At 38.4% G+C, this 72,089-nt stretch overlaps 5 protein-coding genes and 1 long non-coding RNA gene across 7 annotated transcripts in view; 3 read left to right on the top strand and 3 right to left on the bottom strand.

Moving 5' to 3' along the window:
- LOC309502724 (galactose-specific lectin nattectin-like) overlaps positions 1–1,393 on the bottom strand; it is an 18,947-nt gene extending 17,554 nt beyond the window's left edge. The window contains exons 1-3 of the mRNA XM_082175220.1: positions 1,348–1,393; positions 1,183–1,263; positions 744–779 (exon numbers count right to left, since the gene is read on the bottom strand). Coding sequence (XP_082031346.1) covers positions 744–779; positions 1,183–1,240 — 94 coding nt within the window. The 5' untranslated portion in view covers positions 1,241–1,263; positions 1,348–1,393. The remainder of the gene's footprint in view (positions 1–743; positions 780–1,182; positions 1,264–1,347) is intronic.
- Positions 1–20,448, top strand: part of LOC309499294 (serine/threonine-protein kinase Nek1-like) — a 128,794-nt gene extending 108,346 nt beyond the window's left edge. The window contains exons 2-11 of one of the 2 annotated variants that reach the window (XM_082170491.1): positions 4,731–4,811; positions 9,770–9,854; positions 13,343–13,467; positions 13,566–13,656; positions 13,871–13,977; positions 15,954–16,037; positions 16,117–16,184; positions 16,285–16,368; positions 17,131–17,185; positions 18,799–20,448. In XM_082170491.1, the coding sequence (XP_082026617.1) occupies positions 9,770–9,854; positions 13,343–13,467; positions 13,566–13,656; positions 13,871–13,977; positions 15,954–16,037; positions 16,117–16,184; positions 16,285–16,368; positions 17,131–17,185; positions 18,799–19,878 (1,779 nt within the window). In that variant the 5' untranslated portion in view covers positions 4,731–4,811 and the 3' untranslated portion in view covers positions 19,879–20,448. Of the gene's footprint in view, positions 1–4,535; positions 4,812–9,769; positions 9,855–13,342; positions 13,468–13,565; positions 13,657–13,870; positions 13,978–15,953; positions 16,038–16,116; positions 16,185–16,284; positions 16,369–17,130; positions 17,186–18,798 lie in introns of those variants that run through there. The other variant, XM_082170492.1, reaches the window with a different exon arrangement.
- LOC309503726 lies at positions 9,861–11,911 on the top strand. Its single transcript, XR_014207838.1, has 2 exons — positions 9,861–10,635; positions 11,652–11,911. It is a non-coding gene; the product is annotated as an uncharacterized lncRNA (long non-coding RNA).
- A 5,702-nt stretch (positions 20,449–26,150) lies between the features above and the next one.
- LOC309508390 (T-cell ecto-ADP-ribosyltransferase 1-like) lies at positions 26,151–29,123 on the bottom strand (the record flags this gene model as incomplete). The annotated part of the gene is made up of 2 exons (XM_082183001.1): positions 26,151–27,113; positions 28,956–29,123. 2 exons carry the CDS (start codon positions 29,121–29,123, stop codon positions 26,397–26,399), a joined length of 885 nt encoding a protein of 294 aa, XP_082039127.1. The 3' UTR covers positions 26,151–26,396.
- A 984-nt stretch (positions 29,124–30,107) lies between these two features.
- Positions 30,108–60,077, bottom strand: LOC309508382 (complement C3-like; the record flags this gene model as incomplete). The annotated part of the gene is made up of 22 exons (XM_082182985.1): positions 30,108–30,189; positions 30,346–30,404; positions 30,597–30,945; positions 31,129–31,206; positions 32,062–32,191; positions 32,292–32,450; positions 33,564–33,761; positions 33,872–34,087; positions 38,082–38,225; positions 38,327–38,442; positions 39,036–39,150; positions 40,365–40,467; positions 40,568–40,604; positions 41,253–41,434; positions 46,689–46,776; positions 46,862–46,944; positions 47,408–47,499; positions 47,603–47,673; positions 58,301–58,460; positions 58,582–58,771; positions 58,915–58,944; positions 59,941–60,077. 22 exons carry the CDS (start codon positions 60,075–60,077, stop codon positions 30,113–30,115), a joined length of 2,814 nt encoding a protein of 937 aa, XP_082039111.1. The 3' UTR covers positions 30,108–30,112.
- An 8,103-nt stretch (positions 60,078–68,180) lies between these two features.
- LOC309508373 (uncharacterized protein) lies at positions 68,181–70,045 on the top strand (the record flags this gene model as incomplete). Its single annotated transcript, XM_082182974.1, has 3 exons — positions 68,181–68,270; positions 68,629–68,739; positions 69,851–70,045. 3 exons carry the CDS (start codon positions 68,181–68,183, stop codon positions 70,043–70,045), a joined length of 396 nt encoding a protein of 131 aa, XP_082039100.1.
- Positions 70,046–72,089: the final 2,044 nt, after the last annotated feature.

Genomic DNA, 72,089 nt, shown 5'->3' with positions numbered 1-72,089 from the left:
CCATGATATCTCTCGTGGACAAACTAAAATCGCGCACGTTCTACTTCCTAGCTCATTTTCTCATGGGCGGAAAATATTCTCTGGGCGGGCAAAGCAGAGACAGGGGAGGTAACATTTCTCCTTATAACGTTAAAGGAGGAGATTCAAGATCAGCCTAATCGAGCTTCCATGTTCTCAAAGGCAGAGAAAAATAGCAAAAGCTCGATTTACACCGATTGAAATTTCTAGAAACTTTGGGACCATATACAGGCTAGGGGAACTCATATTAATGTCATGGGACCTTTAATATACAGTTTTTTTTTATTTAAATACTGTTGAACGTCATTCTGTTGAAATATTCGTATTAATTATATTCAATAATCAATTATATGAAAATTATAACACATATGAAGGTCTAGAAGAGATCACCTGATCAGAGCACTACATGATGATTTTATAGTTATCGTCATCATCAAGTAGTGGACATCATCTGATTACATGTTCTCTTATTGTTCCTGCCATAACACACAGTTCCAGCAGCCATTAATACACCAAGACTCAAACTATCCAACTAAAGCAAACACCGATCACCATAATGGTGACATCAAACTTTGGAAAAAAACACGCATTGATAATCATATGGAGATATCACTGTGAGATCAACGTGTTGACTGGGTAAGGTGGATTAATGCACAGGTTTTGGACTGTTGGACTGTACTTTAGACACACACTGACAAGAGAAGTAGAAACTAGAGAAACCTTACCGCGACAACGTTCATTTCCAATAGGCTTCGTTTCCACTTAAAAAGAAAGAAATATTACATTATTAAAACAGAACTGCTAGTAGCAGCAGCAGTAGTAGTGGTACTGCTATATTATTACTACTACTACTACTACTACTACCAATAATAATAATAATAATAATAATATACTACGGATTAACACATACATTTGTTGATGTTTTTGTTATCAAAATAATAATAATACAAATACATTTATAACAATCCATAAATTTAGCTGATATAATTGTATAAATATTGTTGTTTTATTGTCTTACTGTTATGATAATAATTAAGAAACAAACTTTATTTTAGTGCACATACTATATTAGACCATTCTGATAAGTCATGACAGAGTCCCAGGTGTGCTATAGTTCATGTTAAAATATCAGTTATGATGTGAAACGTGGAATAATGCTCTTACCTGAAACATTCAAAGCTACGAGAAGACCGAGAGATAGGTAGACAGTCCAGACCGCCATTGTTTCTCAAAGACTACTGAACTCTGCACGGAATTTAAAACAGAATTATACATAAATAATTATTAAAAATGTTTAATGGTTAAATTGTGTATTCTCATGACACAAACCAGTTCAGTAGATCAATGTGAATGTCTGGATATTGCGTTGTGCAGCTCTGGGTTATCTTTATATACTGGAGGAGAGTTAGTTTATCATCACCTGCTCATGTTCTCACATCCTGTTCAAACACTGTGTTTCTATAGTTTGTACTTGACCCATTTCTACACAGTAAGGGTACGTTTACACGACAGGTTTTTCCTTTGAGTTTTCTGCGTGTAGACAAAACCATTGTCAAAATGATCTCCATTCATACGAATCCACGAAAACTACAAAAAACCCTGTATTCTGCTGCCAGGCCAGTAGATGGCGATGAAACACTATAGACTGAACACGTAATACGCATGTGCATGACCTCATTGTCTGCAGAGATTCGCGTTTTTGTTTTCAAAAGCTTGCACTTTGAAACCCGTTTAAAAAAAAAAAAAAAACGTTTTCTGGCACCCAAAATGCCGTTGTCGTGTAAATGAACGGCCAAAATGCATTAAAAGTTTAACGTTTTTAGTTGAAAATGGTGTCGTGTAAACAGCCCCTATAATCCCCAGTGTTAAATCAACACAACTCAGATCACTTATAGTAAAATAAAATTGGTTTTATTTTAAGCAAAAATAAAAACAATTTTTGCTTCAATATAAATTTAAATTTGAAATTAAATTTGAATCAAGTTTTCAATATAAATTTGACAAGCTCTGATATATGATCTGGGGGTATTTTGAGATGAAATTTTACAGACACATTCTGGGGACACCATAGATTTATATTACATCTTGTGAAAAGGGGCATACTATGTCACCTTTAAAGTTAATGAGATAATAACGTGATTAATTAAGTGATGATTGGGCATTGATGAACACCTGCTGTTAACAAGCAGAATCACTGAAGGAAAGAGAAACACAAGAACTACAACTGACTTCAGACACAGCTTTAGATGAAATCAACTGAAGATAAAGACATTAAATCTGTGAAGGCTGACTTTATTTCTGTCACATGTACACCATATATACTTAGAAACTGAATTAAACTCTGGGGATTTTGCTGTGTACAATAATTTAAATTTACAGACACAAATAGATAAAGTGCTATAAAATTTCACTTGAAAGTGTATTTTGGATGTTTTTTTTTGTTTGTTTTTTTCACCAGTCCAAGCTGAAAAGCCAAAAAGCGCAAATCATGAGAACATGAGCAGTTGCTGAAATCAACATTACCTTGAATATGTCAGAGTCACCTTGGATGAACGGAGGATTGTTGCTGCCGTCAGCAAATGTTGTACAAACTACAATCTGTTATAGTACACGCATGAATAAATCATTCACATTCACCTCATCTAAAGTGTAAACTATTCATCACACCTAAATGTGTTTATATCAATTTCAGCTCTTCTTTATGTACAATGTACAAACTGCATTTTTTTAACAATATATAAATATAAAGATATATATATATATATATATATATATATATATATATATATATATATATATATATATATATATATATAGATAAATACACAGTACTGTGCAAAAGTCTTAGGCCACCACAGATTTTTTTGTTTTTAGGAATGTTTTAATGACCATCCACGTTTATTTTTTGTCTTTTTATAAAAATACAAACAGAAAATACAGGAAATATGTACACAAAATTAAAAAAATACAAAAAAAATACAAAAAAAAAAATTCGGAACAAAATGGCTTTCTTTAAACAAAAATATGTAGTTAAAGTAATGCAAAATGTTTTTTTAAACAAAACAACCTTGTTGAATTGCACTAATTGAGTAAATCTGCATTGCATTAACCGTGGCTGTATTTTAATGCATTGCATTTTTAGGGCTTGTATTTTTATGGGCTAAAATTCAACATGGTTCCTTCATTTATGGCCAGTTCATACAAACTAATATTCAACAGGTAATTTCCGGTCCATTTTATTTCGCTTTATAAATTCGCTTCCATAAAATCAGTGGTTTAAATTCGACAGCAAATTCAACATTTGACATCCAGGAAGTGCAGGAATATATATATATATATATATATATATATATATATATATATATATATATATATATATATATATATTTTTTTTTTATTTTTTTTATTTTTTTTGAATTTTGTTGAATTTTTAAAATGACAGAATTTGATATTAAGTACTTGACACATTTCTATTACACATTTTCACATTTGGTAAGTATAACTTGAAACAACAATAATTTGGGAAGTGCAGGAATATCAGTAGATTGCTGATTGCTGATCTCCATCTGCTGTTAGTCTTTCTCACCAGCAGGGGGTGTCATGTGTGAAGTTAAATCAGCTTTAGCAAAACCTTTATGAAGGTAAAAGAGTAGCAAAACTCAAGAGCACATAGATGTGAATTTGAGAACTTGTACAATACATATTCATACTTATACATGACAATTTACACTCACAGCTACAATGTGAAAACCTGTAAAATACAAATCTGAAGTTGAAAGTTGAGATTTGCACTCGCAGACAACAGTCACAAACGATGAAACTCAATAGAGTCCAAACAGCTCAACCTTTCTGTGGGTTTTGATCATATCTGTAGCTATTGCACTGATTAACCTTAATTATTATTGATGAAACACAATTTATCAGTTTAGTGGTATGACAGTCATAAATCAAGTTGAGACAGGTCATTTAAGAAAAAAAAAAAAATCAATCAAGATATATATTTTTTTGTTAAAATTAAACAGTTAAAGCGAATTAAATAATTTAATAAATAACTTTTATTTGCCTTTTTTTTTTAAATGCATTATTTAAATTGTTATGTGTTTATCTCTTTTCTTGAACCTAGACTGGTTTGTCCCTTATGTTTTATGTGAACATTAAACATGGAATATCAGAATGAAACATGGAAAATAAACATTTGCTTACAATAATTGATCAGATGGAGTGTTTAATGTTACATTCATGATTTATATTGGTTGTAACTCTTTTCTTTAACAATTCTTTCTATTGCTGTTTTTCTTAGTCTTGGTCTTTATTCTTTTTTATTTATTTTATTTTTTAATAACCAACCTGAACGAGGTTGCCAAGATTTGCTGATTCATGAAGTTCAGGAAGTCACGTGATTCTGGCGAACAGGTGGACAAGCGATATAATGCTGTATAATGCGATATAATGACGGTGGAAGCTTTAAGAGTGAGACAAAAGAAAAAGGCTGAGTGTTGACTGTTTTTGCTGCACAAATCTATAAGCGACTTTCTTATTCACGAAAAAAGTCCGCAGTCGAGTAGCTTTTAATAAGAGGACTTGGCAACTCTGGGGACATCGAGAGAAGGAAGTTAGGCTATAAGAGAAAGAGAAAGAGAAGTATTTATACACATGCTCTAACACTACAGTGGAGAGTTTTTTTTATCGTCGCGCTGTATAGCAAACATTCCCCTGTTTTTCTCAAGCTTCACCTGTTTCATCTCATCCTTCATTAGTTCACGAGAGGTTCGATCAGGACTGCAACAACAGGGGTATGTAATGCTATTACTGTAACTGTACGAGTGTGTTTGTGTGCAGTTTACAATCCGATGCAGCCAGTTTCATAAATGTCCAAAACGAAATAAAAAAAAAATGTCTTTAAGGCTTTGTTTGGTAAACTAACACAATTCTAAATACTGTAACATTTGTTTAAGTGACTGTATTTGCTTTATTTATTTATTTATTTATTTATTTAGAGAAGAGGACGCGTGATTGAGACAGATTATGCGCTCCTATAGGGGAGACCGGGGACAGTTGCAACACTTTTTGCATTTCTCTCAGTTACTCAGAGACTATTTGGACTAGATCAACCAAATTTGTATATATTAAACTTGCATCTGTCTGCTAATTACCCATACCATTTAAAGATGATTATATATGACATATCGTTCACAGTATTTATTTGAATGGAAGAAGTCAGATGTTGCAACTGACCCCGACCCAGGGGACGGTTGCAACATGTTAAAAATACCTTAAATTTCATTAATTAACTTATGCTTTTTGTCTCAATGAGCATAGAATTCTGAAAATATTAACTGTTTTAGGCCTACTGTAATATTATAGTATTATTTATTTCAATAATATTATTGTAGCCTATTATTTATTTATTTAGTCATATTTATCAAATAACAGTTATTGAGTTTTGTTTGTTTATGTGTAGAACAGGCCCACACAGATTCAGTGTGCAGGTGTTACAGATGCTATTCAATCTCTCCATATTTCAGTGTCAGACAGGAAGAATTGAACAATTTGAAATGCAACAAACTTTTATTAAACATGCAATTTATAACTTGTTGCAACCGTCCCCAACCCTATCAGCCATGACAGAACATCATATGCCTGCTAGACACACTGACTCTGACACATGCTCACCATGGCACTTAACAAAACAATAATTCAAACTAAGTAAGTTTTGATTAATTCATACAAATTTTCAGGACAGTATGACAAAAATACATCTCATGAAAAAATTTACTTTCATACCTCCAAAACAAGTTTTGTTCAATAAATGCAGCAGCGGTTGTTGAATATGTCTACTGTCTTCTTGGTGGGGGGAGGGTCTAACTGTGCATGTGCAGTATGAGTGTCATCACTCTAGCTTGTTTCTGATTGGAGAAAAATGACATGTTGCAACCGTCCCCATGTTGCAACTGTCCCCGGTCTCCCCTATTTTATTTACCTTTGTGTTTTGGATTTTGATATTTAATATTAATATACTAATTTATGAAAGTTAGGCAAAATTTATGTTAGTTGGTTTGTAGCTAAAATTCTTGATAAAGTCTTTACAACATCTGACACTTTTTTTTTTTTTTTTTTTTACTGTTTTATGTCGGCCTTCTTAATAAAGAAAAACAAAAGCATTTAAACTATGCCATTTTTTCTGGAAATTCGAACAATAAATGTTGCTTAAGTGTGAAAGATCGCTGTTTATTGCTACATATTCTCTGTGATCAGACTTTATTTAGGTGTAGTAAGGAGAAAAGTGAATAAACATTAATGGTTAAAGCATTAGTGGTTTGGTCATATAACATTTCCTGTTTTAGTCCCAGTCTCCCAGATATTATTGACTCGTTTCCACAAGGATATTTGATTGGCTGCTGCGCCAATATATAAATACTCAATACTTCTTTGTTGAAACAGCAAGTATAGATTTCAAAAGACAATGATATTCACATATTTGTATTCTGCACAACTTATTTACATATTATGTGATTTTGTTTTTTATTCTAAGTTGTGTACTGATATGTGTACTGATACTAAGTTTAGCCTAGGACTGATATGAAAGAGTAGCCTGGATGCCAGCCGAACTTAGCCCCGCCCACAACATTTTTAGGTCGGGAAGTTCGGTCTGGACTCGATCCGCTGAGGAGCTATTATGCCCGAACAAAAATTGTTCGGACCAATCAAATTGTAAGGGCGGGCTTTATACGATGATGGACAGATGAGCAACGGTAACGTAATCATCCACGTCATCAACGAGCGCTTGGGTTGAATTCAAATGACTGCCGCTGGAGAATTGAGATTTCACGAGTTCACGCTTACAAATAAGTCAGATAGAATAAATGCATATTTGACGTGCTGTCCGAGGAGAGGGCTCCAGGCTCGGTATTCGGACCGAACCCTAGGCTACTCCCCCCGTATTCCTGGCTGTGGAAGGACAAGCTGAGAGTGAGTGGAGGGATGCTGAAAACTGTCAAGGAATGTTAACTTAGGTGAGTTAACAGACTGAATAAATATATGCTTCCTCTCATGCTGATAGTGTAGACCGTAGACGGTAATTGTTTGATGACAAGTTGATTGGATTGATTATTTGAACGTGCTCCTCCCGAACTTTGTTAAAACATCATGTGTAGATTCCGCCATCGCGACTGTTATGGTAAATGGACTGCATTTATATAGCGCTTTCACAGACCCAATGGCCACCAAAGCGCTTTACAATATTGCCTCACATTCACCCATTCACTCACTCATTCATACACCGACGGCGGTGTCAGCCATGCAAGGCGATCCAGCTCGTCGGGAGCAGCTGGGGTTAGGTGTCTTGCTCAAGCAAGGACACCTCGACACTTGGTCAGGTGGAACCGGGGATTGAACCACCAACCTTCCGGTTTGTAGACAATCTACATGTACCACTGAGCCACTGCCGTTATAGAAGATATCGACCGCGAACAAGGCATTTGTCGATCGGAAACATGAATGAAAAACATACGTCACTTACTCCGTTGCTCTGATTGGTTGTAGGCCTATCTAGTTGAGTGCAGAGGCATTTTCCTTCCTGGTTCGGTTGAAACACGCTCCATAATCAAAGCTCAATGGACCAGTATCAGACTCACATTCTGACTAGAATCTGAGTATGACAACGTCAGGCTAATGAAAGAGACTTGTTCCCCATATAATTGTTGCTATATGAAGTGCAAAAATGTTGAAGCTCAATATTTCAAACCTTGGTGACAATATAAAAAAAAAAAAATACATTAATCTGTTCAAGTCCATTCACTTACAATCTTTTTTATGTAACTTCTACAGTATGTACATTTTATTTCATTGTACTTATTGTATATATAAGTAACATAAAAAGTATATTAAAGGGTCATGAAACCCTAAACCAAATTTTCTGAGATTTTAACAGAGGTATGTGTGTTGAACACCATTGAAGACAATGTTAGCATCTGTTAGATTTAATAGTATGGGGAAAATGGTTAAATTTTAGTTTTTTTCTGCTATTTTCGTCTTCCGGGTTTAAAATCTTCATCGTGTCCACGTCACAGGCAGTGACGTGGCAGAGCACTATAGTACTTTGATGACTCATCGGTGTCTCATAATTATTCATGTACTGAGTTTTCTTATCCAATGAGAAGACACTTTCTCTTAATTATTCATGACACCATGTGGAACTTTCCAATGACAGACATGTCAAACTGTGATATCGCGTAGTAGATGAGAGAGGCAATGATGGGACGCGCGTTTGTTTTCGTGGTGCAAAAGTTCCAGTGCATCTCTCCCCGCGATTCTGCCAGGGCTAGACTCCGGCCATCAACCACGGACACATCTAAACTATGTGTGTGTAGCAACCATTCAACTGGAGAATGGTGGACTTCGGCCTTGTACACCAATGCAGGTTTCGTCTTGCGAGTGATGCGGTCCCGAGGACTTCTCTATCGCTTTAGAGGTGTGTGTGTGTGTGTGTGTGTGTGTGTGTGTGTGTGTGTGTGTGTCTAAAACGTAACCCTGACCGTTATGCATTTTGTTAAATAATCACTCGTTATTAAAATGTTGATATTTCGATAATACCTCAATTGTATGGAACGTATGCTTAGTTTGTGCAAATTTCTATGTCACTGTCCATCTTTATTATGTGGGTTTAGGGGGCGCGTAGATCTAGGCTATGTACGGAACGTTTTTTTTTTTTTTTTTAAGCGGAAAATTTATTACTTTCAAATATATGCATTTATAGTGTGTATATAAACAAATATTTATTTTATAATGACATAATTATACATGTACATTTAAATGTTTTAAATACAATTATGATTACTGTAGTAGGCTAATATGTAGCAGGGCATTCAGTTACTTTTGAAAAGGACAAAAATAAGGTGTCCGTGTATTTCATTAGATTGTAACTTTGCCAGCTATTAAAAAAATCTTGCATTTCCTCACGTTTTACCACTGATTTTTAGTGACAGTCGATATGCATGCATGGGCCACTGGCGATGACAGTTTGCCCCCCTCCCCTCCCCTGCCGTGTCATACCACACCCACTCCCCTCCCTTCTTCTCACAGCCACCACGCCCAATTAAGTTGCATTTTTCAAAAAGATTGTGAGCTAGACTTGAGCTGAAAGAGGGGGGTTTCATGACCCTTTAAAGTTACATAAGTCTTTCACTCACAATCTTTTTTTTCCAACATAAATACATTATGCGTCCTCTGGTGGTGTGAAAGAGGAATTACATGAATAAAAAATATGAATACTTCTCCATGTTCCCTCATTTAGAGAACACTTCCCACCACTCTTTTTTTTTTATCAGTTGTTTTGAATCTCAATTTTGACAAAAATGCCACGGTGACATAATTCATTGGTGATGATATATGCAGTAAACTCATTTCTAAAGCGCTGTGAAGTCTAAAGCACCGTAAACTCATTTCTAAAGAAACGAAGACCTAATGTGTGTGTGTGTGTGTGTGTGTTTGTAATAGTTTTTCACCCCTGTAGCTCATTTCTAAAGGGTTAACCTGAATGCTTCAACATTCCTTGACCTCTTCTGCACTTTCGAGATTTCCAGGAGAACAAAAACACACTTCAAGTTTTGTCCATTTAATAACAGATATGACAGAATTAAGATTCATAAGGAGATCTCACAGTTGCATTATATGATGAACACTAAAAGTCTTCTGTCAGTAATCTTTGAATTGCTTCATACGTCATTAATATTCAGTATGTTTTCCCCTAAAGATGGATGAGTATCACAGACTCTCAGATGCCAGTGCTGTCAGCAGTTCCTCAGATCACAGCATGAACGTTTCTCCTGGCGTGATCAGTGAGTACAAATATCACACACACAATATGAGCATATTGCAAAATAATCATCAAATCGTTCTTAGAAACCATAATCTGATGGCAATGGTAGACCAGAGTCAGGCGAGGACTGAAAACTGAGTCTAATTTTTTTCATGTTTGAAAATTGGAATATATTTCCATAAATTTCTGATAAATTACAGATATGACAAACTATACTTGTGTGTGTCTGCCTCAGACATTCAGTCCAGTGTGGTGCTACACATTTAAACACAATCTTTGTGTTGTTGTTCGGTGTAACTCAATGTCACTGCCATAGAAACCAATTCCAGAAATGCAAAAGTGTCACGGGACACACTAAACGTTACGAATACACACAGTGTGGAAGGTCAGTCGTTTAGATCACATGCAAATTGAAAACACAAATAATCAGATTTCGACAGTGACAGTGTGAACGAATAGTTAATTGTCTGTTATTAGTAAACTAGGCTCCCCATAAACACAAAAAAACAAACCACACAAATACATGAACTAGATAATTATACAGGAAAATAATATATTAATAGTATTTTTATGTAGATTACATTTAAAGGGTTAGTTCACCTAAAAATGAAAGCTCTATCATTAATTACTCTTCCTCGTGTCGTTCCAGACCTCCGTTCATCTTCTGAACACAAATAAAGATATTTTTAATGAAATCAGAGAGAGTTCTGTCCCTCCATTGACAGTTTACGCAACTACCACTTTCAATATCCAGAACGATAGGAAAGACATCATTAATGTAATCCATGGGACTTTATTATGTTTTATGAAGCAACATGAGTGCTTTGTTTGCATAAAAAAAAGATCATTTACCACTTTTTATACAAAATCATATTATCCAAAGTGTGTTCACTCAACAATGTCATCTCTCTCATGAACACTTGCGCATGTGCATGAGCAGATCAATATTTTCTTAAAGGGGTGGTATAATGCCCCTTTCACAAGGTGTAAAATAAGTCTCTGATGTCCCCAGAGTGTGTGTGTGAAGTTTTAGCTCAAATACCCCACAGATATTTTTATATAGCATGTTAAAGTTGTCACTTTTTGAGGGTGAGCAAAAACGCACCGTTTTGTGTCTGGCCCTTTAAATGCAAATGAGCTGCTGCTCCCGGCACAGGGGGCGGAGCTTCAACAGCTTGCACTCACACTTTTAGCCTTTTATGTTCAAACCGGAGTCAGTCAATGATGGAGAGACTCAAGAAGAAGTGACAACATGTAGAAGCAACAGGATGTTTCTTAATGGTTAGTTGATGAATTTATGGAGCTTATGTGTAGTTATCTTCTAGTCATTGATTAGCATATTCTGTCTTGATAATCTATAAATCGTGTTCAGGGGGCGGGGTTTATGTAAATTCTAGGGTTGGTGATGTCACTAACCCGGGAGGAATGTGGTGTAGTCTCTACCAGCCGTTTGTTGTAGTCCTTAAAAAGCGATTTCTTTAAAAGCAAATATCTCGCTTTGCTTTGAACTTTGAGCGTCGTAACTTTGCAGATGTTGTTTATGCTCAAACAGCAACATTACACACTAACTAAAGTTAGAAAAGTGAAATCATAATCAACCACCCCTTTAAATAAAGTGGTAAATTGTTTTTTTTGCGCATACAAGGCACTAGCGTCGCTTCATAAAGTAGAGGTTAAAGCACTGGAGTCTCATGGATTACTTTAATGATGTCTAACCTATCGTTCTGGATATTGAAAGTGGTAGTTGCGTAAACTGTCAATGGAGGGACAGAAACTCTCAGATTTCATTAAAAATATCTTCATTTGTGTTCCGAAGATCTGAAGGTCTTACGGATGTGGAACGACATGAGGGAGAGGAATTAATGACAGAAACTTCATTCTTGGGTGATCTTACCCTTTAATAGATTACACATTCAAGAAAATATCTGAAATTATTTTGTAAAAGGTGTTTTTTGCATGTTTGGACTGAGTTTTCATTGCATTCACACTAGGCTTGGGCGGTATTCGAATTTTGATACCGTCAAACCTCCTCCCTATTTTACCGGGGTATACGGTATTACCGTGACTAATTAAAAATTATGACATAATGGGCTCAGACGGCGTCACCAAACTGTTGGCTTGTGCCTACACCGTTCAGAAACTGAATGCCAGATCGGGCAAAAAAAAAATTAAAAAAAAATCAAGCCCAACCCGTGCACGTTGTGTCTGAGTCCGGCCGACGGCATTAACTGTTATTATGAGCCCGAGCCCGCATTATTCAACATAATATCTGTGTGCGTGCAACAAGCAAGAAGTGCCTTTGTAATCCGGTGGCGTGTCCATTGATTTTTATTAATAAAACTTTTCTGCAAAGATGGAAGTTGACGATCGCCATCTCTGTAGTGAACGCGCCTATAGAGAGAAATACACATCATTACACAATCAGAGAGTGGCCTTTTTCTTTTCGTTTTGAATTGTTTCGTTTAAAGAAATTGACGATCGGCATCTCCGTAGTGACCGTTATAGAGAGAAATGCACATCAAGGATTACAGAGAGTACGTTAGGCTAGTCTATTTATTTTCGTTTTGAATGGTTTCGTTTAATGAAATTGATGATCGCATCTCCGTATGAACGCGCCTAGAGAGAAATGCACATCATGGATTACTTAGCCTAATCAGTGAGTAGCCTATTTCTTTCGTTTTTAATTGTTTCGTTTAAATAAATTTCAAGCTTTATTTATATATATTTGTCATGTCTGTGAGGCATAGCCTACACTGAGTTTCGGTTAATTTATGAGATTTCAATGCAAGTGACCGCGGCATGCCCATCATGTCATGATTATCCAGGCAATTGGTTGATGAAAAATTTATTAAAATTAAGAAACAATATATACAAAACGAAATTCGTTTTAAAGAGGCCTTTTACAAAACGAAATTTATTGAAGTGGATCGTCTGACTCCCTATGCATCCCATCTTATTTGTGCCGTTCACTTTTCATAATCAACAAAAATGGAAAAAATAACATTATAATATTTTAACAAATACGAAACTTAATGCGCTTATTTAATGAACTCGAGAACAAAATGCATCCTGGCAGCAGTGAGTGGGCGGTTGTTTCGGAGATGCGACATTAGGTTAGAGGTGTTTACATCTCTTGTATTTACCGCCTCTCCCTTCTCATTCGGTTGGAACCAGAAATATTGCCAAACTGAAACCACACATAAGCATTTTTTAGGCAATAAATAAATTATATATATTATAGGCTATAAAAGTGCCGGTAATGACGGTATTGAAACTGATACCGGTGCTATTTTAAGATCCCGCGGTATCCAATATTACCGTAATACCGGCCAACCCTAATTCACACAGTTCTGAGAGTCAGTTTGTGGTGTTTTGAGCACTTCACAGAAAAAAGGGTCATGTTGCGGAGCAAATGGTTCAGCTGATTCAACGTTTGTAAAAGCTTTGTTTCTCGTATCTCTAGTGCTTACAGTATTTTGTAGAAATGATTGTAAATCTGGATTATAGAAGTGCTAAAAGAACATGGATACACCATAGAGGAAGAGCTTGGACGAGGGGTTTCAGGAATGGTGTTTCTGGTGAAAGACGCAGACGGAGATCTGTATGTGGTCAAACAGATGAACTCCAGAGATGTAAGATCTTACTTGAGTATTGACCACACAACTCACAACTTTTCCCCTCCAATAACAGTGTCGCTTCAATGGAAGGTTTTTCTTCTTCTTTCTTTCAGAACGAGGAACTGGATTCTGTCAAAAATGAAGTCGAGATCCTGAAAACGCTGCAGTTTGGATATATTGTTACTTATGTGGATTCATTTGAAGGTTTTTTTTTTCTTTGTACACTAATGCTCCTTTGTTCCAAATTAAAAATGTGGTCGTTTTTTGTTGTGTTTCTGAAAAATTAAATAGAAGTATTTACCATGATAGAAGGATAACAGTTCAATGAACAAAAACATCAGTGTAGCTTTTGGAAAATGAATCTATTTTAATACAGTTAGAGTTAAATCATTCTCTGACTGGATGTTCATTTATGTAGATAGAGAAGCGGGACGCATTTATATTGTGATGGAGTATTGTGAAGGAGGAGACCTTTCAAAAATCATGGGAAAACAGAAAGATGAAAGGTTTTTTGAAGAGAAAAATGTGAGTTTCTGTTCTATTCTCTATCCTTAAAACCACTCTCACACATGATTTAGTATGTTATGACCCAAAAAATACAATCCTTGTGAGGACATTATACACACATACAGTACACACACACACACAAATATTGAGTTTTCATGTTTTATGAGGACATAGACGTAATGGTTTTTATACTGTACAAACTGTATATTCTGTATACCCAACACACACACACACACACACACACACACACACTAATCGGACCCCTAAACCTACCCATCTCACACACACACACACTAGCCCGACCCCTAAACCTACCCATCACACACACTCACACACACACTAACCCGACCCCTAAACCTACCCATCACACACTCTCACACACACACTAACCCGACCCCTAAACCTACCCATCACACACACACACACACACACACACACACACACTAACCCGACCCCTAAACCTACCATCACACACACACACACACACACTAACCTGACCCCTAAACCTACCCATCACACACACACACACACTCACACTAGGGCTGTGCAATTAATTGAATTTCGATTTCAATTTCGATTTTTGCTCCCAACAATCACCAAAATAGTATAATCGAGTAAAAACGATTATTTTGCCATTTTCTGTTTTGAAAGAACGCTCTTATTTTGTCTTGTGTTCTGAATGACACGCGCACATCCGCCCTTCCCTATGCCGTAAACTCTCTCAGCTTGAATGTTTAAACTGATAAGACTTAAAAAGAAGTGAAAATGATAAACTTTAGTTACGATGTAATGCTGGCCCGATTGTACAAGTGACAATTCCATCATGTCCCGACTCATAAACGCGAGAGTGTAGTTTCGACGCTTGCCTTGTCCAGCGCATTTTGAGAGACAGAGAGAGAGAGAGAGAGAGACGCAGCACCGCTGAACACTCACGCGCTGAACACAATTGCGTCTTGGAGAAAGTTTTTAAATTATTGATTTGATTTTATAATCTTTGTGGATTCATTTAAGATACTCATACAATCTACATGCTAAAGTGAATCAATGTTTGTGAGGGAATTTCCCGCATTATAAGTGCTAGATCTGCGGGAATTATTAAAATACTCATTGAAGGAGCCTATTATCTGTTACATTATTTATTTTAATAGTTCAAAAAGTACAATCAATGTTCAAATTTCGATTTTTTAAGAATTGTTGAAAGGTGTGTTTGGTGACACTTTACAATAAGGTTCATTAATTAGCATTATAACTAACTTACCTTTGTTAAGATTAACTAATAATGAACAATAATTCTACAGCATCTTAGTTAATATTAATTTCACCATTTACTAATACGTTATTAAAATGAAAGGTTGTATTTGTTAACATTAGTTAATGCACTGTAAACTAACATGAACAAACAATGAACAGCTGTATTTTTATTAACTAGCATTAAAAAAGATTAATAAATACTGTAACAAATGTTTTTCTCATTGTTAGTTCATGTTAGTTAATACATTAACTAATGTTAACTAATTAACATTATTGTAAAGTGTTACCGTGTCTTTTTAATAAATGCAACACGTTCCCAGTCATGTGAAATAATCGTGTTACATAATCGTGATTTCAATATTGACCAAAATAATCGTGATTATGATTTTTTCCATAATCGAGCAGCCCTAACTCACACTCACACTCACACTAACACAACCCCTAAACCTACCCATCACACACACACACACACACACACACACTAACACAACCCCTAAACCTACCCATCACACAAACACACACACTAACCCGACCCCTAAACCTACCGTCACACAAAACTCATTCTGTATGATTTATAGGCTTTCCTCATGAAGTTCCTCAAAAAATGTCAAAATTGACTGGTATTACTATACTTGTGGGGACATTTGGTCCCCCCCCCATAACGTAGGGATTACCAGGACCAAACACACACACACACACACACACTCACTGACTCACACATTGGGATTTCTCAATGTGTGTAGATCCTCGACTGGCTGGTTCAGATGTGTCTGGCTCTGCAGTATCTACACGAGAAGAACATTCTTCATAGAGATATTAAACCTCAGGTATGCACTGATAAAGCTCAATAAATCACATCACAAAGTCAGATCTGGAAGACTTATGAGATTTCTGTTGTCATTGTAGAATGTCTTCCTGACTGAAGATGGTTACATCAGTCTAGGAGATTTTGGAAGCTCAAAAGCATTGGAAAGGTAAAAAAAAAAAAAAAACATTAATGGGAACTTGTGATGGATCAAAACCTAAAGTCCTGGACTGTTACAGGTTTGAGTTTACATTGTTTTTCCTTTGCAGAGCTGATGAATATGCTAATTCAGTTGTGGGGACAAACCTCTACATCAGCCCAGAAGTTCATCGGAAGAAATATAATTCCAAGAGGTAAGCTTTTGGATAACTGAATGTATAAACAATATTGATATGTTCAGCATTATAAAAAGGTAATCAAAATTAAATTTCCTTGATGCTTGATTGGTGCTTGCAAAAGTATCAACCTTTGGATGGTAATTGTTTACCATGGGGTCGTAAGTTATTTTCAACATTTACAGGGTTATTCAGTGATTTTATTGCCGTCTGAATTCAGACGTCAGTGTTTTTCTCCCATCATCCGCGTAAAAATCCCCAGCTGAATTACCTACTATTTATTGATGAACACCAACACCAACACCGTGTGGGGATTTAATTGCTGTCCGAATCCACATCTCTGAGTTTAGAAGAAGTGATCACTTCAAAATTCACAGTTTAAATCCTTTCTGATCATATAGCTTCCTACATTATTATACTATTATTAAATTAAATATGAATCTATTCATATTCATTTATTTACAGCAGACAATCATGCGACTGACCACAGTGGGTTCATAGGATCATAAAACTCGCTCCTCCACCGTCAATAAATCGCCAAATGTTATATATATATAACATATGAATGCATATGTTTTATCACTGAGGTGTTTTTACAGACATCCACATGAGAAACCATTACTGTCCGAATAGGGCTCAAGCCTTATAATACAATATGATATAACTCAAAAAATTATGGTAACAATACTACACATTATATTTTTAAGTAGATAGCATATAACATGTTTTACAGTGTACACATACTTCTTGATTTTCATTGTCATGCATCGGCTGTTTTAGTGACATATGGTCTTTGGGATGGTTGCTCCATGATCTCTGCATGCTTGATTTGTGGGTGAGTATTTATTTATTTATTTCCAAAAAACACCATATTACTGTCACACTTTCAGTCCAATGATGATGAAATGCCAAAAGGATCAAATAATAAAACATTTATTAAATAACTCAAAATGTGAAATCCAAACAATGAGCAAACACCACAAAACAGTGTGTTGTGCACAAATACAGGATCCTCAACAGATCAAACTGAGGAACAAAACTCTAAGAGATAACGAACTACAGGACTAGCAGGTGTGATGATTGAATCAGTGTCCATGACAACAGATTGTGGCGAGATCTTAAAACAAATGAGACGTGACTAAAAAGACACAACGTCAGCGAAAATGAAACTAAAGAGCATAACCGTGACAGAACACCCCCCTCTTGGCTGAGGCTGAGGAGGTGGTTCTGGAGGTGGATGAAGGACTGGTGAAGAGGAAGCCCTGGTGGAAGGGACCAGGATGGCGATGATGGGAGGAGTGGACCACCACTCTGGTGGTACACCATAGCAAGCCCATGGCGGAGTCGACGGAGAGATGAGCCATGATGGAGTACTGGCTGATGACATCCAGGGGACGACAGACGGAGAAGAAGTCATTGACAGAAGAGCCCTAGGCCTAGGGACAAGGGAGCCTGGAGGAGCCGTAGGGACAAGGGAACCAGGTGGATCCTGAGGGAGGGAGGAGCCATGGTGGAACCGTAGGGACGGAGCCTGGTGGAGCCCGAGGGAGGGAGGAAGGAGCCTGGTGGAGCCCGAGGGAGGGAGGAGCCAAGGCGGAGCCGTAGGGATGACAGGCTGATGGGCAAGGTGGATTGCTGGGACCAGCAGCCGGAGGATCCACTTTCTTGGGTGAAGCTGGCAACTGCAACACCAGAGGCTCTTCCACAAAGGACTTAGTGTATATTTCCCCTGAGTTTGAAGTTGTGTTTTGTACTCTTGCCAGTTAAGATTACTTTGGCTTTCTCAATTTGCTTCCATGGTTTTTGATTTGCCCTCATGTGTCTCACCTGTGTCTAGATCAGGAGTGTCCGCATTCAGTCCTGGAGGGCCACTGTCCTGCAGAGTTTAGCTCCAACCTCAACACACCTGCCTGGAAGTTTCTAGTATGTCTAGTAAGACACTGATTGGCTGGTTGAGGTGTGTTAAATTGGGGTTGGATCTGAACTCTGCAGGACGTGAGCAGGATTGGACACCCCTGTTCTAGGTCAGGGGTAGGCAGCGTCAGTCCTAGAGAGCAGCTGTCCTGCAGAGTTCAGCCCTAATCAAACACACCTGAACCAGCTAATCAGTGTATTCAGAACTACTACAGCTATAGGCAGGTCAGTGGGTTTTTAGGGTTTGAGCTCAAATCTGCGGGATAGCAGCTCTCCAGGACTAACGTTGTCTATCCCCTGGTCGAGTTAATTACCTTGTTTAGTCTCTGATGTTTTTCTATGTATATATAACCCTGTGTTTGTTTGTTTTCTTTGTCAGATCTCATCTTTTTTACAGTGGATGTTCTGTTTGGTGTTTTTTTTATCATTATAAACTGCTTGCAATTATATCCAGCTCTTTTTTTTTCCTTTTTTTTTCTTCAACCCCTACTGACACTAACCAGATTCTTATTTTTATTTTATTTTCCTCCACAGGCAGATGGCATGCAGCGTCACATACTTCACGCTGTCAGCATGGCAGGAAACCTCCCTCACATCTCAGAGAGATACTCAGAGGAACTACGGGAATTAATCGGACAAATGCTCAGCCGTGACCCTAAAGACAGACCTTCAGCTGAAGAGATTCTAGCGAAACCATTCCTGACAGATGCAGTAGACCGAAACAGCAGAACGCCAGAGGCACTGCTACAGAGTTTCATGAAGTCCGTCAGCGCCTTCGATAAGGCCTACAGCAAGCACTATAAAGACATTGAGGACTTAGTTAGTGAGTGGGGAAGAATAACGGATTCGATGGAGTCTGCGCATTACAGCGCCACAGCGGGGAGTCTGTCAGGTTCAGTGATCGGAGCAGCTGGAGGAATCACTGCATTAGTTGGTTTAATTTTGGCTCCATTCACTCTTGGGGCGTCTCTGATTGTTACCGGTGTTGGTGTTGGAGTAGGAGTTGCAGGTGGAGTAACAGGTGCTGCATCCACCATTACTAATACTGTACAACAAAAATCATTCAGAGAGAGCCTTGAACAAATTCAGCAGAAGTATAAATCTGTAAGCGAACCAATTCTCACACCACTGAACACACTGAGAAAGGTACTGAGAAAAATCACAAAGTTCAGTGTTTTTTTCACCAACTCGACATTTGACAATGTACAAATATCATGCAATTTAGACAGGAGAAATGTTTTGTGTGCCACACAACTCATGAATTTAGGTCTGTTGGCAAACATTAGCAGAATTGCTACTCAGACTGCAAGAGTAGGACGGGTTGTAGCCGAAGCCTTTTCAGGAGTGTTAAGTGGACTACTAGTCATCCTTGATGTCGCCTTCATAGTGATGGATTCTGTAGACATTCACCAGATGAGACAGGGAAAAGTAGATGATCCAGAAAAGGTCAAATCCAGTGTCCTCAAATCCATTGCAGAGATGAGGAGAACACATAATGAGCTTTGCAATGTCCAGAAGGAAATACAAAAAACAAGAGAGGAACTAAAAGACTATATAGAATTGGCCAGGTTTGACAGAGAATTAGACAATGATTTAAATTGTTTAAACATATAGATATGATACCAGTCAGAGAATCGGGTAACATCTTACCGATTATATCAAGTCAAATCACCTTTATTTATATAGCTCTTTTTGTTTCTAGAAGAAAACAGCGTCACAGTCCAGCTTAAGTAAGTTCTGTGATGGTACATTCTTGTTGTATATAGCTATTTAGCTGCTCTGGATAAAACAGTGATGTCATTGTCCAGTTCAGTTCTCATATAATGGTGTCAATGCAGGAGATCAATAATATTGTTGAATATTAAGTGTCCCCAACTAAGCAAGCCAAAAGTCAAAGGCGACAGTGGCAAGGAACCAAAACTCCATCAGGTGACAGAATGGAGAAAAAAACTAGTTATCAGATACAATATATATCCACATGCGTTTTCTATTAAATAGAGGTGTAGGTTTGATTATGAATTAGCATTTATGAATTACTATTTGTTTTATATGTACTTATTGGGGTGTGTTTATAATTTAATAAACTAATGTCAAACCTGTATCTAAAGGATTCTATACACAATATGAGAATATTCTTATAAGCAAGTGTTCTTAAGTTTAAAGAAAAATAAATAATGGACAGAGTGTGTTGTTATTGTTGTTGTTGTTCAGTCTCCCAATCGTGCCCGACTCGTGCGACCCCATGAAGTACAGCATGCCAGGCCTCCCTGTCTTCAACTATCTCCTCGAGTTTGCCCAATTTCATGTTCATTGCATCAATGACACTATCTAACAATCTCATCCTCTGCCTTACCCTTCTCCTCCTGCCTTCAATCAATCCCAGCATCAGGGTCCTCATTATGTGGTCGAAGTATTTGAGTTTGGGCTTTAGCATTAGTATCTGTCCTTCCAGTGAACAGATTTCCTTTAGGACTGACTGATTTAATCTATTTGCTGTCCAAGGGACTCTCAAGAGTCTTCTCCAAAACCACAGTTTGAAAGCATCAAATCTTTGCGCTCAGCCTTATGATCCAGCTCTCACAGCCATACGTTGCTACTGGGAAAACCGTAGCTTTGACTATCCGAACCTTTGTCGGCAAGTTGATGTCTCTGGTTTTTAATGTTATCTAGATTTGTCAGTGTCACTTTATTTATAAAGCACTATTTAAAACAACAACTGTTGAGCAATGTGCTGTACATCACATAAACATAAACACAATTAAAACAAATTACAGACAATAAACAGATGACATGCCACTGTATCATCGATTAAAAGCTATTTCTAACAAATAAGCCTTCAGTTTTGATTTCAAATTTCCCACAGTACTCGCAGTCCTAAAACTAACCGGCAGACTATTCCACAATGTCAAAGCGCCCGGTCACCTCTTAGGTTTAATTTAGTCCTTGGAACCACTAATAGTCCCTGATTTGGATCTCAGAGATTTATAGACCATTAAAAGGACTTACAAAATCTACTCTATAGCGGACCGGCAACCAGTGTAATAGTCGTGCTTTCCAAAATCAGAATTAAGCAAGATTGTTCCTTACTACTTCATAGGAGACTCCATAGGAGTCTGAAATACCAAAATCGCCAGTTCCAGATCTTCAATGAATACACCATGCGTTAACACAAGATCGAGTGTGTGGCCCTGGAAATGAGTGGGGCCTTTCACTCACTGAATTAAATCAAAGGAGGATAAATTAATTGACAAATGTGTTTGACGGTCTGCACACATGAATGTTGAAATCTCCAAGAATTATTACTTTATCAAAGTTTGATATGATGTCCCCAAGAAAATTCACAAATTAATTTAGAAAAATCTTTGTGTGCTTTAGGAGGGCGATAAAGCACAACAGTGTCCATTTCAAGTTTTAGCAGTTGTAATTTCGAAACTGTTAAAATCATCATGAGTAACAAATGAGTAACACACTATGAGCATTCTAGTAACTACTATTAACTAACAATAAACTCTGATTAACGAATTAGTAAGTAATAACGCTCAGTTGAATGTGGTATTTCACTATTAGCTAATCAATAACTATTTTTTTTTCATACATTCCAGAGAACTACTATATACAGGTTCATAAATAACACGAATACTGCATAATTAATAATAAAGGTTAATGGTAATGACTCAGGTGTTACTAAATCTTTCTAAAGGAACTACTAATTATTTAGATCAGTATCTAAAGTGAAAAACATGATAACTACCTAATATTGACTGAAGTCGTAAGTTTTTGAGATTTTTGTAAGATTTTGAATAGTAATTCAGCGACTAAAACTTCTATTTATGAATTTTTAAGTAATGTTGGCAATGCCAATTTGTAAAGAAAGGCTGCATGCCTGCGCACATATCAACATCACATATATATATTCAAATGTACATACCTATAGACTGAACACGTAGCTTCTGTCAAGTGCATTAAAGCTACTGACGCCAAGATCTCTGTAAAGCTGCTTTGAAACGATATGTACTGTCTGTGAAAACATTAAAAACATGACTTGTAAATAAGTCTACCTTCTTATCTCTTCGCATTCACACTGTTTTAAAGAATTCATAAAACTGATTCAGGTTTGACTTCATCTAGACGAGACAGTATTTCACTAGTTTGTTCCCAGAAAGCAATAGCCGTCATTTCACCGTCTCTGTGAACTATAGACCCGATATAGTCCGGCTATGTGCAACCCACTTTCAGCCAAAATAACACTGAATCTGGTTACATGCCATTTTTTGCAAAATAACTTGCGAGATGTATGATATTCCATCATGTAGGCACAGTCAACTGTGATTACAAGGTGTTTGGTTTCATTTCTTTGACATGTTCTGTGTGTAGGCTGTGCATAGCCACGATTTAGCTCGTAGTCAGACCGGCTATTTGTAGCCCATTATAGTCGAAACTGATTAATTGTAGTGTTTTTGGCCAGGCAGCGCATAAGATGGTTGATATCCCATTATGTCGCATTGGTAATAATATCTACAAGGTGCAAGTGTCATTTCATGACATGGTCGATCTGTAGATTTAGCTCTGAATTAGACGGGCTATGTGCATTCTGCTTTTTGCCCACCCGGCAAAATCGAGGCAATCAGTGGTCAACTTTTAACGGCTTGGCAATAGCCCTGATTTAGACCAGCGATTAGTATAGCCAAAATAGTCTTAAAATTGTTTACATGTTTTTCGCCCACGCAGCTTCATGTGTGCTGTCACACATAACATTCATACAATATTATTTGAACGATATTATTTGAACGTCTTTCATTTTAAATTAAATAAAAATGCAATTACAGATGGCAACAGCCCTACTGAGACAGGACTACTGACAACACGAGACTTGATAATTATGTAGGCTAGAGATCACTGTTCTCGCGATCACGCGATACACATTTCCACCATTTTGAAACATTTTAAAGGAGACGGAGCATTGCATTCACTTATCTGTCGGTCGAAGAGAACAGGTAAAAGACATTTCTACTTTTGTCAAGTATCCGTGTTTTTGTTTTGACGTGCTCATTTTTTTATCTAAATTGATTCAAGATTCAAATGTTTTTATTTGTCACACACTCATACAAGATGCGCAGTGAAATGTTTTTGTGACATGTACTGTACTTCTGTGCTCAATTGAAGTAAAAAAAAAAATAAAAAATAATGCAGTGTAAGTAAAATAAAATACAATAGAATACAATAAATACGATAAAATACAATAAAGGTTTTAGCGGAAGTTATAATTAAGTTATTAAGTTATAATTAAGTTATGATTATGCCTAATTTACATGTGCAATAGTAATGAAATAAATGTGCAATAGTAATGAATGAAGAATATTATTATAGATATAAGTTAAAACTAGATCGACAGGCAGATGTACAAATGTTAAAGTTCAATATGGCTGGGTTTAAAAGTGTTATAAGTGTGTTAAAAGTTAAAGTGTTCAGAGTGCAGAGTTCAGGGCTCTGATTGCCGCAGGGAAAAAACTGTTCCTCATCCTCTCTGTGCGTGTTTTATGACAGCGCAGGCGTCTGCCTGACCTGAGGGTTACAAACAGTTTGTTGCAGGGGTGATGGGGATCCTTGATAATCCTTCTGGCCCTGTTGGTACAGATCTTTTTCGAGATCCGCCCACAAAGTTACTTGTGTATCGCGCTTGATACTTGCATTTCAGATCGTTAAAATAGGGCCCGTGGTGTTATCTCGACAAAGCTGTATGCATCATGGTAGCAGTCATTGTCATTTTCGGGTGTGACATGTTCCTACCAAATGCAACTCTCATGAATTGAATTAATGAATTACATAAAATCATTATCCAGAAGTTAAAAATATATAGCTTACATCAGCAGTTGATGCTGTGCTTTTGCGACATATTTTTCTCATGATACAACCATATGAATTTTAATGTTTGTGCTTTGAGTCTTATAAATTGCACAAATCAAATTTTTAGTGCAAAAAAAAAAAATATATATATATATATACGTCAATAATGCTCATTTATGTGTATTTGACTCGGAAGATGGCTTAACACACACTGCTGGATGGCAGGTTTAAACAAATCTGATTACACCGTAACCTAGATCACGCAGACGTTGGTATCGCGCATCTTATTTTGTTCACAATGACAGTTAAATGCAGTAGCATTCAAAGATCTGCCTCTGCTTAAACACTGATTGAACCAACTCCGCTGAGAACTAATATAGGCTTGTCTGTTGTAGTCCATATACCCCCGGTTCCACAGATAAGGCTTAAGTTAGTCCCAGACTAACATGCATGTTTTAACTGAAAGCAACTTGCACTGAGATATCTTAAATTAAGACAGATAGAGAGATTTTGTCTCAAGATGCACACCAGTACTGGTTTTTTTTTTTGTTTTGTTTTTTTTATAAAAACATTTATAAAAGCTACTTACATGTCCTAATTGAACTAAGGCCTAATCTTGGTTTAGTCTAAGCCCTGTCTGTGAAACCAGGCCATTAATTTGTTCCACCACTCTACAGGCAGGACCATCCTACTGTTGTAAGTTGATGACCGGTTATTTGTCAGCAAAGGGAATTCGAGCCGCAGAAAAAGTCGGGTTGGACGAGCCCTCCGGACAATACATCGACCATGATATACGCAAATGAAATGCAGAAATCAAATTTAGCATTTTTGTAAAACGGAAAAGAAGTTGAATGTCAATTATTTGATTTTCAATTAAATAAGCATTGTATATAAGGAAAATAAGTATGTGATTATTTTTTCAACAGTATAAAAATTAATTAAAGGGTTAGTTTACCCAAAAATGAAAATTCTGTCAGTAATTACTCACCCTCATGTTGTTCCAACCCTGTAAGACTTTCGTTCATCTTCGGAACACAAATTAAGATATTTTTTATTCAATCTGAGCCCTGTCTCACTCCTCCTGCAGGCTTATGGACACTATAACTTGCTGGCCCAGAAAATGTATTAAATACATTGTTAATATAGTCCAAGTGACTCCAGTGGCTCAATCTTAAGTTTATAAAGCGACGAGAATACTTTTTGTGCGCAAAAACAAACAAAAATAACGACTTTATTCCACTTTTCATTTCCTTCTCTCTGGACCTCGAGTTTTTTTTAACGTAGTGTAATAGCGTAGCGCGTCTGTGTTGCACGTCACGTCACGGAAATGAAAAGTGGAATAAACTCGTTATTTTTGTTTGTTTTTGTGCACAAAAAGTATTCTCGTCGCTTTATAAACTATGAGATTGGCATGGTTTTATTTCAGTTAGCCTAATAGCTAGTTTGATTTGCATTGAGAGATGATCTTATGGAAAGTACCCCATGCCAAACTCTAGGTATGGTGAAGGCTATGTGATGATGTGGGGCTATTTTAATTCCAAAGGCCAAGGGAACTTTATCAGGATGCATAGTATCCTAAAAAAATAAAAATAAAAAAATACTTAAAAATAAAAATCTGCCTGCCTCTATGGGAATTTAACATAGGGGTGTCCAAACTTATGCACCCTGTATTTTAAGGAAGAACATTTATTTATTTACGATACATTATTCATTCACAAAGAAAATTGGTGTCCTTAAAGGTTGGATTTTTCCTAATTTTTTAAATTAAGGCATTAAGTTCAATTTCCAAAATATGATTTTTTATTCCTCTTTTTAGTCAACTTTAGCATGGGTGTATTCACTTATGCATAGCACTGTATATAACATTGTTCTATTGGGTTTTGGATATTTTAATGAAAAAAAAAAAAAAAAATCGTACATATTGAGCCTTTAACATTTTGTTTTTTAGTCAGCAATGGTGAACGTTAGCATGCAAAAAAATGAAACAGAATGGTCTTGTATGGGATGAAAGTAAGTTGTTTTAATTTTAATTAAACAACACATTTTTATAATATTTGATATTGGTAATATGTATTATGCTGCATTGATATAGAAGAGTTTGCTACAAAGAAAACCCTTATGAAATTGTTCAATAATGTGAAACAAGTATACAAAAACGTATATAAAATCAATAACTATTTCATTATGTTGAAAGTGCTGTATGTTTTCTGACAAATACATTTATTTTGTGTGGAACTGATGTACATACAAAGCACTTTGTTCAGCTGAGTGCAAAACGTTGGACTTCTTTATGGCCTTGGGAATAAAGCACAGTTCAGGTAACTTGTATATCCAATGCTTTTCAAAGTGTAGACGGTTTCACACGGGAGATCTTTCTGATCTCTTTTTGACTTGACATCAGTGACATTAAACATCTCATACGGAGGAATCAGCACCTCTTTCTCATGAGGAAGCTTAGAATATTTTGACACATTTGCACCGTAACAAGTGTAGATGTCAAAACAAGATACATTTCCAAAAAACATACTGTTAGGATCAAGAGAAGAGGATGCAAATGAGCCAAAACGAACTGCTGTGTTCAGTACATTAAATTTAACATTTGTACGGCGATAAGTCTGAAAACATTCATTTTGTGTTTCCTTTAGAATCTGTATCGCCTCAGTTAACAGAAAGTGAAGTGAATACCATTCGTATGTTTCGATTGGGTAGTTTTGTTTACCATGACGAGTATCATTATTGAAAACTAAATAGACTTTTCTGTCTGTGTACACATACATGGCAATTGAATGAATCCTTGTCAAGTTTTGTTCTGGCGGCTTACAGTTCTGTTCACCATCTTGCCAAGCTCCTTTAAAATCAGATTTAGAGATAGCGAGTTCCTTCTTCAGATATTTTGTTTCCACCTGGTGTCCCATGTCGTCTGCACAGCCATCATATTTATCATCAACAGAATCCAGAGCCATATCCAGTGGAAATATCTGTTCTCCAATAGCAGCTCTGTGATCCTGCAGCAACAGAAATCAATCATCAGTTTTCATGTCTGTAATATTCATACCAGAACACAAGCTCAGTGAAATCCCTCAGATGATCTAGTACAGAGGTCTCCATCCTTTTTGTGAGCGTGGGCTACCTCAAGGGATAGAATAATCTAAAGGGCTACTTGTTACTCAACAATAACAGCAGAATCAGGGATCAGCAGAAAAATGACGCAGACTGGCGCTAGACAGTGCATTCGTGTTCATAGCTCTTAAAAGAGAATGGAATATAAAAGGGAAGAAATGGGAAAATGGAGTCGACTGGAGCATAAAGGGGATCTACTTGATTGTAAAAAGAACAATCATCTTGCTGAACTGGTAGGACAAAATACACTCACCCTGAACTGTGCTATTTTGTTTCTTTTGTTTTGTCTTCTCGGGATTCTCCTGAATCCCTTTCTATTGAGAGAACTGAAAATGAACTGAAACTGAACAAAAACATTCAGCGACATCTGGACATTGAATCTGATTCCTGAACATGTTTTATTTATTCTGGAAACTGATTTTGAACTGTGAATCTGGTTTTGAGACTTGATTTTGAAATCTAAATTTCCAAATTAAACTGTGGTTTCAATTGTGAACTGAACTACTGTTTATTATTGCTTTTTATTTGTGTTTATTCATATTCTTTTATTTGTCAAAAGATTCAATTAATTTATTTTTCTCAATAACAATACATTTAATTTCCTAGTAATTAACATTTATCTTTTGCGTCTGAGTTGCTTTCTTTCTTTAGTTTCTGTTATAAATTCCCTATACTCCAGTGAGTCGAACCCACCTTCTGTAATCTGGTCCTAGACATAAATAGATCACATGTACCCAAGTTATTACGCCATAAACGGGGAGCTGCGGGTTACAGAAGGTAAGATGGAGAAGGGGAGGGGGATTGTAAAGCGACTTCCAATTGTGCTCCTTTAAGGTATGGTTATTCATTTTGTGGTTTGTGTTTGTTTATTTGTTATTTGGATGTGACTGATATTCATGAAAAATATAACTTTTTGTTTTAGTATGTTGGATTTTAATTGCCAGTCGTTGTTCTCTTTTGTTTTGTTTTGTTTCTTATGTTTGTTTTTGTTTTAAGTGACAATTGTGAAACTATGACTGCTCCCTTATTTTTTATTTTTTTATAAATTAATTTCCTAGCCAGCTCTGTGTGTGTTTTTTGTTTGTTTCTTGGTTTTGTTTAATGCATTGGTCGGTTTGTAGCTGGCTAGTGGAATTGTTTTCTTTTTTTTAATGCATTTAATTTAAGGGGCTTTATTAAGCAGCTGGGGTAGCTACCCACTGTTGTCGGTGGAGAAAATTTTATAGAGCCCTTACAGGTTTTGTGGTTTGATTTGTGTGGTTACACTAATTGTGAATGTGTATCACACATCAAAGCTGTAACGGTCACCAGCTGGAGTGCACTTGAGAGCCACCAGAGGGCACTCCACACCAGACTCTCATGTTTCACTCACAAACTACATTTCCCATCATTCTCTGCCTGGACTCATCAGCACTCGTTATCACATTCACCTGTGTCTCATTATCTATGTTCTCTCATTTACTCTCTGCAAAGTTTTGTATGTTGTTGCACTGCATTTCCGAGCGTTCTCCCTGGTTTCATGTCTCTTGGTTTATTGGATTTCTTGCTTATTCTGTGGATTACGTTTTTGCCTCTGACCCCTGCCTGTTTTGATTGTTTGTTTGTTTGTTTGGACGGACGGCCTACCTGTGTTTTGACCTATTGCCTGTAATTAAGATTTTGCCTATGAAAAAAAAAAAAAAATCTGATTTATAAAACCTTTAATTAAAGCTGCATTTGGATCTCACCTTCGAGTCTCGGAGTAGTTTGTGACAGAAAACTTCACGCCCAAACATAGATCCAACAGCCGAATAAGACCCAGAACTACCATGGACCCAGTAATCCGTCTCTTCCGCCTCAGCCAAGGTAACCGCCCGATAGAGGAATATGTTGAAGAGTTTTGTGAGCTCTGCCATGGGGTGGATTTAAACGATGAGGTCTTGGTGGGCTTGAGGACATGTTAGAGTACCTCATGCCTGACAACACCCCTCAATATATTGACCTCCCCCTTCGGATAAGCGGTTTGTCCTTTACTGTGGGCTTTGTGAATTAGGGGTCTCACAATCTCACAGCATCCCCTCAGCCTGAGCTTCTCCACATCAGCCCTGCCGAGTTTTTTGGATTTCTTGCCTGTTCTGTGGATTACTCTTTTGCCTCTGACCCCTGCCTGTTTTGTTTGTTTGTTTGGACGGCCTACCTGTGTTTGACCTATTGCCTGTATATTGGATTACCTGTCTGGATTGACCCTTAATTAAAGCTGCATTTGGCTCTCAACCTTCGTGTCTCGGAGCAGTTCGTGACAGAAGCGAAGTGATGCATTTGTGTAATATAATAACTAGCTTCCAGCCAAACAATCATACGGATTCCACATACGGACTACAGTGAAAAAAAAATAATCAACACATTATGCTGGGTTAAATAAACAACCCAATTTGCTGGGTAAAATTAAAATTAAACCAAAACCCAACATAGGTTGTTTTTAATCCAGTGTTTTTTACAGTGCAGGGTAAAAAAAAAAACAGTTTGTTTTACTAAAGTAAATCCATGAGTTGTGGAGTGAATGTCTTCTAACTGGTTTGTTCTTAGAACAATGTTTCTCCTGTTTTTCGCATCAATAAATTGAGAATGTCAGTACTGTTTAATCTGGTGTAAAACCAATTTATATCAGAGTCATATAAGGGTTTGTAGTAGAGATAGAGAATTCTGCGCTGAATTCAGATGCTTCTCACTAGACTGCGCAGCTCTGTTTAATAATGGTCATGTGATCTGCAGTGACCCGTACTTTAACGCAGCTGATCTGGGTGTGATCGCTGTTGTGTACGTGCAGGTGAGATACCTTCCCATCTAAGTGCGTGATCTGATGCTAGAACAAGTTGAGCAGTCAAGGAAACTTGCCTTCAGGTTTTCATCCTTGTAGTTGTGGACCCCAGCTTTGATTTGCAAGCGTTCCATTTCTGGACACTGAGTGAGGCAAGCGCATGTCTATGAAGAACGCACACACATTATACGGTTCAGCTACACAGAAACCTGCCAGACATCATGCTGTTTAGTTGTGCAAAAACCAGAGATATTATAATTATGCAGTCGCTGCCAAGACCAACAACAGATGGACAGACAAGCAAGAACAGGGCTGTTTACCTGTCCCCCACTGAGTGATACTGTCTGGAAGAACGGAGTCCACTGGAAGTACAGCCCGCCTGCAATAAATGTATGAAGAGTCACTCCTGACACAGACTATTGCAAAATTACCTCTACACTAGGTGTGTTTACATGCATTCATTTTCATCAATCTGAATAAATACATATTCTGAAATTTATATTTATATGAACCTTAAATTTTGCAATCCATTTGTGTGCATGTAAAGATGGCTACTTAGTCAAACTCTTACCTGTCTGCTATGCTGGGCAGTCTGATGTCAGTCATCGGCCACTGCTTAGAGAACTTGTGCATGCCAGCTAAATCATCTTCTTCTTCCTCCATTGAGCCCAGTAACAAACCCATAAACATAGGGCAAGTTTCTATTCTTCCTTCTAGAAGCCTGGTCACAACACCAGTATCCACCCCTCTGTACTCCACACAGCAGTGGAGGAAGGCTAACCTGCAGCACACGTCCTCGGTGATGTAACGACGAGAGTGACGATAGCGATGCAAGCGATGCAAGCAGGAATAGTGAATGGAAATCCCCCTCATGCCGTGCACACAACACCTCTCCACGGACGTGCCAGAATAGATCTTCCCTGGGAGAGAGGAACACACCGGTAAATGTTTGTCAGTTGTGTGAGACTACTAACTTTATTCTTCATAGGGATTTTGTACATGTTTGTACTATAAAACTAAATCCTGCTCTCATGAACAGATACATTTAGTTGTGTTTTATGCATTCCTGATTTTGTGATGTTGTGAAGATTATTCTGACTCACCCAACGTCTCTCTTTTTTCCAAATGTATTGCTCTTCGCTTTAAAGATCTTTTCCTCCTAGATTTTTTTGAGCAATGATCTGTTCCATAAAACCAAAAGAAAGCTTAAACATCAGAAAAGAAGACTCGCTCATCCTTCTCTTGGTTAGACTGAGTGAAGAAAATATATTTTTAGTCAAGTCAAGTCAAGTGAGTTTTATTGTCATTCCGCTTCATGACCACTGTTCTACATACTTATACATAGATATGGTAAAAACCTACACATATCTAACTATTGTATTTGTGATGCATTTTTTAATTAATCATAAACTAACATTTAATTTTCTTGCAGGATTACCAATTACATGCTTTTAAAACCTTGAATGTCCCCAAACACTCAGTCAGTCAGTGTGTGTTAGTGAATCATGTCCGCATATAACAAAAGGGGAAATTAAACTAGACAGATATCTAAATTTATACAGTAACTCATGACCTTGAGTAAGTGAAGTAAATTAAGAAATCCAGAGTTTGCTTTTACCTAGTAACAGAAGCATTTGCTGAATTTTGCATTTGAGGAACCAATCATATAGTATTTTTGCTGGCGGGATTCTCTCTGAAATTGGTCTGAGATCCTCCAGCCGTGATTAAAGCATATTCAAAGGCATTGTCTAGAGTCTGTTTAGTTATTGCTGCACAGCAAGTTAGTGGAGCATTAGAGATCAAGTGTTAGTGTTCATAGGGGTTAAGACATTGACCGACTCAGCCAACGTCGATTAGGAGACACGCTAGAGGATAAATATTATTGAACGTCAATCAGGAGGCGTTTAGGGGCGTCAATTACGAGATGAACCAGGTAGACTTAAGTCAAGTGTGTAGGGGAAAAATCTACTACAATACATATACCTAATCTATTTATTTTTAAAGTTAACAGAGAAAGAATGCTGTGTGTGAAGCACCTGATCCAGAGTCAGTGGATCCTCCTGTGCTGGAATCAAACATCAGTCCTGCGTCGCTGAAAACACCCATATTATTCCGGCCTCCTCCTGCGGTGCAGCCCATGTCACCCTGACCCAACGCCTCCCACACCTGAATGAAGGAGTCATGAGTATCCATAAATCTCCTAGAGACAACCAGCAGTTGTCTATATTGTCTTGCATTTATGAAGAGTAATGTATATTGTAATGACCTTTCTCTGCGTCAGGTGGTTTTTACTCAGCAGAAAGATGGCATTATCCACAGCCACCAGGCTAACCTTTGCTCCCGTGTCATCCTTTACTTGAAATTTAAAGCTGCTTCCTGGTGAGTATGAATTCAGTTTTTCTCCCTCCACTGGTCCTAAACTGAGCTAAAACGATCACAATTATATATAGATGAATAATATTTGTGCAAGTACAAATAATTATACCACTATATGGTTATCAAGCAACACTGTTTTACTAGATACTGTACTTCACAAAATACTGTGCAATGGTCTCAAACTCAGTTCCTGGAGGGCCACAGCCCTGCAGTGTTTACTTCCAACTCACACATGCTTAGAAGCTTCTAGTAATCCTGAAGACCTTGATTAGCTGGATCATGTGTATTTGATTAGGGTTGGTGCTGTGGCTCTCCAGGGGCCTCATTTATAAAAGACTGCGTAGAATTCCTACTAAAAGTGAACCTACACACAAAAGCTAGTTTTTGCCTAGGCAAAAATAATAATTCTGATTTATAAAAGTACGCCAGAACTTGCACAAAATTCCCTTTATAAATCCCAGTCAGTGGAAGATTGTGCGCACATGCATCTCCACCATATTATGGAGCTTACAAAGCCTCATTTTACTATGCATGTCCTCATCTGCATATCATTTGCATATGCATATTCATCCACGTGACGATACCATGTTTAACGGTACAAGACATTAGGAAAATATGAGATACGGATGTGTGTCACATTACATTGCTAAACATCATTTAGTAGCCTATCCATGCCTTGTTTTTGAATAAATAAATCAAATAGTATAAAATATATTTCAGAGAAAGTTTTTCTAAATCTTTTCCACTGGCCAAATAAAACATTTTCTAATTGCTTTATATTTTATTATATTTATTATATATTTGTATGGCTCAGAATTTGCTTACAGGGGTGAACATTCTCTTGTCAAGTTTGTTTTTATAAATCACAACTTCACAACCGTCGGAAGTGGAGTACGCCTCTTTCAGGGCCTGTTTTGTGCGATGCAACGGTTATAAATTAGGCCCGTGGAACTGAGTTTGTGACAAGTAGTGCTAGCGTGCAGCAGTCGGCTTCCAAAAGTAAAAAGTTTCATGATTTTTTTTTTTCCATAAAAGATTTACGAAAAACAAATACTTCCAGAACCAGCGCTGTTAAAAAAAAAAATTGTGGCCACTATTGCACTCTATAATGAGTAGACTATATGTATTCTTCATAGTAGTTTTTAGTTTAAAATGTACTTACTGAGCCTACATACTGGTTCTCCACATCCACAAACACTGAGTCTGCCACCACTTCTGCATGTGGTCGCCATGGCAACATATAGTATGCCACCAGCCTGAATGAGGGCAACATCTCTGTGGTAACTAGTAATGGAATATTTGTGTCTGTCTGGCATACATCTACCCTGGCAGCTGTTATTATTTTCCCTTTGTTCAAAACCTAGACAGGAAGAAGTAAGGAAAAGAGAGCACTGTTTATGTAAAGATTACTGTATTGCAGTCATAGCAATAGTATATAGTATAACGCTTCCCAATATTACCAACACTCACGGCGTATGTTAGCTGCTTCACAAGCTTTTTGTGTTCTGGTGAGGCTGTTTTGATGTACAATTTGATGTTAAGACTGCTGCCCACCGCCACTTGTTTGGCGCCCACTGAGATGTGCAGGTAGTTCTTACTGTAGCCATCAAAACCTAAATATGGCTTCAGAGACATCTCCTGGACAGCCTGCTTTTCTGCATTCACACCAGGAAGTGTTGTTTCTACCTACAGATGTACAGATATGTTAAGCAAAATAAGACACACATTTGCACTTTTACAGTTCTTAATTTTCAGCTGTGGTTCCACAAAACCTGTCTGCGACATCCATGGAATCTTTCCACAAGGTTCTTTACTCTCTCCCCCAACCCCTATATATAATGTTCCCTTTTGAGGGAACTCACAATGCATCGAAACTACACTTTGGGGAACCCCCAGTGTGGATGAAACTAATCCAATTGTGATTAGTGTTGCGTCATGACGGCATACACGGAAGCCGGCACACAATGTTAGCTTTCTGTTCTTCAGCAAGCGCTCTCTGTTATTGTTTGTCATATTTGGTGTTGTCTGTCACAAGCAATCTCAATATATCTCCTATACTGTATATGTAAATTTTTAGACAAAAAATTACGAGTCAGCAATACAAGAGATGTTTGCATCCCTGCCCTCGATTCATTAAGGGTGGGGACACACATAAATTGTGTGTGCATTGTTTGGGAGTGCAGCATGCTCAAGCAGCTCTCGAGGGTGCTGCTTATGCGGATTGTGATGCACTGCCAATCTGAGTGCTGCGCTCCCACCTGGCCATCTTCAGTTATGATGGTCAGGCTGCCACACCCTGTGGTGTGCGGCAGTTCACATCATGGGGTTTGCAAATGGATCTGACAGGGGACCCGGAGACTGCTGAGGCACTTTCTCAGGATTCCTCAGACAGTTCTGATGCTCTCCCTCCTCGTGCGAAAGCCCGCCCACTGGCTTCATCCGCACGAGTGGAGAACCCCATGTTTGAGCTGTCTGCTTCTGAAGAAGTGGATGTGTTCAGCATCGAAGGCGGGGATTTTGGAGATGACTCGCCACTCCATATCCTCGCATATGAGGAGCTGGTCGGGGTTGTCTCTCATGCCGTGGACCGTTCTAATATTAGTTGGCCACGTGAAAGGCAGGAAGCGCAAACAAAAAGCAAGTTGGACGAGAGCTTCCTGCAGCACAGAAAGCAACCTCATTGCCGGGGTCTACCGTTTTTTTCACAGTTTACACAACAAGTTGTGTAAATCGAGGAACAAGCCACACACCTTTGTCCAGCCCCCAAGTTTTAGACTACAGTAACATTGTGGGGGCGAGAGAAAATGGTTAGGGGATGATGCCTCGGGTGGAAGAGCCATTGGCGAAGTTGCGTAAGGCTGCAGACTTGTCTCTCCGAGTCACCAAAGTGACGGCCCGTGCTATCGGCCATTCTAGGGTAGTCACGGAGAGACATCTCTGGTTAAATATGTGGGGCATCAAGGAGAAAGACAGGGCTTTCACGTGAGGGCCCCGCAGTGGTGGTTGAAAACCAAGGTTTTTTTCCCAGAGGGAGAACCCGTTCCGCATGATCAGGGTTACGCGCAGATGCTGTCGTTCCCTATCTATGTGGAAGAAATCTTGGTTCCAGTCCCAAGGTCCCATGCTGGAAGCGTCATGTCACCGGGAAGCAGTTTTTGACAGACGCCTCCCTCACGGGCTGGGGCGCGGACATGGACGGCTGCTTTACGAGAGGTCTATGGCTGGACCATCTTTCTTCCTGGCATATAAATTGCTTGGAAATGCTGCCGGTTTTCCGAGCTCTGAGGAGTTTCCTGTCAGACCTCAAGGGTCACCACGTTGTGAGAACAGACAATATGTCAGTGGTGTCCTATCTAAATCATCAGGGCGCCCTCTATGAGGTCTCTGTGAGTCGATATGCAAGAGGTTCGGCCCAGTGGAAGTGGATCTGTTTGCATCTCAAGAGACAACACACTGTCCACTGTGGTTTTCTCTCAAGCATCTAGCCCCGCCGATATGCATTTCCCCCATCGTTCTGCTCCCGGGAGTTCTGGAGAGGGTCCGTCATGACAGGGTCAGTCTACTGCTAGTAGCCCCGTTGTGGCCGGCCTGAGTATGGTTCTCAGACATGAAATCGGTCCTGGACGGCCCTCCATGGGTAATACCCATCAGGCGGGACCTGCTGTCGCAGGCAGAGGGCTCAGTATTTCACCCTCGGCCAGAGCTATGAAAACTCTGGGCTCCTGAGGGATCACAGTACCTAGAAGCTGGCCTGTCAGCAGAAGTAATCGAGACCATACTCAGCTCTAGAGCTCCTTCCACAAGGAAATTGTCTAATATTGGCCTAAAATGGAATGTGTTCACCATTTGGTGTAGAGAGCGCAGTGTGGACCCAGTTAACTGCTCAGAGGCTTCAGTGCTGGAGCTCCTCCAGGATCGCTTCTCTGCTGGTCTTACCCCGTCCACACTCAAGGTGTATGTGGCTGCCATTGCAGCTTTCGACACTCCTCTGGGTGATGGCCCTTTGGGAAGACAGGCCATCAGCTGGCCATACGTTTCCTCCATGGGGCGGATGGATGGATGAGACCTGCGACTCGAACCAGACTTCTTACATGGGACCTGGCAGTGGTTCTCGAAGGGCGGGTCGAAGCCACTTTCAAACCTTTCCCTTAGCTATCACTTCTCTAAAAGAGTAGGAGATCTTCAGTCCCTCTCTATATCTCATGAGTGCCTGGAGTTTACTCCTGGAAGGGTTAAGGCTATCCTGCATGCCAGGCCTTCTAATACAGCATGGCCTATGGTTCTGCAGGCTTTTCATCCTCCACCTCACATGACTGCGGAAGATGAGAGACTTCATCTGCTCTGCCCTGTCAGAGCTCTCAATATTTATGTTCAGAAGTCTTCTCATTGACGGAAGTCAGACCAGTTGCTTATGTGTTTCGGGTCACCCAAGAAGGGGCTCCCCGCTTCTAAACAGTACATCAGCAACTGGAAAGTTCAGGCTATTTCCCTGGCCTGTCAGGTGCGCAATTTGCCTTCATTGTTGGCCGTGAGGGCTCACTCAACCAGTAGCATGGCGTCCTCTAGAGCCCTCCTTTCAGGGGCCCCTATCCAGGAGGTATGTGATGTGGCTGGCTGAGCCACGCTGCACACGTTCACAAGGTTTTACAGTCTGGACCTCCCTTCTACGTCGGGTGCATGAGTGCTCTCGTCCTAAGTTGTTCCCTCGAAAAGGGAACGTCTCGGGTTACAACTGTAACCCTTGTTCCCTGAGAAGGGAACAAGACACTGCGTCCCTTTGCCACGCCTCCCCCTGCATGGGACCGACTTGCTTCATCACAGAAGCTAACTCTGTTGTGTGCCGGCATCCTTTTTTAGCTTCCGTGTATGCCGTCACACATTACGTCAAGACGCAACACCAATCACGATTGGCTTAGTTTCATTTATGATTCTGAGACACTACGCTGGGGACGTTCCCCAAAGTGTCGTTCTGACGCAGTGTCTCGTTCCCTTCTCAGGGAACAAGGGTTACAGTCGTAACCCAAGACGTTTTGTTCTGTGATCGATCATATACAATGTAAAACAGTATATTAATCCATGTGCATTATCATCAACCATATACAGCAAGTGTATTAATCCTGGGGCATTTCACTTTATTTCTGTCGAACAACATGTGCAATATAGGCATAGTCTACAATGTGCAATAGTACTTATTTTCCTATTACTTTTATAATGTGTATTTATTTTATTTAGGAAGTGTATTTGTGTATCTATTTTAATCAAGAAGTTTACTTGTACTTAGCGTTTCTCGTACTTTTTAATTATTTTACTTTCCTTTACCTTTTAACAAAAGCTGACTCTAAAAATTCAAATGCACCTGTACTGTAACGCACCTGTGCAAATGGCAAAAAAATTTAAACAATTTTTTTTTTACTTTTAAAACTTTTTATATTGGAAAAAGGTTCTTTAGATTATTAAAATATTATTTCATCTAAGAAGAAGTGCTTTTTTAAGAACTGTTCACCTAAAGGTTCTTTGGAGAACCAAAACTGGTTCTTCTGTGGCATCACTGTGAATAACCCCTTTTGGAACTTGTTTTTTTTTAAGGGTGTATACTAGTCCTGTCCCAAATGCCAGTGTGGAGTCATGGACCTTAACTTAATACCTAACTTTCAATGAGTTTCTATGGTGTTCAATGTACCTTCAACAGTTGATTCTTGTTTTCGTCAGGCATGTTGATGGAGACCCTGATAGTGCCTCTGTGTGTATTGATTGATTTTTGAAGGAAGTTGAGTTTAACAGGGATATTGGGGGCTGGAGATCCATCTTGGTTACTCACTGTAACCTAAGCAAAAAAAAAAAAAAAAAAAATTCCTCCTCTAATAATTCACTGATCGAATAACGCTAACATAGATCAATCAGTAAATGTCAGAGTATCAAAATTACCACTATGCCTAACGGCAGGCCAGGTTTGAAATACTTGGGTGTGTCACTTAAGGAGAGCACGTAGGGTGACATTACTATTTTAATGCCGGATTTCTCTGCTTCTACAAGGTCACCACCTGAGAAGAAAGTCTTAAGATGTTACAAAAACATAACCCAAACCAATAAACAACTATGGATAAAGTGTCAGTGCCATGAGTGGGCCTTGGAGGGCCTGGCCAGTGCTGTGCTGAAAAAAGCACCCCCGCATTTGAAGAGAGTCGCCTTAAAACGAAAATCAAATAAATATCAATTGACACTAATCATTAGCATTCTTATTCTGAATCTCATTTTGTTCTCATTAAAGTCCAGATATAGTGTCTTGGAATATTGTTTAGCAGGTTAATTGAGGTTAAGCGTTTTTTTTTACATTCTTCTAAATACAGACTGCAGTGCTGTTTAAATCCACAAGATGTTCTCAGCACATTAAATATTACTGTTTGTCTGGATTAGTTCAGCCTACAAAAGAAGCTCACGACAAGCCAGTCTGGCAGGAAATGCCCCCCTGATATCTCCCACTAGGAAAGTGTCGGCCGCGACGGGGGCCTTTTCGGCACAACACTGGACTACTTCAGTCCCTGTGATTTAAAATGATAACAATGATCCTCATGCTAGTTTTCTAAATATGCAATACATCATTTTAGCCTCATATCAAGGGTAATGATTTGCCCACCTGAGCTGGTCATTACTGATGCTTTGACATACACAGAATGCCCCAGTAGACTGTTTGTATCTGGATATATCTTCTTTATCTCCTCCATAGTCAAACTGACGCTTCCTCCATTCAGCTGAAAATAAACAGGTGAATCTGAAGTACCAAATAATCAGTGGTGGGCCGTCAGGGCCAGCAAGGCCTTCTCTGCTGGCCTAAACACTATAAGAATCACTGACTTGAACTTTAATGTATTTTTTCCATGAATGAGTATTATTCCTAATAGTCCATTCTCTTAATTTCATAGCTTTTCTCTTGGTTGCGTTGCTTCCAGTAGTGTATATTTATTTTAGGGCTTTTATCCAATCATATTTCAGTCATCATGTCTTGCCAGGGTCAAAGAAATCTGCCTTGAGGCCGTCAGAATCGATAGTGCGGGCGCCTGTTGCTTAAAATGAATGGCAATGGAACCGTTGCTTTAACCAATCAGATAATCAGTCAGATTATCTGACTGAGCGCTAGCAATCTAGCATCTGTAGCGAACTTCATAAACTAAAATATATTCCTGTAGATTTAATAATTTTAAGAGAGCATGGGTCAGCTGAACACATCGTCATGTTTTGCGGTGACTGTCCCTGTGTCCACTGTTTCTTTCAAGCAGACACTGAGTCTCAGCCCTAAAGCAAAATAAAACTTATGCCAGAAATATGACGGGACAGACTTGACTTTCAGCATTAGCCTCGATAGAAAATACTTATTGTTAGAACTGAAATGCACAGATAACCTGTACAACAGAGTAATTGAAGTATTTATGAGGAAAGAAATTAGGATGGTTTTTTTTGTAAAAAATAATCATTAGTTTCGGTGAGTATAATGTTTTTTTTGTTTAGTTTTTTTTTTAACTTTTTTTCTGTGGTGAATATGATTTTCTTCAAAATTTTTCTTGTAAATTTATGATAATTATTATAATTTTTTTTTTTTTAACCATTCAAACTATTGTAACGTATGACAAGAGACTATTATGACCCTTGAACGATAAGACAAGGGAGGCTCCGTTTCTGAACTTATAATCGGAACACAAGAACCACTGTACATTAACGCACAAGCCGAACTCACTCGCTCGTTTCTCTCTACCCGGCCTGTTCTGAACTCACCACATTAACCTAACTGACGGTGCAAAATAAAAACTGCAATTTCACTTATAGAGAGTCTGTGCGCTGCTACACTATTAAAAGTTATTAATTCTGGTAGGACACCACTGAAGGCCTAGGTGTGAAATGCACGGCCCACTACTGCAAATAATTCATTACTTTTCTTTGTTATACTCACACCTCTCACTCTTTCACTTACATCTTTCAGTTGCTTCATAGAAGTGATTCTCCTTTTCTGACCATTCTTTTCAATACCAAACAGCACATTTGCAACACCTCGCACTTGTTCACCATAAAGATACCTGGGAAGAAGACATAGTTATTCTGATCATTTTTAAGTTTTGAATGTTTTTCATTTACATGTTAAACTATCTCACCATGCTGTCTGTAGTGAAGGGCTACCTGAAGCAGTTAGAGCTCGGATCGCAGTGAACCAGGTCTTTCGGTCAGAACAGCACAAAGGGAAGTATCAATTTGAACTGGTTTATTGTCAGAAGTATGAGAATGTTTATTTTGGCATTAAAGTTTTGTTTATTGTTCGCTGGTTCCCGCCTCATTCTTGCATCTCATTCATCTTTGAACTGTAATAGCAAAATAGCTAATTACAGCTAATGTAAACATGCCTACAGACAGTCCTAAAGAAATTAGGATGTTTTTTTTTGTAAAAAATAATCATTAGTTTCGGTGAGTATAATGCTTTTTCTTTTTTTTTTTTGCCCCACTTTTTTTCTGAATATGTGAATATGATTTTCTTATTAATTTTTCTTGTAAATTTATTATAATTTTTTTTTTTTTTTTAAACATTCAAACTATTGTAACGTATGACAAGAGACTATTATAACCCTTGAACGATAAGACAAGGGAGGCTCCGTTTCTGAACTTATAATCGGAACGCAAGAACCACTGTACATTAACGCACAAGACGAACTCACTCGCTCGTTTCTCTCTACCCGGCCTGTTCTGAACTCACCACATTAACCTAACTGACGGTGCAAAATAAAAACAGCAATTTCACTTATAGAGAGTCTGTGCGCTGCTACACTATTAAAAGTTATTAATTCTGGTAGGACACCACTGAAGGCCTAGGTGTGAAATGCACGGCCCACCACTGCAAATAATACATTACTTTTCTTTGTTATACTCACACCTCTCACTCTTTCACTTACATCTTTCAGTTGCTTCATAGAAGTGATTCTCCTTTTCTGACCATTCTTTTCAATACCAAACAGCACATTTGCAACACCTCGCACTTGTTCACCATAAAGATACCTGGGAAGAAGACATAGTTATTCTGATCATTTTAAAGTTTTGAATGTTTTTCATTTACATGTTAAACTATCTCACCATGCTGTGTGTAGTGAAGGGCTACCTGAAGCAGTTAGAGCTCGGATCGCAGTGAACCAGGTCTTTCGGTCAGAACAGCACAAAGGGAAGTATCAATTTGAACTGGTTTATTGTCAGAAGTATGAGTATGTTTATTTTGGCATTAAAGTTTTGTTTATTGTTCGCTGGTTCCCGCCTCATTCTTGCATCTCATTCATCTTTGAACTGTAATAGCAAAATAGCTCATTACAGCTAATGTAAACATGCCTACAGACAGTCCTAAAGAAATTAGGATGGTTTTTTTTGTAAAAAATAATCATTAGTTTCGGTGAGTATAATGCTTTTTCTTTTTTTTTTTTGCCCCACTTTTTTTCTGAATATGTGAATATGATTTTCTTATTAATTTTTCTTGTAAATTTATTATAATTTTTTTTTTTTTTTTAAACATTCAAACTATTGTAACGTATGACAAGAGACTATTATAACCCTTGAACGATAAGACAAGGGAGGCTCCGTTTCTGAACTTATAATCGGAACGCAAGAACCACTGTACATTAACGCACAAGCCGAACTCACTCGCTCGTTTCTCTCTACCCGGCCTGTTCTGAACTCACCACATTAACCTAACTGACGGTGCAAAATAAAAACAGCAATTTCACTTATAGAGAGCCTGTGCGCTGCTACACTATTAAAAGTTATTAATTCTGGTAGGACACCACTGAAGGCCTAGTCAAACTTTAAATACAGCCCGCTTTTAAATTGCTTTTAATACAAACTCCCACCAGGAGAGGTCTCTAGTTTTCAACCAATCCCAGTATTTATTACAGCATAGTAGGATGTGCACACTTATGTAAACGTTCACTAAATTTAGCAAAAATAAATGAAAAATTGGCAATCAAACTCATGTTTCCAGTCAAGATGGTAAACAGATTATCTTTTTACAAAGTTCAAGGGGACACCCATATGTTTGTTTCTGTCACAAGCTGTGTAGTTTAATTGTATTGTATATTTAAATATACTTCTTTTGAAGTGTTGGTGCTTAACTCCCTATTAAACTCCCTCTTAAACATTGTTTACATTTTTAAATATTGTTGATTACTTACAAAGCAATAAATGGTTTAGCTCCCCAGTACTTGAGCGAGCTCTTAACACATTATAGTCCCTCACGTCTATTGCGATCTCAAAATTCCAGCCAGTTGATAATACTTTTCCTATTTAGCAACCAAAACTTTGGAACAGTCTTAACATATTAACATGCCTAAGACTTTTGCACGGTACTGATATACAGTGGGGAGAACAAGTATTTGGTACACTGCCAATTTTGCAGGTCTTCCTACTTACAAAGCATGAAGAGGTCTGTCATTTTTATCATAGGTACTCTTCAACTGTGTGCGACGGAATCTAAAAAATCCAGAAAATCACATTGTATGATTTTTAAATAATTAATTAGCATTTTATTGCATGACATAATTATTTGATCACCTACCAACCAATAAGAATTCTGGCTCTCACAGACCTGTTAGTTTTTCTTTAATGGTGCGTTCACACCGGACGCGAATAGCGCGTCAGGCGCGAGTGATTTCAATGTTAAGTCAATGCAAAGAGGCGTTACGCGCGTAAAAAATTCCTGCGGCGCGAATGAGGCGTGAGTGGCCAAGCCAGTCTCCAGACCTGAACCCAATAGAAAATCTTTGGAGGGAGCTGAAAGTCTGTATTGCCCAGCGACAGCCCCGAAACCTGAAGGATCTGGAGAAGGTCTGTATGGAAGAGTGGGCCAAAATCCCTGCTGCAGTGTGTGCAAACCAGGTCAAGATCTACAGGAAATGCATGATCTCTGTAATTGCAAACAAAGGTTTCTGTACCAAATATTAAGTTCTGCTTTTCTGATGTTTCAAATACTTATGTCATGCAATAAAATGCAAATGAATTACTTAAAAATCATACAATGTGATTTTCTGGATTTTTTTTTTTAGATTCCGTCTCTCACAGTTGAAGAGTACCTATGATACAAATTACAGACTTCTACATGCTTTGTAAGTGGGAAAACCTGCAAAAAACCGACAAAACCAGACCGTCCCATTGAATAACTCTTGGGACACAGCTAGCAACAATTTGTTAATATGACAATACATTTTTGTTAGTTTCATTTTCTAAATGACCAGTGGTGGAATGTAACAACATTCATTTACTCTGGATTAAAGTATTATTTTGAAGTACTTCAGATTGTTATTCAACTCCACTTCATCTCAGAGGCAAATATGTACTTTTAATGAAAAACTGACTTTTTACACATGGATATTAGATTATGATATTAGATATTGTTTAAAAAACTATGAACAGTATATAATAGAAACACTAAAAATATGTCCTGGAGGGCCACTGTCTTTTGAGTATGTGAGTTAATTTCTTTTATTCTTCCCTCTTTCTGAGAAGATCTCAGTGACTGTCAGCCGTCGACTGAGTCAGCCCTGCAAACCTGTTAGTGGACAGTGGAAATATGCACTGATCCCAGATGATGTCCCTCCAGCAGAGGCGTTATCAGCGACTCTATTGTGCAGCTCAATAACAGTCTACAGAAAAAAATATTTTCTTACAATCTGTTTTATGTATACTGTTAATTTAAAGTTTTATTTAGTTTTTCGTATTTTAAATGTAACTTATCTTGTAAATATATAAAAAAAAATGTATAGAACTATGTAAGTAAAAATGTATAGAACAATTTATTTTCTATCAAATGTACAAATTCATTGACAAGAAAATTACAGAATAATTTATTACATTTACAAGTCATAACTTGCATTACAAAAATAAATAATGCACATCATTTTTTTTTTATTTACAAACTATAACTCTCATAAAAATAATGCATACAATTTTTTCATAAATTTTTTTTAATTCACATAATCAAAAGTTTATTTAATCTGTCAAGGAGAGAAAACAATCTGTGCATTCTCTCCCTGCTCTCCTGTGATCTCCTCTCCTCTGTCTCTCTCTGAAACTTCATTTCCTCTCTAGCTCGAGGGAGGACATAGCTCGATCAGCTCATCCTCTCTGTCTCGTTTGTTGTAAGAGTTAAGAAGGGCGGTAGGATGTCTGTGCAACAAAAGTAGCCCAAAAAACCCATTGGCGCTTCTCCATCAAGCGGCCGAATTCTCCACTGGATTTGTGCGTCTGAGAGATGTTTTGGTGGTGTTGGAGTGCCGAAATCGTACTTACAGAGGTGGAAATCAACCCGCGGAATTTTTTTTTACAGCGACAACAACTTAAAAGTAGCCCAATTCCGTGGGAAAACCTCAGACTTGACAACACTGACGGTTTCCCGCATTAGTAGGATCCTTCAAATTGGGACAGCCTTCGTCGCTCCACTGTGACCCGCAATCAGCCTTCAAATGCGGCCTTCGGAGGATGCAGCCCCTGAATTGGGACACAGCTCTTGTTCCCAGGTTCACCGTCTTCATTAGTTCGTTTAGTTCAGCTGTGTCTTGTTAATTAGTCTCGTTAGCTCCCCTCGTTTGTCTTTATTGGTCGACATTGATGTTGGGTAGTGTTTCTCCATGTAATGTTGTGTTTGATGATTAAAGTCTTCCTTCAACAGTAATTCCTCGTTGCAGTGGGGATTGCTTTAAGACTGCAAGGGAAGCTCGGCTTCCCCTATAATGTAAAAAAAAATGAATGGTCAATAACATTTTATTGACTAAAAATGCGTTAGAACACTTTCATCTCAAAGACGAGTTCGTTCAGAATCAGTTACATATAGCAGGTCGGCTGACTCGATTTCCTTCTCATACATTCCCGTAGCATCACAGTGCATTTCCCAGTTGAAGCCCAGCATCCATTGACTTCAATGGAGCTGCTCTGAACAGTTTTTTTCAGTGCTTCGAAACTAGACGGTCATTGGATAAATGCTGCGATTATGTCCCACCCACGGACGCTCAGCGTCTCTGGGGGTGAATGGAGGAGTGGGTTGGCCCGGACTCCGGGCTTCTGCGTGATGATTGGAGGGTCTGTCGAAAGGCTGCATCTCCTTTTGATTGACAGCGATTTCATACAATAAAAAGTCGCTGCCGCTGAAGCTATTCGAGCTCAGTCCCATCGCGGATTTCTCAAGTGTAGTCGAAAGACAAACTGCTGCAACCTATTTCTTGGTATTTGCTTGTCGAAATTGCTAGCCAATTTTCATAATACATTTCACATAATTATACATTTATACCTTTATTATATTATTACTTATTATATTTTTTATATTATTATTAGTAATAAAAAAAATATATATATATATATATATATATATATATATATATTATTAGTAGTAGTATTATTATACTTTATTTTATTATTATTTATACCTTGATTATATTATTACATTTATACAATTATACCTAACTCTGCTGGCCATTGAGAGGACACTGGTCAAGTCACTGGAAAAGACGCCTAGTTGGTCCAACGGGGTCACAGAGCATTTTCTTGAAAAGGAACGTAGAATTTACGTATAAATAAATGGACAATTTTTATGATGTAGGCCGAAAATGAGCTTCCCCTCTTTGAAAGACCAGCAGCCGCCACTGCCTCGTTGTGAGTACTTGCACCACCTGACGTAACAACCTGGGGTATCTTGCCTTAATAAAATAATTATTGACTAATGTAAAATTTAGACAATGATATGAAATGTATCTATTATCTATGATAATCATTTAATTCACTGCATCAGTCCATTACCAGATATTTACAACGTTTAGAAGACTTATGATTATAAACTTGCTACAAAAAAAGTTACACTGTTTATGAAAATTATTTACTTTCAATAATTATGCTTATATAAGACATTTCTCCAAGAGGCTGGTGCCACAGGTCTACAGTATGCTGTTTTTTAATAGTGTGGTTTCATGTAACTTTGTAGTGTTTGGCCAGAGCTCTTCTCTGAGAGGCTTCCCATAAACAAAAATTTTTCTAGAATATTCCAATAATATTTTAGCCAGAGCCAAAGCCCCTGCTACTATGTGTCAAACAGAAGGTTAATTGTGAGAGGACTACACCTGGCAGTTTACTGACTGTATAGCAGTTTTATAACAACTGTGCTGTTTCATTTCAGAAAGTAGCTTATCGAGGTAAAGGCCCAATAATTACATTCAGAATTATTGAAAATGCTTGTATTTCAGGTGAGTGTCGAGTAACAGTAAAAGCAGTTGTAATTGACACGCACCTGGCTCTGACTTCTACTTCCAACTTTTCCTCATTTAGGCTGAAGTAGGGTTTATTTGGTGTTAAAGTGATGTTGAATGCCGGGAGAACTTGGGATCAAGGATAAATAGGGTTATTCAAGCCATGCATGCCAGAAGCTAAATGTCTGCACCATAAATAATGTAAATAACTTACCATATTTCTTTACTTCAAACACCACGCTGAATGGCTTTTCTTCAACATCATCAAACTTCGCAACAACTTTCCATTTTCCCTCTCTAGGAATTAAAAAATATATATTTAATTCCTGAATTGGTGTACAGTAGATAGAATGTCAAATGAAAGAATATATATTTTTAGTACTGCCCTGAATTAGCTTCACACATTAAATGTTTACAAGACAAAATAATAACTGAACTTATACAAATAATCTTGTTCAAAAGTGTTCATACGCTTGATTCTTAATACGAGTATTAGTAGACTGTTAGAGTTCGGGTTAATAGAAGTTGACATAAAGTTGGAAACTAACTTACATCTGTTATGGAGCATCAAAATAAAATAAATGCATCAAAAGGAGTTAGCAGATATTAAGCAGACATATTAATACTTTACTCATATGATGAGAGTTAGTTGGCATGTAATTTCAAAGTTACTTACAGTCAACATAATTTCTAAAGGGGACCATCAAAATAAAGTGTTACCAAAAATTAAAACACAAATCTAATGTTTTTCTTTGCATACTTGTTCACAGTAGTGAGATTGTAGCTTTCAGAGAGAACCCCGTTGTCTGCACTGGCGTTGGCGCTGATGTGCACTACAACACCATCTGGGTTCTGATTGTTCCATGGAGGAATATATTAAAAAGTATAAATAATGAAATAAAATTATGCAATGAAATGAAGCTAATTTTAAGATTTTAAGATTTAAGATATTTACCTGAATCTCAAGAGTTATGTTGCTGTTGAAAGCTTGGAATTCATGATTGGATACAAAAGCCCTGTAATTAACTGAGAGATTCAGAGACAGAAAGTGAGAAGTTATAGTGATACAGACTTGTAATTTAACAAGCACTGTGCTTACTGACACAAATTTCACGATTCAAGTAGATTTCAATTCAGGAGTTTTTGATTAGAATCAATTTGATTTGATAAAGATTAATTGGGGCCTTGTCACATTGGTTTGGGTTTTGTTTGTGTTCATGTCTTTTATTACTTCTTCTTCATCATCATCTGGTGTTTTTATGGCGGTTTGGCAAACCAACGAAAAAGGTGCATTACCGCCACCTATTGATATGTCTTTTATTTTGTAATGTGCCTTAGTCATGTTCCCTGCTTCCTGTTTGCCCTTCTGAATGTGTCATGTTCTGATTGGTTGTTTTAATCATGTGTCACGTTCTCATTGGTTCGTTGCTTTCAGGTGTTTCTTGTTAAGTCTGTGTAAAACAATTGTGGAAGAAATTTGATCTTTAAGATGTGTGTGACCATCATATGACAGTAAAAGAGCACACACAAACCTTATTCTAATATGGAATTGTATTGGAATGGTAAAGAGTGTTGGTCGTGACAGGAGGGCCTCCACTCAAGGGTAAACATGATGAACAAGTCTAAGAATGTTCCATGTATGGTTGAAATACATTCATTGGCCTTGAAAGATAACATTCTGGGAGTCAAGACTATAAAGGAGGAAGGATGCTTCACTGTCACACTACATAATAACTCTGTGCTACTGTACGACTGCTGGCCTTTTCTTGCAAGAAAATAAACCTCATCAAAGACTATTGGAAATGTTTGTCTCTTATTCAGTGATAGAAAAGTGTTTGCTACCACACTCTCATTTTTCATTGATCCTTCTTCTAGCTTTGTTTCCTGTAACTAGTGATGGTGAAATTAAGCGTAAAATGGTTTATTACTCAAATCTTTTCAACAAGGTGCACACTAATGACATCTTTTGGTCAAAAGGTGGAAAATCTGCCTTTACGTCCCAGATGACCTAGCCATTATTTGATTGATTTATAATAAATCAGTTTGTGCTACAAAAATCATAAGGCAATACAAGTATTTTGTCTATATAAATTAAGGTTTCCCACGTCATTGAACTTATGCAATATGAATAAATTAGTCAATAAATGAGAAAGTATACTGTATAGTATTTACAACACTTTAATGAATGCTACAGCATACTGTAGTGTTAACTATAGTGAACCCATAAACTGTAATAAATACTGTAGTATACTTTAGTTTTCACTACAGTGAACTGTAGTGCATTGCAGTATAATATACCCTATAGAAAACTTAGTAAAGTATTGGGTCAAGTCAAGTTTATTTATATAGCGCTTTTCACAATACAGATTGTATCAAAGCAGCTTCACAGTATTAAATTAAAATAATACATCAATGTTTGTTTCTAGTGGAAAACGTCCACGTTTGGTAATGCTGATCAATAGTATTGTTGATTGATTAATTAAATTAAATATCCCCAACTGAGCAAGCCAAAGGCAACAGTGGCAAGGAACCGAAAAACTCCATCAGGTGACCTAATGGAGAAAAAAAAAAAAAAACCTTGGGAGAACCCAGGCTCAGTCGGGGGCCAGTTCTCCTCTGGCGTTTATGAACTAGAGGTCAGATTTAACTGTAAGATTAAAAGTATTATATGAATGCCTGGCTGAAGAGATGCGTCTTTAATCAAGTTTTAAACTGGGAGAGCGAGTCTGAGTAACGAACAGTATCAGGAAGACTATTCCAGAGTTTTGGAGCTAAATGTGAAAATGCTCTCCCTCCTTTGGTGGACCTAGAAATCCTAGGTATGACCAAAAGCCTTGAATTTAGTGATCTTAAAGAGCGCGATGGATTATAGGGCGATAGAAGATCCGTTAAATAGACCGGAGCTAAGCCGTTTAGGGCTTTCGGTAACCAATGTAGTGATGATAAAATTGGTGTTATATGATCATATTTTCTTGATCTAGTAAGAACTCTAGCGGCGGCATTTTGGACTAACTGTAGCTTGTTTATTGAGGATGCAGGACAACCGGCTAATAAAGCATTACAGTAATCTAGTCTCGAGATCATGAATGCATGAATTAATTTTTCTGCATCAGAAACTGATAGCATGTTACGTAGCTTAGCAATGTTTCTAAGGTGGCAAAAGGCTGTTCTTGTAACAATCGAGTATAACACCCAGGTCTTTTACTGTAGAGGATAAAGTAACAGGACATCCGACTATGTTAAAGTTGTAGAGTGAGAGGTTTTGTGGGCGGTTTGTTGAACCGATGATTAGTACCTCTGTCTTGTCTGGATTTAATAAAAGAAAATTGCGTGTCATCCAATCTTTTATGTCTTTAACACACTCTGTCAATTTGGATAATTTAGCGTTTTCATCTGGCCGTGATGAAATATAGATTTGAGTGTCATCAGCATAACAATGGAAACTAATTCCATGTTTCCTTATAATATTTGGGAGGGAGAGGAGAGGACGCTGGCGTTGTTTGTTCGCCGCTTCTCCGACCGCGATTTTTAATTGCGCTTATAGTTTGATTATATATTTTTAAGCTTGTGCTATTTTTACGAGCCTTGTGCCTTTTACGAGCTATTTTTACTGACATAAGGTGCACACCTTTTATACCAGTGGGGAAGCTAGGTAACTTGGCACCTACCTGCTACAGATGACTTCCAGCTCCTGTATGGCGTTAAGCTATTCCAGCTTGCAAATCCGACGATTTAATTTCACAACCACACCGGGATTTAACATTCCCATCATTAAAGAACTTGGACTTCTTCGCCGCCCTCGGTACATTCATAGAGGCTCCGGTAGAAAATTCATCTTTCATAACCAGCCAAGCTGCTCTGCTACAAACATCCCATCTCTCTGGACCTCATGTCGCATGTCTGACGCGTCATCAGAGTACCGTCACTCCAGCTACCATCAACACTGGAAATATCGCGAGACCTCTGCACTCCAGTATGGGATTCCTGCACTTTCGGTTGGATACATTTCGTGGAGTGGATTCCAGTCTGCGTGGAGTGGATTTTAATGTTTTGCGACCTGTACAGAGATTTACCCCACAGACATTGGTCAAATTCGAACTTTTTAACACTCAATCCATCAATAATAAATCCAAACTGATTGAAGAACACATCAGAGAAAAAGGACTTGACTTCATGTGTCTGACAGAAACCTGGCATCAGCCAGAGGTTTACTCTGCCCTAAATGAAGCCTGTCCCCCCGGCTACAGTTACTTGGAGGCAGCTCGCAGTACTGGTCGAGGTGGTGGCTTAGCTGTCATTCACCGACAGGACCTGGAGCTGTCCCTTATTGCGCTGCATGCAACATCTTCCTGCGAGTGTCTTGCATTTAAATGTAAGCCCCCCTTTCCAATGACTGTTCTCCTTATCTACCGGCCCCCTAAATTAAATCCCGCATTCATCACGGAAATGTCTGATCTCCTAACAACACTCTGTACTACCTCTGCTAATACGATAATTCTGGGAGATATAAATATTCATGTCGACACCCCCTCATGTTATCCCGCTGCTGATTTTCTTCAGTTGCTAGACTCCCTTAACTTACAACAACATGTTGATGTCCCCACACATTCCAGGGGACACACACTCGATTTGGTTATATCTAACTACGCTCCTATCAGCAACCTACATGTTTATGATCTTGGTGTTTCAGATCACAGGGTCGTGTCAATGGAGTTGCCCTTTCCTTCCTCCCATACCAAACCAAACCAAAGCGACAGATCCACTACAGAAAGCTGAAAAACATCAATGCGGGTGCCCTGGCCCAGGATTTTCAACATCTCTCCTCCGGCTTTACTGACTCCCTTTCTGTTGATGACTCAGTGGATTTCTACAATCAGTCCCTGAGCCGTCTTCTGGACCTTCACGCACCCTTAATATCCAGGTCAGTCTCATTTACGCGCTCAGCACCCTGGTACACCTGCGAGCTGCGAAAGATGAAGACGGCTGGGCGTGTCCTTGAGCGACGGATGAAGGTCTCTGGACTGACTGTTCACAAATAGGCATACAGGGAACAAAAGAAGGCATATGCAAAAGCTCTGAGGGATGCACGTTCCAGGTTTTATTCCACTATCATCAATAACAGTCCCGGTAACTCCAAACAACTTTTTTCAACAATAAACCACCTTCTTAAACCCCCCTTATTGTCCCACTCTGAGACCACTGAGGAGAGGTGCAACATGCACATAAATTTTTTCAAACAAAAAATTATTAACATCCGCTCTCACCTCTCCGCCACCGCTGTCCTTACTCTCCCAACGGTCGACCCACCGCTTGAGATTGTTCAGCCCCTCTGCTCTTTCTCTGATGCCACACAGGAAGTAGTGGAGGACATCATCAAAAAAATTAAGTCGTCCACCTGTGCCTTGGACCCTTTCCCTTCAGCACTGCTGAAGGCAAACACTCCTGTTATCTCTCCATTCATCACTAAGATCATAAACCACTCCCTCATGGTTGGCCATATCCCATCAACGTTAAAAACTGCTGTCATCAGACCCCTATTGAAAAAAACCCACTCTGGATCCAGAAGTTCTCACTAACTACAGGCCCATTTCCAATCTTCCATTCCTATCAAAGGTTCTGGAAAAAATAGTAGCAGCACAACTTCATGTTCACCTCAAACACAATAACTTGTTTGAAAAATTTCAGTCTGGTTTCCGCCCTGGCCATAGCACAGAAACAGCCTTGGTCAGGATCACCAACAGGTTGTTGGTGATCCTGACCAAGGCTGTTTCTGTGCTTGATGGCAGCAGATACTGGTTCCCCATCTCTACTTATCCTCCTAGACCTAACAGCTGCTTTTGATACAGTAGACCATAACATCCTCCTCCACCGTCTGCACTACACCACTGGACTCTCAGAAAATGCTCTCAACTGGTTTATTTCATACTTGACTGGCAGAACAGAGCACGTCGCCCTGGGCAAAGCAAAATCACACACTCACAACGTCACCTGTGGTGTCCCTCAGGGCTCTGTGCTGGGCCCTACACTCTTCTCCATTTATATGCTCCCACTTGGAAAAGTCATTAGCAGACATGGTATATCTTTCCATGCTGATGACACACAGCTTTATCTCAGGACAACCCCCACTTCTTCTGCTCCCTTGCCAGCATCCACATTGACCACATGCCTGGAGGAGATAGAGGCGTGGATGAAGCTCAATTTCCTTCAGCTAAACAATTCCAAAACGGAAGCCATCTTAATTGGCACACCACATCAACTCTGTTTGTCCACCATCAACAGTATTACTTTCTCTGGCCAAAACATCGCCCTTTCTTCATCTGTCACTAATTTGGGTGTTAAAATGGACTCTCAACTCACTTTTGACACCCACATCAAACACCTCTGTAAGACATCATTCTACCACCTAAAGAACATAGCCAAGCTCCGTCCAATACTCAACCTGACTGATGCAGAGAAGCTCGTCCACGCATTTGTCTCCTCCAGGCTGGACTACTGTAATGCTTTATTGGGATTTCTAGTAAAAGCATTCAGCGACTCCAATATATCCAGAATAGCGCTGCCAGGATCCTGATGAGGGTGCGCAAGCATGATCACATCACCCCCATTCTGAAATCTCCATCGGCTGAATGGCTGCCCCGAGGTTGTGGAATGCCCTCCCTGATCAGCTGAGGGCCCCACAGACTACAGATGTTTTTAAACGAAACCTAAAAACGCTAATCTCTTTAAAAAAGCTTTTCACTAAATGTATTTTCTGTAGGTTTAACTATTTTTAAATCTTGATTTTTTTAAATTAGATTACTATATGCTCTGTAGCACTTTGAGATTGCCATAATGTAAAGTGCATTACAAATAAAATGTATGATTATTATTTCCAAGTGGCAGCATATATATTGAGAATAACAGAGGGCCTAACACAGATCCCTGCGGCACTCCATAGTTTACTGGAGTTATGATCGATTTTTCTTCATTTAAATAGACAAAATGGTAGCGGTCAGATAAGTATGATCTGAACCAGCTTAATGCTTGTCCTTGAACACCAGTATAATTTTGTAGTCGATCTAAGAGTATTGTGTGATCTATAGTATTGAACGCAGCACAAAGATCAAGTAAAACTAGTATTGAGATACAGCCTTGGTCAGAAGCTAAAAGTAAATCATTTGTGATTTTAATGAGCGCAGTTTCAGTGCTATGATGCGGTCTGAATCCAGACTGAAACTTTTCATAGATGTCATTTTCTTGCAAGAAAGAGCCCAGTTGAGCGGACACAGCTTTTTCTAGTATTTTAGACATAAAAGGAAGATTTGAAATGGGTCTATAATTTGCTAGATTATGTGGGTCTAATTATGGTTTCTTAATGAGAGGTTTTATAACTTTTTATGAGTTAATAATATTGAGGAGAGGCTCTTTCACTATAGGTAACACTTCTTTCAGTAGTTTAGTTGGTATATGATCTAATAAACATGTTGTTGTTTTAGATGAAGTGATAAGTTTATTTAACTCTTTTTGTTCTATAGTTGTAAAGCACTGTAATTGTTCTTGCGGGGTGATAATTGAGGCTGAATTATAAGGCGCGATTGAGGATTGAACGTTTACATTCAATTTACATAATTGTGGTTCTGATGTTTTCTATTTTCTCAGTGAAGAACTTCATGAAATCATTACTACTAAACTGTAACGGGATATTTTGTTCAGGTGACATCTGTTTATTTGTTAGTCTAGCCACGGTGTTAAATAAAAACCTAGGATTGTTTTGGTTGTTTTCTATTAGTTTGCGGAGGTGCTCAGCCCTGGCTGCTTTTAGGGCCTTTTTATAACGTGACATACTGTCTTTCCACGCGATTCTAAAGACCTCTAAATTAGTTTGTTTCCATTTACGCTCTAAATTACGAGTTTCTCTCTTAAGAACATGCGTAGTATTGTTGTACCATGGTGCTTTACTTTTTTCTTTGACCTTTTTTAATCTAATAGGTGCAACAATATCCAATGTTCCAGAGAGAATGGTGCTCATAGTGCTAGTTAATTCCTCTAGTTCATCTGTTTGTTTGGGTTTACTGAGCAGCTGAGACAGATCAGATAAGCAATTTGAAAAATTATCTATGGTGGATGGAAGGATTGTTCTGCCTGATCGATAACGCGGCGCAGCATGATATATTACAGGAGTACGTAATATGCAAGTTACCATGTAATGGTCAGTGACATCATCACTTTGTGGAATGATATCTATATCGGTTGGATCGGTTCCATGTGATATAATTAAATCGAGTGTATGATTAAAATGATGAGTTGGTCCTGTAACGTTTTGCTTGACCCAAAAGGAGATTAATAAATCCGTAAACGCAGCCCCTAACGCATCATTTGGATTATCTACGTGTATGTTAAAATCTCCAACAATTAATGCTTTATCGACATTGACTAATAGGTCTGAGAGAAAATCTGCAAACTCTTTTAGGAAATCAGCCGGTCCAGGCGGTCTATATAAGGTAGCCAAGGCTAGAGATAATAGGGATGTTTTTCTAACATCTAAGAGCGTAACATTTAGTACAAGTACTTCAAACGAAATAAACTTATAACCCGTTTTCTGAGTAACATTGAGAATATCTCTATAGATTGTTGCAACACCGCCACCACGACCAATCAGACGGGGCTCATGCTTATAGGAGTATCCTGATGGAGTAGACTCATTTAGACCGAAATAATAATTTGGTTTAAGCCAGGTTTCAGTAAGGCAAAGTACATCGAAGTTATTATCTGTGACTATTTCATTTACAATAACTGCCTTAGGTGTGAGTGATCTGCTAAACTTTTCATGTCCTAGTCGATACATGGAAGCGGTCCTGACACAATGATCGTTGTTTCAGGCGATGTGCTGCGTACCTTATCGATCAGATTCCTGAAGTCTTTCTTCAGAATCTCCGTCTGGCGCAGCCTGATGTCGTTCACTCCCGCATGCAGGACCACAGTTCCGACGCGCTCGTCACCGTTCAGGATCTCGGGAACGCGAGCAGCGATTTCAGAAACACGAGCACCAGGAAAGCAGTGACTGTGCACCTTACTTTTACCTAACGTAGCGTGTACGTGCCGAACGATGGAATCGCCGATGATCACAGCATCGCGTTCTGTTTCGCGAAGAGGGGAGAAGCGGTTTTGGGTGGATATCTCGAAAACCGGGAGGGGCGGAGAGATTCTTCCTCTGGTCCTGGCCCGCGTCTTCCGCTGCGGAACCACCCAGGATTCGTGGTGGTGTGTTGGAGCCGGAGTGAACGAGACCATGGCTGATCGCGACCTCGGCGCTCGGGACCGATGCTGAGAAACGCACGGAGTAGACGAGGTCGGAGTCAGCGGGTTGGTAACTGATTTGTGTGCATCGGCGCGTGATGTTTCAAGAGCTAAACGCCGGTCTCTCAGCTCGGCTTGTTTCTCTAAAAGGTCACAGATCTGTTTCTCAACAGCTTCCAGCTCAGACTGCAGTGTGTGCAGCTCAAATGTGTCCTCACCTGCACCAAAAGGTAGACTACTTGCATCAGATATATTCGCCATTTTAACACTAGAACTACCGGAATTCCATAACTACTAGAACGACCATAGCGGTCATTCTGACCGTTCATACTTTGACGTTCATTTGGCTGTACTGAACGTCATTTTCGTCATGTCATATCTATTGTACATGTTAACCTTCTCTTTTCCAATGAAGCTTTTAATTCCTGTCTTCATAGCCCTTAAAACAAGCACAAAAGAAAGATTGCCCCGACAGGTGCTGCCTCTATTTGAGGAACGTTTTGCGTCAAAATAAAAAAAAAAATTCACCGCACTCACGGTGTTAGGAGTTAGGAAACGTCAAAGCTTCATACCGTTTAGTACAGCCCTGTTTGTAAATAAGGTCAATAATCAATACAAAATCAAAAAATAAATGGATCTACAATGTTATGATAGGTAATAATAAACACAAAATCTTAATTCAAATGAATGTGAAAATGTATTTTCCAGCCTAATTGATAAATTTTCTTTGTACAATAAAAATAAATCTTATGATACAATAACTTATAACATATACAATAACAAAAACACTGATATATTTGAATACATTGTAAAAACTTTCACGGACACGTATGCAGCACAATACAGTAGCTTTACACACACAAACAGGCTAAGAAAAAACATGAACATTAGCTAAACAAGAAAACGAACTGCTTTAGAACGATTAGTTTCAGTGAACAAAAAATATTAACGAACAAAATCAGGTTAACTGCCCATTTGAACGGCGCAAACACCCCGCATCATTGACGCTTATACGCACATTCCACACAGGTAAACACCGCCTTTCGTGTGCAGCTCCCACACACCACTTTGTGACATTTGGCACATGTCTCCTTGGTTTTATTTTGTTTGCAGTTCCTCCAGTTGTATGGCTTTTGATTCCATGTGGTCGGAGCGAAGTTCGCTCGCCAGTCGTGTGATGAAGTCCCTCCGCGAAACTTGCAATGTAACGGACTTATGATATCTATAATGCGTGCGGTCAAAATGACCGTCATGGTCATTCTAGGTAGAAATAGTCAGAACTTTTTTGTTTTTTGTGATTTTAATAAAATAACAGTGTCAGAATAAAATATACACATATTTAGGAAAAGTCAGAGTCCTACAGCCACATTTATTTTATTTTAACAAAGTTATTACACTGTAAAATTTAAAAACGGTCAAAATGACCGCCTTGGGAGTTCTAGTGTTAACAGATGGACAGTGAGTTAGCAACGACGCTACCAGTGATGCTATCAATATTAATACTAATTTATGACTTAAGTCTTGGATATAATCCGTCTTTTTAGTGGTAGGGGTGTAGAGTAGACACACGATAGGCGGAAAAAAATTTTTTTTGTAAGTGAGTGTGGAGAAGACGCGTTCAGCCGTGATCCACAGAAGTAACCTATAAGAGTATCCGATGTTGGATCACTAATAGGCTTGAGACGCGTCTGCTCAACAGTCCGCGTTGTAACTATGAGGTTTGAGCAGTAGTGCTTCTCAGTGAGGAAAAGTAGAAAATGTTTGTTGTAAGTGAGTTTAAAGACATAATAAAGAATTATAAATCAAATCGATGGAGCTCCAAAGACAACAACGCGTTCAGACGCGACGCATGCGCATTCGTAAAGTAATTTGTATATATTACTACAGTTGTTACAACAACTACAGAATTACCACAACAAATTAATTCAAGTACTTTACTATAGTATGGTTCAAAAACACTAGTATTTACTATAAATTACTATAGTATTTGTTCATGTGGTTCATGTCAAGTTTTTATGAATCTGCTTCGATCAGCACATGGATGCAGCCTTATTTATACCGTATTTATAATACAGTTTTTGCCTAAGTTCATTTCACATTGTGGAATGATCAGTTGAAGTGTTTGTGAACTGGGAATTAAAACAGATTGAACATGCACAGAACTACACATGGTTAATATTCTTGGTTTCATTTCAAAAGTAACAAAGAACAAAGCTTATGAAATATCCTTTGTTCATTCATCAGCTGGAAACAGCATAGACTGAAATATCTATTCTTGGGATTTAAGCATTCAGCTCTTCAGAATGATAATTGATTAAAATCGAGAAATCTATCATTTTAACCTAGCTCTAGAGTGCTTGGTAGTCATGCAGCTGACCTGTGTCTCCAGGGTTGTAAAGCGGTTTATCAGTTTGAAGAAAGATGTATCCAGACCGAAACGACACCATGATAATTTTCTCAGCTTTGTGGAAACTCCCAAATTCCACAACCAGTCTCACAGATTTTTCTGAATCTTTTTTCAACAGGTTTGGATTGATCTTATGAAAAGAAAAGGAAAAAGATTGTATGTGCTAATTACTTATCTCAAAGCTTTACCTGATTTACATTTCTAGTTTCTAAACACACAGACAATAAATACACTTGGTCTTCTGAGCCAACCTCAATGGTTTTGAGATCACTATAGTAGTTGTCTGAATTGATGATGGCAGAATCCCGCGTCAGGACGGATTCCTTCCCGAATGTATAGACAATGATTTTGACTGTGATTGGCTCGGACAGGCTGTGCGCCTCTAGAAAGATATTCAGTTTGGTTCCAAGTCTCAGTCTTGCTGGAACTAGCATGATAAACCTGAGAGAAAATTCAAACAGTTTCATTAAAAGTCCTTATCAGCTTTGCATAAAGTAAAAATGCATGCATTCTGGATCACCTGCTATCTGCTTTATGTTTTTGTATGTGTTAACACTGACCAGACTGGAGAGTTATGTACTTACTCTGGTGCCGAGTCAAGAGCTTGATTGCCACTGTAAACACAAACAAAATACTTAACATTCTATTGTATTTAAAGGGTTAGTTCATCCAAAAAAAAAGGTAATTTATTCACCCCTTTTTATCATTAATCATGTCGTTCCAAACCTATAAGACTCCTGTTCATTTTCAATGCCAGAAATATATTTTTAATGACGCATCAGATATTTCTGCTATCCACTAAAAACTTTGACGTTCATAAAAACATTGTACAAGTAATCTATATTATTGGAGAAGTTTAATCCAAGTCTTCTGAAGAGCAGATCATTTCAAATATTACAAACAGATTTAATTTACACTGTAAAAGTTAATGTAAAAGTTAATTTGCAATTTTTTTATATATATTTTACAAAACAAAACTTTAGTCTTTCTATTTAATAATTTAATGTTTAATTCAATGTGTTACGTGCTATTAGTCCAGTCATTTTATGAAAAAAGGTTGAACAAATTGCAACAGAAGGAAACTCAACAGATTTTTTTTCTATCCTCAATATGTCCTGAGTAACGAAAAAAAGTTCTTTTTTTTAACCTTTTTAATTGTAAAAAGGCTAAAAAAAATGTACCCTATTCACGTAAGAAAAGAATGAATAGGCGTATGAATAGGCTATATTTGGGTCTTTTTCAAAACTTTCCCCAAATGGGATTCTTCGGGGCATTTTTTTTTTTTCCTTACTAAGGACATATTAAGTATACAAAATCAGTTGAGTTTGCTTCTGTTGCAATTTGTTCAAGGTTGACCCTTGACCCATTTTGGCTTAAAATGACTGGACTATGTTGCGAGTTGCAAGTTTTTACCTTTTTATGTAATTTTTTTATTTAATCATGGGCTTCTGTTGCTCTTCTGAACTACTGAAACTAGTTACACAAGATTGTCCTCATCTGTCGTCTAGTTATTTGATTCATAAGTGAAAAAAATAATTTAAAAAAATAATAATAATAATAATTCACAAAATCAACCTACTGTTAAACAGTATATTTAAAATTCAACTTACCGACTTTGAGAATAAACCTGGTAATTGGATACCAACAGTATCCATAAAAGCTGTGGAATAAGCAGCCTCATCCTGCTGGACTGGTTACTCACAAAATGAGAATGTGGCAACAGTGGGAAAGCTGAAATAAGAAACATCCCTCCTCCTTCTAAAGCAAAAAAAAAAATCTTTCGGAAAAAAACTCAAACACCCTTGGCCTCTGATTGGTGAGGAGACCACATAGAAAGCAATAGTTCTGTCAAGATTCGAGTAGTTGAGTTGAATTTTTTTTTAATTAATTGTATTAATTTTTTCATCAAATCAATTTGCAATCCATGACTATTAACCAGAAAAAAAAAAAAAAAACAGAAGTGCTGCGTGCCACAGACAAGAATCTATGCATCACATTATTAGAATGCATGACTGTCACACTCACACACATCAGATGGACTTTGTTTTCAGTTTGCACCGTCTTACCTTTGGTTAGTTTGTCATTTATATTGTCTCGGTTACCAATGTAACCCTCGTTCCCTAAAGGAGGGAACGGAGACTTAGTCGATCGTATACTGACTGTATGGGAGAACGCCTAGTGAGCCCGATTACTCTGATTACTCTTAAAATCAAGCCAACAAGATTTGGCAGGTGCATAATCAACGCCCCGCCTTACCCTGCGGGTATAAACACGGAAGTGGATACACCTACCAGTTGTTTTTCGCTGAGGAGCAGATCGTGCCCTAGTCAGCGGTGGTCCAGTAGAAGTGGCAAGGGGACTAAGTCTCCGTTCCCTCCTTCAGGGAACGAGGGTTACATTGGTAACCGAGACGTTCCCTTTCAGTCGGGTAACGTTCGACTTAGTCGATCGTATACCGACTGTATGGGATCCTCTAACACGCCACTACTTCTGCCACCTTCCAGTGCCTAAACACAAAGCTGCAAGAGCCTCCGCATGGCGGATGGTCGAGCTTAGGTCAGGAAGTCACAGCTGTTCCACAGGACCACTGGGAAAGCGTACCTCGAACGAGGGGTCTACGCTGCGAAGCCACATCTACATGAGAGTAACATGTGGAAAACACATATGGACCAGCCGCCTAAGCGGGTAGTATGACATATGGGATGTCATTGAGGTGGCTCCAGCCGCAGAAGCGGGGGGACACAACCAGTCAATGACGGCAGAGGTGACTCTGCCAAAGGAAGATACGAACTTACCGTAGGAAGCATGCCGTAGAGAAATACACATACGGGAACACTGACCGGACATGTCCCCTGAGGAACATGTAAACCAAGTTCACCTCCAGACTAAGAAAGGTTCCTCTCGGTTTAGGAAAGGAACCCCTCTCAGTTGACCTGCGAACCCCACTGGCTATGCAGCTGGCTGGCTGACTTCAGTGAAGGAGCCTACTAAGCCGTGAGTTCAGTACACATTAGTGTAATGTCGCCCAACCCCTAACACAATATCTGTTCAGCGAGGCACCCATGTTGACGCTTAGGAAAGAGCACACGCTCCAGATGGAGAGACTCTTAACCCAAGTGGACACGGTGCACCTTGGACTTCCACCAAGATGATGGCCACACATTCCCATGTGGGCCAACCATCGCACAGGGAACCACCCTCCTTTCTGCTGGTCAACATAATTCCAGATACCATCAACCACAACTTCAGTAAACAGGGACTCTACCCGGAAGGCCCGTAGGCAGCCTGAGACTGAATCATGTGTACATGTAAGTGCACTTACCCGTTTCCCTCGTTTTAGAGGATCTCAAAATAGCGTGAGACACCCAACTGATACCGAATCGCCATAATGAGGGCTGGTGATACAGACGTGGCAGTTGGTGTCAGGCTCCTGGGTAGCACACCTACAGCTCACCTCTGCTAATGCTCAGGGATAAATAAATTTGCTCTTTCTTTGAAAATGTAGGTACCGCCCCGCTTTTATGGGGAGCCAGCGGCGGAACAGACATACACATTTACATTTATGCATTTGGCAGACGCTTTTATCCAAAGCAACTTACATTGCATTATCCTATACATTTATACATAGGTATGTGCAATCCCCTGGGATCGAACCCACAACCTTGCGTTGTTAACGCAATGCTCTTACAACTGAGCTACAGGAAATACACAAACAAAGACTCCCCCCGGTCCTCCACCGAGGGGAGGGAGTGAACCGGTACCATCTCCAAGAACAAAATCCCATCCCTGGGCAGCCCAAGTCACTAGCGCTTGTGCTTGTGCTTACCACCTGGCTTGGCAGCACCTGAGGTGGGTTGGGCGCTATGCCTGCGTCTGGATCCACGGACCGCACGTGCTCAGCGGGAGAAGAGGCAGACGCAGGGGGACGCACAAATCACAACCGTGTTTGCTCTTTTAGAAATGGGACCCGTCACCAGTGCTGGAGCACACAGGGAAACAACCGCGGCAACACTTGAAAGTGAAGCGCACACTACTTCCGCCCTCAACCGCAACCGCAACACTCTTACTAAGAAGAAAATGCTGTGGAAACAGCTGAAGAGAGCGTCCGTAGCTCGCGACTAAGTCGAACGTTACCCGACTGAAAGGGAAAGTCATTTATATAAATCATTTAGATAGTGCTTTTAACAATATAGATTGTTTCAAAGCAGCTTTACAGTGATAATATGAAATTTAAGTCACAGAGATTGATTTGGCTTTATAGCAGCTCTAGAATGAAGTTACTGTCCAGCTAAAGTTAGTTTCGATAAATGTCATGGATGTTAATTTGATTCGTCATTCTGTTCAGCTGTGTGTGATTAATTACCTTGTTTACCAGATAGCATGGTGAAATTGATACAATGTTGAGTTTTGATCCAAACCATCATTTTAGTTGAGATTGACATTTAAATGTTTAAAGTGTGTTGGATCAGCATTGAAATTTTAATGAAAGTCAACAGCACACATGGGTGGAGACAGTGACATTGAACTAACAGTGATTTGTAGTTGATGAGCACAAGATCATTCAGGCATGTATCTCTGCAGAACACTAGTGGGTGTTTCTCTATCAGTGGGGCGTTTTCAAACCACAATGGCCATTTTCAACCACTTTACCTGATTTTCTCTAATCCACTGGGGGTTTGGTTTAGGGGAGGGCCTTCATGATTTTAGCAAATCTGTTGAAAAATGGTTGAAAAACATTTTATTGGAGTTTGAAATTGGCCACTGATTGGTAAACGCCCATTTTGGTTTTGCATGTGCACTTCTCAGTAGTGTAATGCTTCCTCATTAGAGAGAAAACATACAGTAGGTGCATCCTATACAGAAGTCTTGTTTGTTGAAGCACTTGACATACTTACATGATTTCTCTAGCACAGTTTCAAACAATGGTGCATCTAACTTATTTCTCTGTTCCTTTGTTTTGCGTGCTTATTTGCATTTGATTTGTGTTGTTATTCACTGTAATTAGATTTTTTTTTTTACTTTCGCGTCAAAGATCGCAGACGGCCCCAGATTATTGTTGTTCAACATTCATTAGGCTACTCATTTGTAAGGGTGGATTCCTGCAGTGGTTCAGTCTGCAAGAAATGCCAAATGACAAAAAAAAACATTATTAGCAAGATGGTAGAAAACTGCACATTTCTTGTCTATTCCACCCACTGCCACTTATACCAACGACGGAAATAAGCGCAGTTACAATAGCTTAATATTTGTGGGAGAGCATTGCTATAGAGAGTGACGATATTGTATTGCAATATGTAGCACTTCAAAGTCAATGCCAAATCAAAACTAGTTAGCACATTAATTGTAATTGAAAAGGTTTAATGACAAAATATGGTTACGGTTATACATAAAATAGTTACAAAATAGATGTATGAGATGATGATAATGTATACCATTAATCTTAACCCAGAGAAAAAGAGAGCCAGAGCATCAAAGAGACAGAGCAACAGTTACAATCTTCTTTTGTCCTTTCCCTGATCATGTGACTAAAACCCAAATGTGAGACATTCAAACTGACCAATCAGATAATTAAACTTCCCCCACCGGTGTGACAGACCCCCAAAGTACACACATTTTGGCCTTCAGGCCTAGATCACTATCAGCCCCTCTGTGCCTTTAGGAACTCCAAATGGTCATTGTGGTAGAAAGAGGGGGTAGATAAACAGTCAAGATTATTTTCAATTCTACAAATTATAACATCACACTCTATACTTGATCTGGACAAAGTGAGCATCATTAGAAAGGTTTAAGACTCCAGCTTCAATATTTGACCACTGTTAATGATTAAACTGGTTTACAGTGACATTAATTTCTTAATTTATGCCAGGAGTGCAAAATAATTCATCTGTAACGTTCGTTATTTTGAATATAAATCATCACTCATACAACATTCATTCACATCTTCTCCGGTTTATTTGTGTTCAAATACATGCAATATACAGCATCCTCCAGGGCTATTAGTCCAATTGTGCACATATTTGGAGAAATAATGATTAATTATCACATTTGTAAAATATTTTGTCATACAGAATAACATTTCTATTCACTGAAGTATGCGATCTGAAGAGCTCAAACAGCGATCAGAGCTAGATGTGGGTCTCCTCTTCCTGATGTAGCAGGGTGACTGAATCCACTTATGAGGATATCATTCACCTGTGCTTATTAAGCCCCCGCCCCATTCTTTGATATAGGGATGTGTGGTGGCCACTTGGCATGCGTCTTGGTATCGCCCTTGTGACGTCATCCATGGTTGCCGCAGGCTAGACTGTAAGCGGCTTCCTCGTCTGCCCACGCCTCACAACATGTCATTGATAGCATGTGTTCATATACATGTCATATACGCTGCGCGACTGCGAAGCGGTTTGTGTGCCGGGATCATCCTGCGGTCCCTCTGCATAACTGAGGGTCTCTTGGGCTATTCGTGAGAATCAAGTATCAATGCTGAACTGTGTGATCGCGTTAAATTGCGACTGCGTCACTGTTTTGCCTCGACATCCATCAGGATAGTAACTTTTAGCTGCTGCGTTTCTGTTGCACGTACGTCGCTTGTGAAGATTGTGCAATTCGTCTGACTGTGCGGGCGGGCTGTCTTCTCTGGCTGCCGCCTATTGAACTTCGTTGATTCTTACACTTATATGTATGATTATTTGTTTTTTTGTTTATTGTGTGTCGTATTTTTGACCACTAAAACCGAGTGAACTTGTTTTCATGTGGTATTGTGAGTCCTAATTCTAGGTCAAGTGGTTTAAATCCTTGAAGTATTTGACATCTTATCATCTTGAATTGTATTTATGTTTGTTGTGTGTTTCTTATTGTTTTCTTTGTTGCAGGAGCTTGGGGTTCTGGAGGGTGAAGGCGAAACTGCCATTTGTGTGGTGTGCTCACACCTAGTGCTGTGTCTTCTGGCATCTAACCTTCACGTGTGTGTTTGGGTATTTGTAGTGAACTATTGGGGGGGTTATTTTCCAATTTGGCAGTTGACCCTTACCTCCAGGTACCTCTGCTCTTGGCTAATTTGTTTTCTTTAAATTGAGTGTTATTTGTTGTGTGTATTTGAGTAGGTTCTGATTGATGGTGTTCATCATATTATAATGCCAGTGTTAGAGTTTTAACTTTGAATTTCCAACTATTTATTCAACATTGATGAACAAAATAAAACTTTTATATTTAAATGACTCATGTCTTTTCACCCACTCAATCCAAACGAACCTGTGTGCCCTTAGGGCTATTTCCCTGGTTTTCCGGGGTGGCGTAGTCGATCATATATTGCCATTTTTGTTAAGTGTTGTAAACCTGTCTGAATTATTTTACTCTCGCACCGCAACGCTACACTGATTTGTATCAGTTATGACATCAGAGCTCTATTATTCGCTGTACAGCTGTCAATCATCTCACGTGATCCAATGTGACCATGGGTGCTTCTCATTTCTTATTTGTGCATCCTCGTTTCCTTTCCTGTGCTCTCAGCTCCTCCTGATTTTTCCAAGTGGGAGTTGACCTGAGACCAATACCTTTATGATGACCCTGGGACAACAACTGCCTCAGCCAATCAACGTTTATGATGTCATCACCGTGTGCCCCCCGTCGAGTCCGCCAAAAAAAAAAAAAAACACACACACACCTCTTCCAATAACAAGCACACAATTTACAAGGTAAGACCAACGGCTTTTTACATTCTATTAATTAACATGTGCCTTCTACCACGGCTGATGATGTTACAATTCATATTTGTTTTTAGATTTAGATTTTTCCACCATCGAAGTAACGCTATTAGCTTGGATTGGCGAGTTAAGTTAATTGGCAGTTGCCAGCCAAATTGATCAGCATCGCTTGACTCAAAAAAGAAGAAGATGAAAATACTGTTTAGATGTATATATTTATTATAGTGTGCCTAGCTACACCTTATGCGAGCTCATTTTCTGCTGGTGCGACAGATTGTTAGCGCTCGCACTGGTGCCCCAGAATAGTACGCTAACTTATCATTTGCGCGTCGCACTGACCATTCAGTGCGCGATTCGCTGCGAGATCCAGGGAGAAACGTTTGAATTAGCTTATTTATTCTGTTACATGATGTTACATGTTGACCTCAGGTCATCACTTATTTATTCTTACATGATGTTGTCCTCAGACCATCATATTAATATGTTGACCTCAAGTCATCACTGATTTATTATGTTACATGATGTTGTCCTCAGACCATCATAATGAATATGTTGACCTCAGGTCATCACTGATTTATTATGTTACATGATGTTGTCCTCAGACCATCATATTAATATGTTGACCTCAGGTCATCACTGATTTATTATGTTACATGATGTTGTCCTCAGACCATCATATTAATATGTTGACCTCAGGTCATCACTGATTTATTCTGTTACATGATGTTGTCCTCAGACCATCATATTAATATGTTGACCTCAAGTCATCACTGATTTATTATGTTACATGATGTTGTCCTCAGACCATCATATTATATATAGTAAAATGTGTTCCAAAAATAGCTTACAGTATGAATTGAATGGCTTTCATGAGATTATCGTGGATTTTTAGGTCTTTACATTGATGTTTTTAGCCTAATTTTTGTCTTTTCTTTTTAGGGTTTGTATATCAAATATGGAGGAATTTATAAAGACATCTGTATACAAAGAGGAGAGATTTAAAGGAAACAAAAAAGAGACCGATATAACAGTCCATGTTTTAGAAAAAGATTTGGATGCTTTTGAATTTATTCAAGAAAGGCTCACTACCATAAACACATCCAAAGATGCCAACTTCAGGAGTGTGAATTCTGCAAGTCTGCAAAATCAGAAAAATGGATATTTCTTGTTAACATGCAAACGCTCTGGAACATGCACACCTCAAAGTCAAAAGGCCAAAGGATGTAAGGCCTATGTTTCCTTTAAAAAGAGGACAGACTGGCTCAACAAACTTGTTATAGTTGAAAGGATTTACAGCATTCATTCAGGACATGACCCAACAAGTTCTTCTGAGGGACACTCAGAAAAAATGAATCAAGAGTTAGTCAAGAATATTCAAGATTTAATATCTCTAGGTGTTAAGCCATATACAATTCTTTTAAAATCACATGAATGGTCAAAGGAACAAGGGCATACTGATCTCAACAACCGAGCATATTTTGTTACCCCAAAAGACATTGAAAATATTCAGATATGTATGATGCGAAAAAAATCAGCAACACAAAGATGATGCCAATAGTACAACACAACTTCTTGAGGGCACTTTCAGAGACTGTGTTATTTTTGATCAGCCTTACGGTCCACAAACATATCTTGTCATAGTTTTACAAACACCATCCATGAGAGACAATCTTCAAGAATATGGAAGAGATATTGTTTTTATGGATGCAACACATGGCGTCAACCAGTATGGCTTTCCTTTATTTACATTAGTTGTCAAGGACAGTCATGGTCATGGCATACCCATTGCCTATCATCTTGGGAAATGAAAAGCAGGCCATGCTTCAGCTGGCACTGGAAAAGCTGAAACCAACATTTTCTGCACCTCCAAGGTAATGCAAACAGATATAAACAAATTCAATTGCAATTATTACATAATGTTTTGATACACAATTCCTTAAAATTAAACTTTTTATGCATGCCTTTATTTCAGGTTCATTATTCAATTTATGAATTCAACTTAATGAATTATTATTTTTTTCCTATGAACCAGGACCAACTTGCATTTATTTCTTAACAGCATTCTATGACTAGCCTACAGTAGGTGTTATCTCTTTGTTAACTAATGAACCTTATTGTAAAGTGTTACCTTATTTTTCATTAGGTGCTTTATGGTAGATAAAGACCAGGCCGAAATCAATGCTATCCGTAAGGTGTTCAACGAGTCAGATGTTCTCCTTTGTTGGTACCATGTAACCCAAGTAAGTACTAAGTTAAGATTGAATGGAGACTGCTTTGATTTTTGCTAATGTTGCAATATAAATCTATTATTGTTGTGCTAAAATTTCAATCAAAAACAACAGTTAAAATGTTTGGTTACTGGATGACACGTAAGGTTTAGTGAGAATATATGAATGGCCTAAAAATGAAGGTAATTTTGTTGTAAATCTTAAACAGTCGTTTGTAACTTAAAGGTGTCATCCGCTTCCAGTTATTTGTTGGCCAATTTGCCATCAATTGATCACAATAATACTAGCCAAATGCATTGATTAGATTAATTGAAGGTCTCACCAGTTTAAATAAATAATTGTATATTTCCCCACCATTTATCACACACAGGCAGTAACTCGTTGGCTGTCAAGATCTGAATCTGGTGTGAGTGGACCTGAAAAGGCAGATTCGAGAGCGCACATTATGCAGTTAATGTCGGAGCTGAAATCCTGTTCCACGGTGTTGCTTTTCATTTGTTTTATAGTGCAATTATAGCTTGTAGTGTGACTTTTTTTTTTTTTTTTTTTTATGGTAGCAAGCTATGTATATGTGTTCATGTACTTTGCAGTATCTACAAAATGTTATTATTTTAACAGAATAAGAGGAAAAAGGAAAGAATGGAAAAGCATAGCGCCAAACAGTAGTCAACAAACAGATAAATAAACAACTTCTTGCAGTGCGTTGATCCAAGAAAACAAAAAAAATAGGATAAAAGATTTGCTACACTTTATTTGTGACCTCTGGACCATAAAATCCTGTAAGCTTTTTGGCCAGTTTTCGTGCAAGGTGCGCAAAACGTTTTCGGATTCAACCCTTCATCAGTGCCTTGTGTATCCAAGCCTACACCTGCAGTCATTTATAAGCTTATTATGTAATCAATGTAATATACTGGAATCTGACTCTAACAATATAAATACACACGTCACATGATTGGACATTGAAGTATAAAGGTTACATTATTCTCATTATGTATCTCACTGTATAAATTAACAGATAAACATAGATAAAACATCACAATCACTCAACATTTATAGAAAACAATTAAATAGTTAATTCCCCATTCATGCCCAGAGGATATAGATATTTCCATTTGCACTACCTCTGTAAAAGTTTCCGTTCCATATTACCAGCCCTGCGTGACCCTGTGTTATGTGCACTATAACTACGAAATTTAATTCCGAGATTGAATGGGATATCTTACATAACAGAATAAGATTCTTTATGAATAATAATAGTTCTGTCCTGAATAAGATATTTCACATAACAGATCTTTACATATAGTCCTCAACTCAAAATAATAGCTACATTTATAATCATTTATAATAATGACCCTGTTCAAAAGTTTACATAAGTACCCTTGCATTTTTTATGTTATAATATACAAACATTAATTATTTCCTTTCATATAGGCCTGGCTTTAGTATAATCAATCAAGAACATGACATTCCCAGCACACTAAGTGCACACACTAGGGTTGAAGTCTATGTCGAGGATTACCTTTATGACCTATATATTCAGTTCTTATACTAATAACACAAAACAACATGATTTTGCTTGTCCATTTTTACAGGAACATGAATTCAAGAAAAAAGCTGAGATGTGTCACTGCCAGTTTAAGAACTTAAAAGATGTCTGCAAGTACTTTAGGAACCACTGGGAGTCAATTGGTCCTCTGTGGTCTATCTTCGGAAGATGTTATAAGCATGGAGACTCTGAAACAAACAATCTAATAGAACGGTATACATTTTTATGCATGTTCACTTAATGATAATCATCATAACTGAAAGTTAGCATGGTGTTTTGAGTATCTTTTAATTTGTTAAAGAGTACATTGTAATTGTTCCAACCTGTTGCTGCTCCTCATTCAACAAACTGATCTCTCTGTTTTTATTTCCTTATAGCTTCTCCCACCGTTTAAAATACCAATTCCTCTGTGGCATCCAGAATCGTAGATTGGATCATTTGATTGATGTGCTATTGAACAAGACTGACAAGTACTTCAACATAATACAGGATTTGCAGTCTTCTGGGAGAGTCTTTAACCCTCTGGAATGTAAAATGGAAGAAATAAAGAAGTCTGCTCAGAGGATGCTAGACAACGGTTGGGCCACATCAGTTACCGCAGCTTCAACAGAAACATACATATACAATGTTCCATCTGAAAATAATCCACATGTAGTTTACTGTGTATGCCCTGCAGAGCAGTTCTGCAATTGTATTGCTGGTACAAGGGGACGTACATGTAAGCATCTCATTTTATTAAGTCTTCTCACTTGTGGTGATGGTGAAACCTTTCCAGATATGGACACACAACTGCAAGCCCATGCCAAGAACTTGATTCAAAATAATAAGTAAAGCATTTCTACAAAGCCTAAAAAAACACTAGAGGTTGAAAGCTTATTTGGAAGAGCAGTATCAAAACCATGTATAGTGGCGAATGTATGTGACTGCTGTACTTTCTCATATCATACAGAATGTGCTTGTCTACTACTTGCAAAGGGACTTTTAAATGAGATGAGTGAGACAACATAAAAAAATGCAATTAACATTTCAGTGGAGCCTATACAGGATGGAATTGCAGATGAAGATAGGCGTAGTACAACTATCAGGAAACTGGAATGCATACAGAAGACTCTACAGACATGGGAGAAACTTCCTGAGGACATTACCCATAAAGTCAATGAACTAGAAGTGCAAACAAAGGAAGAAAATATAAACTTTAAAAGATTTGTGCGACTTTGTGATGAGGACAAGTCACGTAAAATACGGCCACTATTTGCAAACAGAAAAAGAAAGACTGACAGAAACACTGCCTCAGAGACGAGGACAGATGTCACATCAAGTTTTCCTATTAAATCAAGAAGAAAACGCAGAGCAATCAGTGGTCCAAAAAGATAATACAAATAAGGTTTGAAAAGTACTTTTCATTCAAATGCAGTTTTGCCATTTTAACAAATGTTGTACTTGTTCTCCACTATAGAGTCCTTTATATGAGTCCTCCAGTAAAAGTTACTATAAAACAATTGACTATGAAAATAAAAGCCTTGTCAAATATCAGATAAAGTAATTGAGCTTTTCTTTTTTGTTTAGAAATAATCTGATAGCAGCCACGTGTGCAGGAACATGGATACTGTTCATTTCAAAGAGTCCTCTAAAAAGGAAAAGAAAACCTCAAGCCGCTGTAGGCCCAAAGCGGTGGGTGGCCAAATCCAGCTCAGATTCAGGACCAAGGTTTTCCACATTACTTTTCATTTGTTCAATGGTCCTCCTGCAAATCAATTAAAATGTCCATGTTACTACCTGGGATTGTTACTTTGTTGCATCATAGCCAAAGATCCACATTGTTAAAAGCCCATAGACTGTAAAAAAATATGGACGTAGTGTCCGTGACGTCACCCGTAGGTTTCTGAAGAGCATTTTTGAAGCCTAAAGTGGGCGGAGTCGGCCGTCGCCATCTTGGCCTCGCGTCACCCTGCGTCACTCTCGGATAACAGAAAATGGGCAAAGAGGTGGGGCGTGGGTGAAGCTGGAGGAGCCTGGCTATGAAACCACGCTCGCGGCTCACTGCTCGACGTGATCGAGTTAGCTCAGGCTTGGGAGGTCAAGTCAAGTCAAGTCAAGTTTATTTGTATAGCGCTTTTCACAATACAGATTGTATCAAAGCAGCTTCACAGTATTAAATTAAAATAATACAACAAAGTTTGTTTCAAGAGGAATTTATTGATTGATAAAATTAAATTAAATATCCCCAAAATATCCCCAACTGAGCAAGCCAAAGGCAACAGTGGCAAGGAACCGAAAAACTTCAT

This window comes from Leuciscus leuciscus, assembly GCF_965113295.1.
Source record: "Leuciscus leuciscus genome assembly, chromosome: 1".
In the NCBI taxonomy this organism is placed as follows: domain Eukaryota; kingdom Metazoa; phylum Chordata; class Actinopteri; order Cypriniformes; family Leuciscidae; genus Leuciscus; species Leuciscus leuciscus.
This window is presented reverse-complemented; position numbering and strand designations above follow the sequence as displayed.